General features: G+C 38.1%; 2 protein-coding genes across 13 annotated transcripts; both read left to right on the top strand.

The window, feature by feature from the left end:
* The first annotated feature begins 3,980 nt into the window (after window positions 1-3,980).
* VNN1 (vanin 1) lies at window positions 3,981-31,166 on the top strand. Of its 12 annotated transcripts, XM_019625094.1 has the most exons (10): window positions 5,162-5,223; window positions 7,527-7,757; window positions 9,014-9,144; window positions 19,678-19,870; window positions 20,554-20,845; window positions 21,378-21,736; window positions 25,961-26,131; window positions 27,136-27,270; window positions 27,464-27,518; window positions 29,340-31,166. In XM_019625094.1, exons 1-9 carry the CDS (start codon window positions 5,170-5,172, stop codon window positions 27,485-27,487), a joined length of 1,590 nt encoding a protein of 529 aa, XP_019480639.1. In that variant the 5' UTR covers window positions 5,162-5,169; the 3' UTR covers window positions 27,488-27,518; window positions 29,340-31,166. The 12 variants fall into 12 exon arrangements, 11 of the variants coding, with proteins under 11 accessions (XP_019480642.1, XP_019480643.1, XP_019480645.1 ...); XM_019625097.1 differs by lacking the exons at window positions 5,162-5,223; window positions 29,340-31,166 and adding exons at window positions 3,981-4,152; window positions 5,054-5,112 and having other exon boundaries at window positions 27,136-28,311; XM_019625093.1 differs by lacking the exon at window positions 27,464-27,518 and having other exon boundaries at window positions 5,160-5,223; window positions 27,136-27,263.
* An 11,524-nt stretch (window positions 31,167-42,690) lies between these two features.
* On the top strand, window positions 42,691-47,726 carry TAAR1 (trace amine associated receptor 1). The gene is made up of 2 exons (XM_019625106.1): window positions 42,691-42,888; window positions 46,219-47,726. The coding sequence occupies exon 2, from the start codon at window positions 46,326-46,328 to the stop codon at window positions 47,331-47,333; it is 1,008 nt and encodes a 335-aa protein (XP_019480651.1). The 5' UTR covers window positions 42,691-42,888; window positions 46,219-46,325; the 3' UTR covers window positions 47,334-47,726.
* The last annotated feature ends 5,029 nt before the right edge of the window (window positions 47,727-52,755 follow it).

Below are 52,755 nucleotides of genomic sequence, written 5' to 3'. Positions count from 1 at the left end.
CTATAAAACATGACTTGTTTATTTTTTCCTAACAAGCTACCCAACTTATCTTTTCCCTAATAAGTAAGCTATAAAGCATACCTAGCTTATCTTTTTCTATTCTCTTGATAAGATACTTTGTTAACTTTTGCTGAAGCAGAAGTTTCTTTCATTCCTCTGGGCGGGGGCCCTAGCCTAGGGTCTGGGCCTGGGTCCCTACAAGTGAACTTGAAGATCCTTTTGAATCCTGTAGCACCACTTCCAGCACTAGAAGGGTACTGAAGAGTTATGCACATTGGAAGGTGTTTATAGGCAGAAACTGGGCTGGATAAATTGGGTGGGACCAGAAGTTTATTAGCAAAACAGAAGAAAGGATTGTTTCAGGCCAGGACATCTTTTGGGAGGAAGGGGCTGGCAGGGGTTTTATCACTCAGATAACCTCACTAATGCTAATCAGGAAATTTCAGATCTACTGTTTAAAGTACTCTCCTAGGAGATCTTGAATACCGCCATTAAGTTTTAGTTCACTGTTGTGAGGGCAAATGACTCCATTTTGGGCCTATTTCTTTTTAAAATACTTATAAATGAGGACTTCAGCCAGACTCAATCCTCAAAGCTGTATCTTCCTCATCTAAATTCTTTATCCAGAGAGCAAAGCCATTCTTATAGCTTCAACTAGGATTCCTGAGGTAGCAGAGTATATTTTACTAGTGAGCACAAAAATTTGTTTTTCATGAGAACCAGTTCAGGCTGCATGACAATGGTTAGTGTCTACATTAAAAACCAAAACACAATAAAAATAGTTTCATTAAGTCCTATTGCAAAACTATAGATGTATTCTTATATCAGGAATGAGGACAGTTTCCTCTTTCCCTCTCAGTTCTTCTAGCTGGTCAAGTAGTTTAAATGACATATAGCAGAATAACAGGAGAAAACAAAGTTTCAATACATAAGCATACTTCAGAACTAAGGAAGGGGAAATAAGGCAATTAATTCATAGGGAGATGAAAAGAGTTATTGTTTAGTAAACCAATGCATGTTGAGCTGTCTTGAAACAATTTGACACAGAGAGGACTTGGATCAAATGGACCTTGCTGGGTTCATCCCTGTTTATCACACCTAGTTCATATTAAAATATAGTCATTTATGATGATAGCTCCCTTCCTGGAGCCAGTCCTTGATCAAAATAAGGGGGGAAGGTCAAAGGTTCTTCCTGAACCTTCTGGGCCTGGATTGTTTCCAGTTTGAAATAATCTGCATGCCAGAGTGGCACATCTTTGGGTGATTCGTTCTGAGCCCGACGCTAATAATGTAAACAACTTTATCAAGTAGATTAATGTCAATAAAATTTGACAGTGTACTAGCCATTAAAAATCCATATTGTGGACCCTGAGAAGATTTCATTTGACGTGAACTCCAAGAGGAATTTATCTGTTGAGATGGGCGCCCCATGGTCAACCGAGAACCCAATTTTATAAATCATAAGAGTCTCGCAGCCATTTGCTGACAGGGGCTCCTCATGTACTGTGTATATGCAGAAGAACCACAGGCTTCTGGCCACTTGTTTACTAGTCCCCACTTGTTTACACTGTCTGAGAGTCAACCACTGAGGGAAACCCTTGTTTTGTCTTTCTGCCCATGGACTGAGACCTGTCCCATGCAATCAGAGCTGCACAATTTGGATATCATTTACATAAAAGAGACCCAATTGAGAGTGTGGGCAGGAACTTTTGCTATAAAAGGCCTCCCCTTTGTCTCAGCAGAACGCAATTTAGATTACTACCTGAAACTGTCTCTTTCAGGCTGCAGCTCCTTTTGCTCAAATAAATGCTATTTGTTCTTTATTGCAGTCTAAAATTAAGTTTGGTTTACAATATCTAGGCATATCTATTTAAAAACAACAGGGAGGTATATTCCTAACTGTTACCGGAGTAACAACTCAGTCCTTTTGCTGACACAGTAAAGAATTAAAGATCAGCAAACATGAAGGTATAGAGTAAGGAAAGTTTATTAGGATACATTCTAAGGGAAGAATTCTAAGGGCCAAGGCAAGAGACACAATGGCCCTGAAGGGTTTGGGTCTTGAGCTTATATTGTTGGCTCTGGCCCAGCCCTGTGTGTGACTTGGGTCATTTAATGGACATGTATGTTATATAACCCATTCATTTCTGTGCATGTCCTTACCCATAATGCACACAGAAAACCCCACGGGGGTGGGGGGTGGGGTTGAAACCACAATGCTAATTTATTGTAACTATAGTATAATGAGGCTAAGGTTAAACCAAAGGTAAGCTTTAACATTCTGTGCAGGAATCAAAAACTAGATAATTCTAGATGGACTTTACTTCCCTCTTTTCAAGGATGTTCTAATCACAAAATTAGTCCCTGGGGGTTGGACCTGGGTGGTCCCTGGGGAGTGGACCCGGGTGGTGCAAAGTGCCAGTTAGATTATCGCCCACCCCTCCTGTCGTTCATGCCTACCTCCTGCCTAGCATAACCTTTTCACATACACACCATAATCCTGACTCTGATCCCACTTCTTAGCACCAACTATAGCTCTGACACCCAACTCTGATGTATGCGTGGGATTTTCCTACACCACCAAGCAATTCTCCAACACCAGCTGGGTGTCTACAATTCAACTCAATTCTGACACTATATATCTATAGATAGCATCAGCACCCACAGAGTAAAGGATCAGTCACACAAGACTGCCCCTCATCCCCCAGTTCAGATGCCAATAACAAGTCCAGGTTGTCACCTGTGTTTCTGACTGAATGGCTATAGATTAGACGTTCCAATCACCCCCTTCTTGTGTTCAATTAATTTTCTAGAACAGCCCACAGAACTCAGAAACATTTTACTCACTCAATCACCAATTTATTATAAAAGGATATAACTCAGGAACAGCCAGATGGAAGAGATGATTAGGGCAAAGCATGGGGAAGGAACACTGAAGTTTCACGTCTTCTCTGAGTTTACTACCCTCCCAGCACTTCTACATGTTCACCAACCTAGAAGCTCTCTGAACCCCATCATTACATAGGCATGATTGATGAAATTATTGGCCATCTTCAGCCCCTTTCCTCAACCCCGAGGTTGAAGTTGGGACAGAAAGTTCTAACCTTATAATCACATGGTTGGCCCCACTGGCAACCAGCCTCCATTCTTAGTTGCTTTCCTAAAGTTACCTCAATAACATAACAAAAGACACCCTTATTGCTGTCATCACTTAGTAAATTCTAAGGGTTTCAGAAGCCCTGTGGGAACAAAGACCAAATATACATCTTATTATAAATCACATCACACATACACACACATGGACGCAGATGGCTCCGCAGAGTTCAGTAGCTGTCCTCAAATTCTCATCTCCTCTCCTCAAACTCTCGCTGTGAGATCAGCATTTGCACTGACCTCCCTGGATCAGCTGGATTAGCTGGATCAACTGAGGAGATGACTGTTAAGGGACGTAAACTATCTAGGGTTGCACAGTAAGGTAATGGCAGTATTGGGGCAAGAATCAGCCTATATCCTTAAAAGCCACACTTATTAGGTCTTTTGTGTGCACTGTGCAAGGTGCTGGGGAGATAAAATGCAAGAGGCAGGGCCCACCTTATTCAGCCCTTGTTCTCCACTCTTTTCCCTATTTCTGGTTCTGTACGATTGTTCTGGGAAAGACTTCGAGTTGAGTTCCCTTTGGGGCCTGATGCCTGGGTTGGAATCATCACTACTTTGCCAAGTCCAGACTACTGTGGGTCTTGTACCTATTCTAGGCAGTGAGATGTCACATGTTCCCTCTCAAGAGGCAATTCTTTCCCTCGATGCAGGCTTGATTGGAAGTCTCTGGAGGTATTAATCAAGGGTTTTCTCCGCATACAAGCTTTGTTGGAGACAATTGCCCCAGTCTCTCCACTCTGCCTGAGCAGCAAGGCTGCATTTGGCCACTGTAGATTACTTGTCAACAGTGATGCAGTGGCATTAGTGATCAGGTGACCCAGTTTAGGCATTGTAGTAGACACTGTTGGTGACTCACCAGTTCCAGTTGTGGACCAAAAAAGAAGTTCTACGGAAAGTAACTTCACAGGGTTGCTGGCAGCAAGAAGATTACCCCAGATTGGCTCTGCTGAATCAACTGAGGATCCTGACCTGGGGCAGGAAGGTTCTTGGCTTCAGGTAGGAAAGAATTCAAACGTGAGCCGTTTTGGAGTTTAAAGTGAAAGTAAGTTTACTGAGCAGATAGTAAATAGGACAAGGAAGGCCACCCCAAAGACAGAGTGGCATTCTCTAATCGCTAGTGGAACAGAGACCCCCTCTGCCTGTCGGGATAGGGTTTATATGTGTTTTCTTGTTTCTATGGAAAATTTATTGGTATGGGAAAAGGAGGAAAGAAGAACAATGGTAAATTTATCTTTAACTTCCGTAAGATGCAAGAAGAATCGAGGCAGGTTTTGCTTTCACTTTTGTCAGACACAACGTGTGGCTTGTTTGTGGTAGGTTTAACTACGGGAATAGCTATAGTGGAATCTCTTTGCTCAACAGCCTTCAGATGCTTTGCTTTGTGTGCTTGATTAATGTCTGCCTGAGCTCTATGTCTTGCAGTGCCGAGGAAGCAGGCTTGGAATCCAACCTCTTACTTGCTTCTTTTGTAAAAGTAGTCCTCATGCTGCTTCCCTATATTAGGGTGATCTGATCATAGATTCCTAACTGGGCGGGTCATGGTGGATACTCCCAGTCCAGACAATAAAAATTCTTTAGTAAAAAGTTTATCTTTACCTTAAGCAAGCCCTGCTCATTGTTTTGGTGAATCTAGGGTAAACACACCTTTGAAATGCCTCTTTTCAGACTCCTCAAGTGAAACCACCCTCAATAAAGCACATATTCTTGTTAACTATTGTGTTCCAATCCCTGTTTTGTTTCTTCCCACCTGCATGTACTATTCCTTATGGTCCCTCCTTAATTTCAAATGCATAAAAGAAACTACAAAACTGTCAGTCTCCTGGGCATTTGTGATCTTGCTTCCCAGCAACTGTCATCAGTTTTGGCTCAAACAAACTCTTACAAAAATTCTCTACAGGTTTGGACATTTTTAGGTTGACACCAGTACTGGCTCCAAAAGTAAACTTCTGCTTACAGGTAAGCCTATCTCTCCCATTTGGGGGCCATGGTTTGTTCCGTGGCCTGAATTCTCTGATGTATCTAAGAAAAGTTATGGATTTTCAATGGTGCTGCTTTTCTCCTGTGAAGGTAGGAGAGATGACTTTCAAGCATTTACTACGTTAGATTGGAAACCCAAGGGGAGCTTCTTATTTATTTCAGAGCTTCCTTTTATAAATTGTTATGTAACAATTACATCTCACTGTGAAGTGTGTGTATCCCCACCACCTGTGAATGGAAAACCAAAAGGCGGTCAGCAAGTAGAGGGAGCTGGTGTTTGCGATACCTACCCAGAAGGGCTGGGTAATCACAGCTTCCTGGTTACTTTGGTCACAGAATACATTTATTATAGTACTGAAGTAAAAAAAGAAAAAAATAATCAGACCTACTCATTTGCAAAATGAATATAAAAACACCTTCCAAGATAAAATCTAAATATAAAATAGATAATCATAAACACTAATTCTGTAAATATAAAAAATATTATACTTATTTGCAACTGAAATAAAATTTGCCTACTTACTCCATACCAAAATCTATAAGCTCTTTTTCCATTTTCTACTATTTTTCTCTCTTCAATCTCCCTCCATTTCTCTTCAGTTCTCACTCTTGTTCTCCCGGTCATTGTTTACACTCCCTTATTACCCAATGGCCTACAGCCTTTCAAATAGTCCCCAATAATCCCTGCCTCATTCATGCCCTTGTGTAATCCCCCTCCTGTGCAGCGCTGGCTGGACCTACTGATTTGCTTTTAATGAATAGAATACAACAGAAGTGATGAGGTATCACTCCTCACATTAAATTACTGAGAGACTGTAGCTTCTGTCTTGGGTGGGTTCTCTCTTTCTCTGGCTCTGAGGGAAGCCAGATACCATAATGTGAGTCTGCCTGCCTTTTAGCACAGCCTAAAGGATCTCACATCTCTGGGCGACAGCCAATGAGGATCTAAGGCCTGCCATCAATCGTGTGAGTGAGCCTGGAGCATAGACATGAATTCTCCCCCAGCTGAGCTTTGTGACAAATGCAGCCTGAGTCAGCAGCTTTATGAAAGAGACACTGGGCTGTGAAAGAGACACCCAGCTAAGCTGTCCTTGGATTCCTGACCCACAGAAAATGTGACAAATATAATATATGCTTACTGTTTGGAGCCACTACATCTTAGGGTACTTTTTAGATAGCAATAGATAATGAATGACCCTTTTATATTCTTCTTTGTCCTGGTTTCCCCATTTTGAGGAGACTAAAGTGAATAAAGTAGAGTGTTTAAATATTCCTATGATGATAGTAATAACTTCAAAATTCTAAACCTATTTATTCTTCAAATTATTTACAAATACTGCTATGTGCTGAACTCCTAAAAGTTATGAATTCTAAAAATTAGTGTTTAAGTCCTAACCACCTATACCTTAGCATGTGACCTTATTTGGAAATAGGATAGTTTTGGAAGGGTTAAGTTCAGTAAATCAATAATGTAATTAGACTTAGCTAGTTTGCAGCTTAACTCATGGCAAAACCCGCTATCTAGCCACCTGTAATTAAAGCTAGCTATAGTTTGCAGTTAGATCCGCCCTGATATTCAACTATTTCCTCTTTGTTTCTCCTCCCATTGATTAACTCTGTTTTGTTCCCTTTCTCAAAGCTACTCATACCTCCTTAATTAACAATATCCTAACCAGAAAAGAGCAATTTCTTAATTCTCAGCCGCCCAGACACAGGAATACACATAAATCCCCAGGCCTTGGTAGGTGAGTTCAAGTCCAGAGTCTGGAGATAACATAGTCTTCAAACAGACCAGACCCCAGGAAGGATGTCAGCCCTGGAACCTGTCTGAATGACTCCCCCTTTTCCTTTGTTCTTCTTCTTGTGTACCTATAAAACCTTCTGCCCGTTCTAAGAGCCGGGAGATGGCCTTTGGACACTAGTCTGCCATCCTCCCAGAATGCCGGCATTCTGAATAAACCTGCTTTTCTTTCCGCCACCCTTGTCTCTCGGTTTTTAACTTTTTCAAGCAGCAGGCAGCCGGACCCTAGCATGGTAGGTATCCGTTTCAGATGAAATTAATTAAGATGAGGTCATTCTGGAGTACGCTGGCCACAAAATCGGATGACTGGTGTTTTATAAAAAGGGGCAGTCTGGACTCAGGCATGCCCCCAGAGGGGAGACAGCCATCTACACGGAGAGTGGCCTGAATGGTCCTCTCCTCACAGCCCTCAGAAGTGCTATACGGGAGGGTCGTTTGTTATATAAAATGTGTTTATATCCATGTCTACAATGTAAAACCACAATGTTTTCTTAAAGTTCCATGTTGTGATTTGTTTTTAAAGTAGTAAGTTATGGGGACCACAAGATTTGTTGTGGTTTCTCTAAACATTGGGACTTGCTCTGTTTTTCAGCAACCGTTGGACTTGAGCATGATTACTTCTCAGCTGCGGACTTATGTGGCAATTTCAGTGTTTTGTGTCTTAAAAGCCAGCTCCCTGGATACCTTTACTGCGGCTGTTTATGAGCATGCAGTAATATTGCCTAATGCCACCTTAACAGCAGTGCCCCGTCAAGAGGCGCTGGCATTAATGAACCGAAATCTGGATCTTTTGGAGGGAGCGATCATATCAGCAGCAAAACAGGTTCCACCTCTCAAATGTGCTAGCTTTTATGTAGGGAAAGAGTAGGGTCTAAGGAGACAGGGTCATTGTCAGGGTCAATTACATGCTTCAAGGTACATCATGACGTGTGTCAGCTTAGCCAAGGACTTTTGTTTTACAGCCTACCTCCTTCTCCAAACTATGAGAGAAAGGACACTGTTACCTCACCAATGGTGAGATAAAGTGAAAAAAAAAAAAACATTGGCTTGATTATCATTAAAGGGCAGCAAACCTTTGAGGATCTTGCAGTAAATGTAACAACACTGTTGCGTTTTTTCTGCTACAGATGGAGGGTGGGCATGGGTCAGGGACTGGGTGCTATTTTTAGAGTATTAGTGGCCTTGGTGTACTTTTGTTCTCTCAGTTTTTGGGTTAGTTGAGAACACCGAAACAAACTTAAGTTGCAAATTACTTAACAGTATGTATTATATATTTTATGCCTCATTCTAATTACAGATAAAAGTATATATGTTAATGCATAGTAAGCCCTTGAGTTAAATGAAGGGTTAAGGTTAAGTGTGGTTTTAACAAATATGGTTTAAATAAGATATTCATAAATCAGGTATAGGAGAAGGATATATGAAGTCATAGATGGAAGTCAAGGATGTATACAATATATATCTCTCAATATACATTCTTATACATATGAAAATTTAAAAGGTTATCAAGAATTTTGAGGTTCTTTTTCACCCTTAGTCCAGCTATTTTCCTAAAGGCCAGAGCAGGTTTCAAGGTGACTCTCCTACCCGAAGGTGCCCGGGGTTAGCTCAGGTTATACCTCTAGTCCTGACACCCTCCAGGTAAGCAGTGCCTGAGCCCCTTCCTTTTGAGAAGCAGGAATCCCATTTGCAGGGAAGGCTGGAGCCAAGGAGAAGGTGAAGCAGAGAATTTGAGTGATAAATCAATCCTGGCACACTCAGGCACAACGATTAGCCAAAGTTCAGGGAGGGAGGTGATTTGGGGAAGAGCTAACAACTGCAATGGATAGCAAACCTGTGAGTAGTCTTTAGGGAAAAAATGAAAAAGTTATAAAGAAAGGACGATGTTGGAGTTAGAAAATGAAAGTGGTTGGGCAAAGAAAATAAATTTAAAATATAGGAAATGAAGGAATAAGATTGAAAGAAAAAAAATCTGAATGGTTATTCCTCAGCCACTCAGTTCCTCGGGTCTTCTAGCATGCCCCTCTTTGATTGTTTGCTTATTTGAGAAATGTTTTAAATAAACTGCATTTTTAACAGGGTGCACATATTATTGTGACTCCAGAAGATGGTATTTATGGCTGGAACTTCAACAGGGAATCTATCTACCCGTACTTGGAGGATATCCCAGACCCTCAAGTGACCTGGATCCCTTGTAATCATCCCAACAGGTAAACAAAACACAAAAAACAAAAATAGATTGTAAAAAAAAAAAAATCATGAATATGAATGAGCTTACTTAGGAAAATTTTGTAGAAGATCATTAATATGATCTACTATCAATTCTAAGTTTCAAAATAGTTTTATTATTTTCATCACATCTATACATTTAATAGAAAAGTAAATATGAATTATAAAATCACAAATAATCAGTACTGTAAGGTGACATAGAAATCATCAAATTCGGTGTGTATTTCCATTGAGGGACTGACCCTGGAGAGATACTAGTGTAACTTGGTTAGGGTCATGGAGCAGTTGGTTAGTGGGGGACCAGATCCAAACTTGACTCCTCTGACTTCTTACTCGTGAGCACAAAATTGTTTCCCTATTGGGTCTGTCATTTGAAAACTGTATGACTAAATAGCAAAACAGAGTCACATGTCAGTTTAAGATTTAAAATGTGCCTTTCTCACCCATAAAAGAGCTAAGTAGGTTAATGTATATGAAATCCTTAAAGCTTAAGCTAATTGTCAACCTAGGAGGTGTTACGTCAGAATTGTGTAAGAGGTTTAAATCAAGTCTGGTGTTAAAGAGATATAAAGTGTGATGAAAGTAGCACTATTACTTTGAATATAAGAAAAACATCATCTTATACATCTAAGAGAATCATGTTGTTTAACTCACTTCTTTCCATATGCACCATGGCTAAAATTGTACAAATTCCTCTTTTGGAATTGCTCTCCAAACCACACAAACTTACTGTTGTGACTGCTTATAGAGAGGCACCTTGATTTTGACAAAGTTCAATATTATGTATCGTACTCATCTATGTTGTTCATGTGTTATTGTATCATAATCGTTTCTTATTTAGCCATTTCCCATGCTAGAGCTCCAGTTTCTCAAAAGGCAAGAAGTCTGTTATCCCTTCCATTATATGACCGTCACTTGGTTCTTAACGGCCTTTCCCTAGGATCAAATTTCCAAGGGTCTCTGGAAAATCCTCACCAGGATGTTCCATTTCAAGGAGTCTGGTTTTCTCTTTATGTTTTCCATCAACCGATTACCTCTCCGTTCCTTGCCTTCATTAATTTATTCAACCATATGTATATAATTTTTTTTTTTGAGAACTTACTATGTTCAGGCACTATTCTGGACAAGCGGTGAACGAAACAGATTAAAAATCTGTCCTCCTGGGTCTTATTTGTGTGTGTGTGTGTGTGTGTGTGTGTGTGTGTGTGTGTGTGTGTGTGTGTGTGTAGGGGGGGGGGGAGGAGTAATCAATTAAAAAAAAGAGAATTTTGTATTTATCATCTATCTATCATCTATCTATCTATCTATCTATCTATCTATCTATCATCTACCTAATCTACCTATCTATGATATAAGATGGAGGTAAATGTTTTAGAAAAAAATAAAGCAAGAAAGGTGGATATGGTGGCAAGTGTGGGGCTTACATTTTTTTAGATCATCAGAGGGCTTTATGGTGATATCTAAGCAAAGACTTAAAGTGAGTGAGTAGGTCCTGTGGGTATCTGAGAAAAGATCATTCCAGGACAGGGAAATTCTAAGTACTAAGATCTGTGGTCAGAGTATGTGTCTGGAATATTAAGAACAGCAAGAAGGTTAGTGTGGTTGAAATGATGTGAGGGAGGGGGAGAAAAGCAGGCGATGGAGGCAGGCAGATAGGTGGGAGGGGCCTGATTGCATAAGGATTTGTGGGCCATATGACTTTCTTAATTGAGCGAGAAGGTAGCCATTGGAGAGTTTTGAGCAGAGAAGTGACATGCTCTGACTTAAGTTTTATAGGGAGCTCTCTGGCAGATAATGTAGAGAGTAGACTCCAGCAGTCGTTGGAGTGATCTAGGCAGAGAAATGATGGTATTTGGGCCAAGATGGCAGAAGTTTGGGTACTGAGAAATGACCAGAGTCTGAATAAAGTCTGAAGGCAGTTCTGACAGGTTTTGCTGAAAGATTAGATGTAGAATGTGAGAGAAAAAAAGAGCTAAGATCCATTATTCTTCACATACAATCAGATATCATGTCTTGTTGAGTATGTTTGAAATATCCACCGAGTCCATTTTTTTCTTTTCTCAGTCACCAACCTTTTGGGGGCCCACATCACCATGTAGTCTGTGTGTTATGGAAACAGGCCCTTGCCATTTTTCTTTTTTCTTTTCTTTATTTATTTAGCATTTATATTTTACATGCTTTCAGAAGGATTTGAGGCTTCTTACTGAATCTTATATATATTTTTTAAAATGGACAGTTTAGATATAAAACAAAATATAAGCCACCTGAATAAAGTAGAGAAAGTAGCTGTTACAATGCTGATAGTGGGCTGATAATTATAATCAGACATGCCGCATAGTTCTGAGAGTTCCTGGGAGGCTAAGAGAGAAACAATTCGGCTCAGAAGCTCTCATTGACTCACAGAAGAAAGCTTACGGATTTCTTGAGAGACAACCTATGTCCAATAACCTAAACTCAAAGGCAAATTTACTTATTCACTTTTTAAAAATTGATTATTTCTTATGTGAGTGTGTAGGAGTCCTTGTATAAAGGGCATTCTTTAATACAGTGAATGTCTGTACCTATAATCTGGCTTGCAGGTGAAAGAGTCAATCATTAGTTCAATATGGTAAAAGAAAAAATTTGCTCATTAGTTAGCTTGTATGGAAAAACATGTTGATATTAGATTGCATATTACTTGTACTGTTAGTTCAGGGTTTTGTTGCATACAGGGTTTCCCCAGCAGACTAAATGATTTTGAAGTGTGCCCACCATGTCTTACCCTTCAGTATCTCCCACACTGTGCACTTGGACAGCTCTTCCCAGAGTGTCCTTTTCCTGGACGCCCACCTACCTAGCATGGTGCTTTGTGTGGTAAGGATCCAGCAAATATTTGTTGAATATTTAATGTGCACTTGCTATAAGTTGGTAAATGTCTTCTTCAATAATTAATGATTTTTGTTATACTTTGAGATCGAACACTTTGAAATAATTCTTAGGAAATACATTTTAATTTTTAATTTTTCTACTTTACCTCCTTCATCTGTTCCCAATAGGAATAGGACAGAGCACTCTGCACACATTAAGGGGTTGGCAAATGTTATGGATTAAATGATATCAGGCTCACATAAGCAAAATGTGTTTTTCAACTCCAAATCAGGACCTGTGGTCTGAAAAAGAATTTTGGAAACTTTTCTGGACATAGCAAACAGTCTGAGAAATGTAGTTTAAATGGAAATATATTAGAATATATAATGCACTTTTAAGATTAGTAGAGGCAGAAGGAAAATGTGAAATCAGGACTGTTTCAGAAATCCAGAACACCAGGCTTTTATTGGGTTGTCAGAAAAGTCATGACACATTTTTGCAATGAAAAACAGAAAAAATACATCATGACTTTTCCGACAACCCAATATAGCATGTACCTATTCTACCACATCAGGTGCTCTAGAAAGACTTGGGGTAAATATGTTTCAGGTGGTTCAACGTATTACATTTCAGCTATAACTGAAACAAATGAGGAGGGAACTACGAAATGACCATTTATATAAATGCATTAAAATATTTTTTTAGATGTGTTTTTCCATCCTTTTTGGTCTTTTACAAGGATACGTTTTATAGATGACTGCTATGGTTTTGCTCCCATTTGTAGATCTAATGGTTTAGATTTGATACTCAAAGAAAGCTTTCATTGCTATTGCCAGCAGATGGCACCATATTTTCATTCATTCAATGGTTATCCTAAGCTCAGCGAGGTTTTTCTTCAATAACCTAGTATTAACCATTTATTATTTTAAGGTTGTGCCAATACAGAATAAATATAACAAATGTTATATATTCTGAGATCTCACTTTTCAAAATTGCATTTTAATTGCTTTACTGGAATAACTACTGGTAACATGACAAAGAAATCAAGCATTAATCAATGTTCCAAGATTTCCATCTTTCCATACTGGCTGTCAGTGTCCTAACCCCACCCTTGTTGCCTCTAATCTGAACTATTGTAACAGCTTCCTAATGATTTCTCTACATTTAGTTTCTCATAATTATAGTACATTCTATAGTCTGATGTCCTATTAATCTTAAAGAAAATTCAGATCGTGTTACTCTGTCCTCAAATCATTTAATGGTACTTTTTGTCTATTAAATTTGGAATAGGTTTCTTAGCCTTTTGTGCAGAGTTCTATCTCTTATGACCCAATGTGCCTTTTGAATTCCCCTTGCCCATTTATTACCTAAGCATTGACTAGTTTCCTGAGTAAGTTTCCTTTTTTCTTACCTCCAAGGTTTTTTTCCCCAAATTCTTTTTATTGTGGTAACACACATATAACATAAAATTCACATCTTAATCATCCTTGAATGTATAGTCATATTGTTATGCAACCATAACCATCCTCTATCTCCAGAACTCTTTATCTAGCAAAACTCAACCTCTATACCCATTAAACAATAACTTCTCTGTGCTCGCTTTGGCAGCATATACTAAAATTGGAGCGATACAGAGAAGATTAGCATATTTGCAAGAGAGCCAGAAATACTCAATGGGGAAAGGATAGTCACTTCAATATATAGTGTTCAGAAAACCAGATATTCACTTGAAAATGAATGAAATTGGACCTTTATCTTACACCTCTCACAAAAATGAACTCAAAATGGATTTAAACGTAAGACCTGAAACTGTAAAACTCCTAGGAAAAAAATCATGAAAAACAAGAATCTCCTTGCTATTGCTGTTGGCAAGGAATTTTTGGATATGACACTAATAGCATAAGCAAATAAAGCAAAAAATCAATGAGTGGAACTACATCAAATTAAAAACGTCTGCATAGCAAGAGGAACAATCAACAAAATGAAAAGGCAACTTATAGAATGGGAGAAAATATTTACCAACCATATATCTGATACAGGCTAATATCCAAAATATATAAGGAACTCATACAACTCAGTAGCAAAAACTGTTTTTTGATTTAAAAATGGGCAAATAATCTAAATAGACATTTTCTCAAAGAAACATAGAAATGGCCAACAGGTACAGGAAACATGGCTCCACGTCACTAATCATCAGGGAAATACAAATCAAAACCACATTGAGAGGTCTAAGATGGCAGAGAAGATAAACGCTGTGCCTGAATCCTTCAATGAACACACTAGAATTACAACTGAAGTATAGAACAGTCAACCTGAAGAACCATCTGAAGTCTGGATGAACAGAAGTTTCATAACTACGAATATAAAGCTGACATGTCAAGACTGGTAGGAAGGGCAGAGATGCGAAACAGGCCGGCCCCCAACCTTTGTGTGGTGGTTGAGAATAAGGAGGGATATCTCAGCCATGGAGGTACCCCCCGAGGAGCGAGGGACCCCCAGCTCCACACCAGCCTCCCCAGCCCGGAGTACTGGTGGCCAGAAGAGGAACTCCACAACATCTGGCTGTGAAAAACTGGGGATTCTGACTGTCTGGGTGGGATAGAAGGCTGTGGGAAACCCAGACACCCTCTTAAAGGACCTGCTCACAGACTCACTCGCTCTCAGGCACTTACCTTAGGCTCCAGAGGAGGGACGGTGACTCAGGGGTTGTCAGAGGCATACAGGGGGCAGACTGAGGCATGTAGCTTCAAGTGAGGGCTGGAGGACAGTTCCCATTTTCCCTGTGTGGGGTTCTTCTCCCATGAAGGTGGCAGGCGGGTGCCATCTTTCCTGTGTTGAGCCCTCCCCCTACATGGCTAAATCTAAATCTGATTGGTTTGCTGAGCTCTGCTGTTCCACCATGCTGACTCACTGGGGACTTGCCCTACCCAACTCCCCAATGCCAGAGGCACTTTCTCCAAGAGCAGCCAGCCCTGCCCACATTGCACTTTTTCTTGGAAAACTATCAGAGTTCTCAGGCTCTAGTCAGGCAGCAACTGACCTCTGTGTGCTCTGAGAGTTTTGCTGAGCCACTCCATGTTCTACACTGGCACCAAACCAGAATCCACATTAATCTGGTAACCACAACTCTTCCCACTCTAGTTATTCCCTGAGACCCTTCCTCATCCAACTCATGAACCACACACAAGGCTTTATCAGGGGTTGAATCTTAAAGGAGCCGGCAAGTGGCAGCAGGTCTCGGGGTGTCCTGACTTTTTGCAGAGCTACCCCAGGCCCTTAACTAGTAGTAGCTGTTGTCGATATACAGTGTGGCCTCTCTCATATGCCTTCAACTTTAGCACAGGCAATGAACAAATGCTGATTGCTTTGTAGCTCTTATGAGGTAGTCCCTATCTGGTCACAGGCAGTGGGTGACCTGGGCCTGCACTGGAGCCCCTCCCAAGAGGCCTCAGAATCAACAAACTTGGAGGTTGGCTTCAGTCCACAGCAGAGCACTGCTCAATTAGCCCCATACACAGCACACACAATGGACAATTTCAACAGGCACAAGAGTCTGCTGGGGCAAATCCCACTCAGCAGGTTAAGCGCCCCCACACAACAGCCCATAAGCTGTAGATGTGGCCATACCCCACAGCCAATCAGCCTGAGGGCCAATCCCACCCACTGATGTGCCAATAGCAGTCAAGGCTCAACTATAACAGGAAGGCACACAAAACTCACACAAGGGTCATTCTTAGAGCAGGTGACCAGGAGACTGTGACAGGGCCCCATGGGGCACGTACTATATAAGGCCACCTGGCCAAGACTGGGAGACATAGATCCACCTCATACATAAAAACAAACACAGAAAGGCAGTCAAAATGAGGAAACAAAGAAATATGTCTCAAATGATAAAACATGAGAAAACTAGAAAAAGAAGTAAACTAAATGATAACAAGCAACCTACCAGATACAGAGTTCAAAACACTGATTTCAAGGATGCTCAAGGAACTTAGTGAGAACTTCAGCAGAGAGATTTCAAGCATATTTTTAAAAAAGGACATAGAAACCATAAAAAAGAACCATTCAGAAGTAAAGAATCCAATAACTGAAGTGAAGAATGCTCTAGATGGAATCACCACAGCAGACTAAATGAAGCTGAGGATCGAATCAGCAGTTTGGAAGACAAGGTAGGAGAAAACACCCAGTTGGAACAGCATAAAGGAAAATGAATCCACAAAAATGAGGAGAGTTTAAGAGACCTCTGAGACAACATCAAGCATAGCAACATTTGCACCATAGTGGTATCAGGAGAAGAGAGAAAGCAAGGGACTGAGAACCTATTTGAAGAAATAATGACTGAAAACTTTCCTAACCTGGTAAAGGAAATAGACAAGCTCAGGAAGTGGAGAGAGTCCCAAACAAGATGAACCCAAACAGGCCCACACCAAGATACATAATAATTAAAATGGCAAGGATTAAAGACAAAGAGAGGATCCTAAAAGCAGCAAGAGGAAGGCTTATAACATATAAGGGAGTCCCACAAGACAGTCAGCTGATTTCTTAACAGAAATTTTACAGGCCAGAAGGGATTGGCACAAAATATTCAATGTAATGAAAAGTAAGGACCTACAACCAATGGTACTCTACTCAGCAAAGCTATCATTTAAAATCAAAGGAAAGATACAGAGCTTCCCAGACAAGAAAAGGCTAAAGGAGTTCATCACCACCAAACCAGTATTACAAAGAATGTTAGAGGGACTTCTTTAAGATGGAAAAAAAAAAGATCAAAATTATGAATTATAAAATGGCAATAGCTACCTATCTATCAACAATTACTTTCAATGTAAATGGATTAAATGCTCCAATCAAAAGATGTAGGAGTGCTGAATGGATAAGAAAACAAAACCCTTACATATGCTGCCTACAAGAGACTCACTTAAGATTGAAATACACACACATACAGAAAGTAACAGGATGGAAAAAGTTATTTCATGAAAATGGAAACAAACAAAACAAAACAAAACAAAAACTGGGATAGCAATACTTATACCAGACAAAATAGACTTTGAAACAAAGGCTATAACAAGGAACAAAGAAGGACCCAGTAATCCCAGTTCTGGGTATTTATCTGAAGAAACCCAAAAATTAAAAAAGGGGGGGTGAGGAAGCTAAAGGGGATTAAGTGGTCCAAATTTCCAGGTATAAAATAGATAAGTTATGGGGATGTAATGTACAGCATAGGGAATATAGTCAATATTGTGATAGCCTGGTACAGTGTCAGACGGTTGCTGGACTTATATCATGGTGATCGCTTCTTTAGGTATGTAAATGTTAAATAACTATGGTGTACCCCTGCAACTAATATAGCATTGTATGTTTTTAATACAAATCTTAAAAAAAACAAAAACAACACATTGCCGCTGAGCTGCCAACAGGTGGCAGGGTGGCTCAGCTAAAAAAACAAACAAACAAACAAAAAGCACATTAAGATATCATGTCAGACATGGCAGAATGGCTATAATAAAAAAGATAAAGAGATAAATGCTGGAGGGGACATGGAGAAACTTGTGCACTATTGGTGGGAATGTAAATTGGTGCAGCCACTATGGAAAATACTATGGTGGCTCCTCAAAAAATTAAAACTAGAACTACTATATGATCTAGCAATTTCACTTCTGTGTATATTTCCAAAGGAGGTGAAATGAAAAGATATCTACACTCTCTTGTTCACTGCAGCATTATCTACAATGTAATAGCTAAGGAAATAAATTGTCTATCATTGAATAAATGGGTGAAGAAAAATGTGGTATATACAGGTAGTCTTTCCTTATTTGTAGTTTTGCTTTCTGTGGTTTCAGTTACCTGCTGTCCACTGTGGTCCAATAATATTAAATGGGAAATTCCAGAAATAAACAATTCATAAGTTTTAAATCGTGTGCCACTCTGAACAGTGTGATGAATTCTATCACCATCCCATTCTGTCCTGCCCAGGACACGAATCATCCCTTTGTCCAGCACATCCATGCTGTATATGCTCCCTGCATATCAGTCACTTAGTAGCCATCTTGGTTTTCATATCCAACTTGACCATTCATATTTCATGGTCAAGTGAGCACAGTATTTGTGTTCAAGGAATCCTTATTTTACTTTATAATGGCCCCAAAGCACAAGGGTAGTGATGCTGACAATTCAGATATGCCAAAGAGAAGCCATAAAGTACATCCTTTAAGGGAAAAGGTGCAAGTTCTCATCTTAATGAGGAAAGAAAAAATCATATGCTGAGGTTGCTAAGATTTATGGTAAAAATGAATCTTCTACCTATTAAACTGTGAAGGAAAAAGGAACTGTACGAGTTTTGCTTTTGCACTTCAAAGCGCAAAAGTTACATCCAGTAGGTATGGCATCAGGTCTTTCTCCAGGTTTCTGTTGGTTTATTCTTTTCCTTTGAAAGGGCCATGCTTTTCCTGTTTATTTGTATGCCTTATGATTTTTATTGACAAGTAGACATTTGAATCTTATCATGTGATGACTCTGGAAATCAAATTCTCTTCTTTCCCCAGGATTTTCTGTCTTTTGTTTGATTGTTTTGGTTGTTGTAGGCTGTTTCTGTGCTGAGGATAAGCTTGGGGTATAAACTTAAGGTCTGCTCAGGTCTTGTCTTAACCTGTGCCTTTCCCTGGACATGCGTAGTGACTTGATAAATATTTCTATATATGTGACTGGTTTTTTATGGCTAGTCCTTAAATGTCTGGTTCCTAAAGGGGAAAAGAGAGAGAGAGAGAAAAAAAGAAGGCTCTGGCCTTATAAATCTCCTAGAAATCACTTCAGCCAGAGGGGGATAGAACTGCAACAATGTGAGTTGGGGGTGGGGGTGTAACAATGGCTGCCTGCCCCTGAGTCTGCACCTCCAGGATCACAGGCAGCTATCAAGGATCAGAACACAGCTCCCCTATATTTGAAGAAGGGGGTCCTTATTGTTCACCCTGCTCCCACAAGCTGCCTGCAAGGTGCTCCAGAAGCACATGCATGGATGGCTGCCTGCCACAGGGCTGGAGTGGGGACCAGGCACGGGTAGCCACTGCTGAGCTAAGGACTGAAATTGACTGAAATTAACTGCAATTTACCTTCCATGGCATCCTTGAAGGTTTCAAACCTTTAAATAGACTCCAGAGTTTCAAAAGTTATATCAGACAGATTCTGCAAGTGCAGTGGTTATCTATGTGGAGAGTTACGTTCCTCGTGCTTCCTATTCTGCCATCTTCCCAGAATCTTCCTGCTACCAAGGTGCCCTTCTTTCATTCGAGATATTTTATAATGCCTCTTTTCAGTCAGGCATGGGTTCAGGTAACAGGAGATATGTGTCTTTGCCCCATCATATGTGTAAGGTGTGATATACATTATAAGATTAACACATGAATGTATGATTATAGATGTTGATAAATGTTACGAAGAAAAAAATACATGGCCTGGAATCTTACCCGAGTATAGTTTCCTACAACCACATTCCTACAAGCATGTACTTCCTCTGACTTCTCTTCTTGTTTTAACCCTCCCCTTCTGTGTCTGTTATTTAGAATTTAGTTTTAGTGTGTGTAACTTAATAGGTTCAGGCCACTATCATTCTGAATTTTGTTAAAAGCTACACTTGGTTTTCTTTTTTCCCCTCTTCTGATAACACATACCAGGTTTGGCCACAACCCACTGCAAGAAAGACTCAGCTGCCTGGCCAAGGACAACTCTATCTATATTGTGGCAAATATTGGGGACAAAAAGCCATGCAATGCCAGTGATCCCCAGTGTCCTTCTGATGGCCGTTACCAGTACAACACTGATGTGGTGTTTGATTCTCAGGGAAAACTGGTGGCACGCTATCATAAGGTAGGCTTAATTTGCGAATCATTCAGGTACTGAATGTTTAACAAAATAAAGTGGACAAGGAGGGGGAAAAAACCCTTATTGTTGATAATGATAAACACACTTTACAAGCAGAATAGAGACAAAGCATAGAAAGGAATAATTAGATGTAGGAAGCTCCTATAAAAAAGCTCAAGAGGTTTCCTGTGCATTTAGGAACACAAAAGTGTGTTCCGAGTGTGTGAGAATCAGTATGCCCCGCCTGCATTAAAATATAATGTCATCTTTTGAACTTCATCCTTTTAAGATATGCCCTGGCAATGGGTCAAAGCTAGAATGAAAAACTCCTTACCAGATAGACTTCGTTTTGAAGAGAAAGGACCAAAGAGTGTTCTTTGTCCACAGAAAATAGTTAAATGTTCTTGGCAAATAAAAGTTACCTGTTTCACTTCCACATCTTGTAAGACTCAAGTTCTTAACAGATAAGGATTTCCTTGTACATATCCATAAAATGGGGACACTGAACCAAAGGCTCCTGTCACCTGCAGTAACCTGATTCAGTAATGTCCTTTCCCTGTAAAGGCCGTGGTCATAGATGAAATTGGCACTGTGGAACAGACGTGAGCTTCTGCTTTTTCAGACACAGCGATGTCCAGATCAACTTCTTAAAAGAGATTTCTCCCCACTTTGTCTTCTGTTTATTGCAGCAAAACCTTTTCCTGGGTGAGGGTCAATTCAACATACCCAAGGAGCCTGAGGTGGTGACTTTCAGCACCCCGTTTGGAAGGTTTGGCATGTTCACATGCTTTGATATACTCTTCCATGATCCTGCTGTGACCCTGGTGAAAGATTTCCACGTGGACACCATACTGTTTCCCACAGCTTGGATGAATGTTTTGCCACATTTGTCAGCTATTGAATTCCACTCAGCTTGGGCTATGGGCATGGGGGTCAATTTCCTTGCATCCAATCTACATCACCCCGCAAAGAAAATGACAGGTAATGTTTAATTGTTAAGATTTATGGGCTTGATATAATCCAAAAAGAAAAAATGTCTTTTTATTCTAGCTAGTATGTATTCCTTAATACAGAGGTTTCCAACTCTTAAGTTTTGTGTATCTAGCTGGTGACATGCTGTTAAATCTGTCTTCATCTAAATTGTTTCTAGATTTATTTAGTTTTATTTAACTTGAATAAACACCCTTTTTCTTTATTTTCACAATGCACCACTTCTTATTTGAAACTCTCTTGGCTTCTTGGTATCATACTCTATTGGATTTCTTGTCACTTGTTCTTTGCATAGTTCACTGAAATTAATGAAATATATCTATATCTATCTATCTATCTATATCTATGTATATCTATCTATACCTATCTCTATCTATCTATCTATCTATCTATCTATCTATCTATCTATCTATCTAATCTATCTATCTGCCTTAGAGGGAGTAAAATGTTGAAAATAGCAACAACTATGAGTTCCCTTTTAACTTTTCTATTTCAAATGCCATTTCCAACTTGTTACTTCCAGGCAGTGGCATCTATGCACCTGACTCTCCGAGAGCATTTCATTATGATATGAAGACCAAAGAGGGAAAACTCCTCCTTGCACAACTGGCTTCCCACCCACACCATCCGGTGGTGAATTGGACTTCTTACGCCAGTGGTATAGAAGCACTCTCAACGGGAAACCAGGAATTTAAGAGCATTGTCTTTTTTGATGAATTCACCTTCTTGGAGCTCAAAGGAGTCACAGGAAATTACACAGTTTGTCAGAATGATCTCTGTTGTCATCTAAGCTACAAGATGTCTGAGAAGAGATTGGATGAAGTTTATGCCCTAGGGACATTTGATGGACTACATACTGTTGAAGGGAGATACCATTTACAGGTAATGATTATTCTGGGGTTAGGGGAGTTGCCAGATAAAATACAGGACACCCAGGTAAATTTAAATTTCAGATAAGCAATGAATTATTTTTTATTATAAGAATGCCCCACTTTGGGAAAAAAATATATATACTGAAAAATGTGTTGTTAATCTGAAATTCAAATTTATTTGGGCACCCCGGAATTTTTATTTGCTAAAGCTTGCAATCCTAGAAGTCAGTGCAATTTTAAACTGGTTGGAAAAAGGCAGAACATTTATTTTCAGTTTAAATAAGTATAAGCATTTAAAATGGTATAATAATCACATTACAGGTAATTTTAATGGATAATTAATCTCTGACATTTCCTACTTTAACAAATTTAGCCATTTTCCCTACATGTTCATTAATGCCTATCATGTTTTATAAAGAACTTGACACTGAGTATGTCCTGGAGACATATAAGAGTTGAGATGTACAGAAGAATAGTCTACTGCTGCAAAGATTCAGCTATCTCACATCCCACAACATAAAGGAGGAGCTATAATAGTCTTATGAGATCGAACTCCTAAAAAGCAGCTTCCTTATTCTTCTCATTCTGTTCTTCTCTTCCTTGAGCTGGCCCCCAATCCTGTTTCACCCAGATTATTGCAATATCCTAACAGAGTTTCCTGTTGACAGTTTCAGCTCCATCCAGTCCATTTCCTATAGTGTAGGGACACTATAATTACAAAAACCACTAATAGCCATTTTTTATTATTTCACTCTCTTGCTTAAATTTTTGCACTGTCTTCTACTTGGCAAATCAAATTCTGTAACATAAAACACTCCAAGACTTGTTATGTGCCATTCTCTAGTCTCTGTTGTGTTCTCTCACTTCTACCCATATGTGCCCTGGGCTCCCCATTTCCAATGTGCCAGCTTCTGCAGAAGCCCTGGGTATTTGCACAGGTTGTGTTCATTATCTATGATGCCTCCCCACCACTCATCATTCGTAGTGCTTTTCAGGTGTTCTTTTCACCAAGGAGGCTGCCCTGATTCTGTAACATCACTCCCACCCCCTAATTGGGTTAGGTGTCTCTTTCATGTGCTTCCAGACATCATATGCTTAACTCGATCAAAGACATGTCATGTCAAATTATGTACATACATTTTTTTTTAGACTGAAAGCCCTTCGAGTAGGAACTGAACCTACTGTGTAATGTTTTGTTTTCGATATGATAGGTAAGCCCTCTTATCAATGCTTGTTCATTTTGACAAACGTTTATCAAGTGCCTACTACATACCAGATATATATATTCTGTGCTAGTGATATGAAGATGAATAAATATAGACCTTCCTCATGAGAAATCTAGAAGGGGAGGGAGAACGACATATCAACAAAATTTCACTACAGTTTGGCGTGTGATAGAACACAGAGTGAACATTTTGCTGTAGGAATACTAAGAAGCTGTACTTAGTCTATGTTGGGGATCCAAGGAAGTTTCTGGAGACATGATGTATGAGCTTATGCGATTATCCAAATGAAAAAGAGTGGGAGGGAATTTCAGGTGGAACGTATAGTATAATAATTAGTTAAATGAATTATGTTGTAGAAGAATACTTATTGCCATATGAATATTATATATTATGTGACATGTTGACATTAATTGCATTATGTATGTGGCATATATATGGTATTACATTGCCATACTAATTTTTAAAATTCAAAACATGATATATTATTTTTTGTAATATATTTTTAAGTTTAAAAAGTTGGTTACAAAACAAAAAGCAGCAATCTCTTGGGTATTCGTCTCTCTTTTTCCTTCCTTCTTCTCTCGGTCTTGTCCTGCTGCCTGCATCCCCCAGAGCCTGGTTCCAATGGAGGAGAGCCAAGCCAAGCCCATTCTTAGTACTTGGGAAGAAGGAAGACTGTCAGCTCTGCCAAATAAACATCACCCTCTATTTCTATTGCTTGGCTAAACCACTGGTGTCAGACAAGTTTTGGAATTTAAAATTCTAAGTTCAGCAGTTTCTCATATATAGGGCGACCCGTTAGGATTATCAAGAACTGATTGAAAGCTCTGAAAATGTGGGTAATACTTGCCAATTTTAAGCTTCACAGTAGAGTGATCTAGCTGGGCCTTTTGTTAGGGGAATCCCTGAGATAAGTATCTTGAGAGATTTCCTCTTGCGTTGGTCAGGTTTTCCAGGCTACAGAATTCTTCTAATGCTCTTTCTGAATAAGGTTGCTTAATTTAGCAAATAGAAATACAGGATGCCCAGGTAAATTTGAAGTTCAGATAAATTTGAAGTTCACATAAAAAATATAAGTATGTCCCAAATAGCACATGGGATATATATATATAGATAGATAGATAGATAGATAGATAGCTAGATAGATAGATATAGTCTCGTAATATCGTGATATTTGGGACACATTTGTACTAAAAACTAGAATTGAATTTCAGAAGTTCAGATAAATTAAAAATACTAGTTTTTAGTAAAACAATTAGTATTACTTAATTTATCTGAACTTCAATTTAAACTGGGACTCCTGTCTCATGTTTTACCTGGCAAGCCTGTTCCTGAAGGATGACTGCCTTGCTGACAGCATTTCGAGAGCCAAGTGGGAGAAATGACCTTGCAGGGTGAGGCGGGGGTGGAAGGAGATGGGCTCAGCATTCAGTGCAGTGGTTCTCAACCTGTGGGTCGCGACCCCTTTGGGGGTCGAATGACCCTTTCACAGGGGTCGCCGGGTACTCATATGTGGGCGTATCTGCATGTGGGCCTGGAGACGGATAGAGGAGTGGTGTCTCGGTTCCTAAGATCATTGGAAAATATGTGTTTTCCGATGGTCTTAGGCAACCCCTGTGAAAGGCTGAGAACCTCTGATTCAGCGTGATTCATTCCTGTAATCCCTTTCAACTCTGTCTTTTAAAATCTCCATCTAAACATCATCTGGTTTACCCCCTCTAGAAATAAATACCCCATCTTTTACTGGAATAGGTGGGAGACTCAGATCGTTGGCATCCTTAACAACATCCCACTAATTTACTTTAGCAACCACAACTTGACCAGCTCCCAGGGGTGGAATCTTTTGAGCACTCCGCAGTGTAGATAGGGTTGGTTCTTGCCTTCCCCACTGCCACTTTAGGACTTGGCTTTTTTGGTTCTGCTAACTCAGTTACCACTTTTGCAGCATTTCAGCTTCTAAAATTGCATCGTGGTCTCCTATCCTTGTGGGTTTATAGCCTTAAAAAAAAAATCAATGTTACTTCTAGTAGGATTTCAAGGGAACAAAAAGAAGCACATATTTATGTGTATTCTACCTTTACCTGAAAGTTACATGTATCTCATCTTAACACACTTGCCCTAAGCACTTGCTGTCCAACTTCAAAGGCAGAAGCAAGGAGACCAGTTAAAGGTTTATTGCTTTAATCAGGCAACAAGGTGGCTTGGAATAGGCTTGGAAGATGCAACACAGATGGAGTAAAATGAATATGGATTTTTTTTTGGGGGGGAGATTTTCCCTCTGTCTGGTGAGACAATTCATATCCTTAGATTTTACATTAAAAAATTATTTAGTATAGTGCAGGATAGTATCACTATGTAGTATAGTGTAGGATAGTATAACTATGTAGTATAGTGTAGAACAGTATAACTGTAGTAATAGTATAATATAGTATAATATAGTATAGTATAACTGTAGTATAGTGTAGGATAAGTATGTAGTATAATGTAGGATAATATGACTATGTGATATAGTGAGAACTGTTTAAGTCCTTGCTCAGATATAAAATACGTGACTTTTCCAGATCGCAGGGGTTTTCTTTACATCAACTCTAGGGTTTACTACAACTTTAAAGTTCTTTCATTGTGTAAAGTTGGCAATAAAATAGAGATTAGGTTAGTGTCTAAATGAAACCTTTTAAAAAAATGGAACACTTTTGATTAATAAAAGCATTGCTAACTTGAGAATAATGAGGATATAGTTGTTCTCAGCTATAGACCCAAGAATGGATTATTTCTTCATGTGACTAGATCTGTTTGACAATGAATTGCAGAAAACACTAGCGTCTGAAGCCCTTCATTTTTATGACTAGTTGCAATAGATAGTCAGCAATGAACTGGATTCATCAATTGTGGAAATAACATTATTTTACCAAACAAAGAGGCATGGACATTTTGGCCGAGGTCAGGAGAGTGTTTCAATGGGCTTAGGTCCTTTCCTAGGAATTCATGGTTTGCATTTACTTTCCTAGATTTGTACTCTGTTGAAGTGTAAAACAATGGACTTGCACTCTTGTGGTGACTCCGTGGAAACTGCCTCTACCAGGTTTGAAATGTTCTCCCTCAGTGGCACCTTTGGAACTCAGTATGTCTTTCCTGAGGTGTTGCTCAGTGAAATTCAGCTGGCACCTGGAGAATTTCAGGTAAGAATCTTTGCTTAATGTTGCCAACTCCTTCATGTAAAAGGAAACACTATTTGAGTACAAAACCTGCCCAAGTGCTTACAAATACGTATTATAAAAATCTCCATTGGGAAAGGGTAAAATTGTCCTTAGGGGTCACGAAGGACACCGAGCAGGTTGCATTTCTTGTCTGGAAAGCTGTAGTATAATAATTAGAATGTCTTTGAGAATAAAGAAAAATACTGTGTGGGGACTCTAAGGACAAGGCTGGGCTGTTTAAAGTCTATTGAGTAGGAAGAAAGGAAGAGTTTCAGGACAGGTCCCACCAGAGAAAGAAGCCCTTCACATCACTGGGCAATGATGGTCTAGGGAAATAGAAAGGGATTCCTCTCCTGGTATGGGTGACCACAGGAGAAAAGGAAAGAAGAAAGCTGAGGAGAGAGAATCTGAGAGGCTGATGTTGGGAAGAAAGCAAAACCTTTTTAGAGGCCAGAAATAATTTCTTACTGAACAAGCACCCAGTCATATTCATATTTTTCTACTGACTTTTCCTGCAGGTTCTGCCCTCACTTCCCTTTCCTTGTGGCAACAGCTACTGTGGGGAGTTAGGGACAATGGGCAGGGTGGGATGCTGTGGTGAGTGACTGACAGGGATGATACACGCTCAGCTCAAACTCCCCTTAGTCAACCCGTTCTGATCATTTGGAGGACTCTTTATCTTGCCTGAGAGGACCGGATTTCTCTCTGGTATACTCCCAAATCCACTATTTTATGTTTATTAACTTATGGGATGCTTCCTCAGATAAGTAAATTACAAGATATTGATTACAAACATTTCAATAGAAAATGAATCACTGCCAATTTTATAGCTCTGATTTTTCTTGTACTTTGTACCATTTCACATGATAGAACAGAATCTGGCCATTATTTTTGTTTCCTCATCCAGTAGTACCGACTTTTAAAAGTGTGTTGTAGGTTACATAACTGAAAGGCATATCCAATCACCTTCTCTATGTTTTAATTAGGTGTCAAGCGATGGACGCTTGTTTAGCTTGAAGCCGTTATCTGGACCTGTCTTGACAGTAACTCTTTTCGGGAGGTTGTATGAGAAGGACCAGGCATCAAACATTTCATCAGACCTCGTGGCACAAGCGTTAAGTGTAATGGTCATAGTTATAACAACTATTGTGTACCTATTAAGTTGGTAGAATCTTTACATTTTCTCTCTCTTCTTTTGAATAATTTAAAAAATGATGGATGAGAAAAGAAAAATGGATCTGAGCTCTTACTATTAGTGGTTGTGGCCTCTTATACACGTGCATTACTAATATGCATTTTTATTTATGTTGACAGACCCATACATACCAGACAATATAAAACCAGATAAATAGAGACAACATTTTGAAAGGTAAAATCTATAAAATAAGGAGAACGCTTGTACTCATCTTTTAGATTTTTTTTTTTCTTTTTGGTGACAATTAAGTAAGTCAACACATTTCAAGTTCCTGGCCCATGGAAATCACTGTATATGTGTTAGCTATTGCAATGATATAGGACTGCTACTGTAAAACCAATTGTGATGTATTTATTGCTAAAATTATATCACCTCTGATTGTTTCAATTAAGTACATTTTCCAATGGTTCAGCCTCCCTGAATATTTCAGTTAGAAAAATCAATGAATATCAGCTAACTGGCTTTGGCTTAATATCTAGCACTGATATATCCCCAGGCAGCTGAGTTTACATCTAGAAATCTATTAGAGGGTTTTCATGTTTTTTTTGTGTTTTTCTGCCTATTTAGTGTTTTATCTAAATTGTCAGCCTATAAGCATATGAATAGGGTGGCTGTAAAGCAGACATTTACCAAATCTGGCCTGCTATCTGTTTTTGTATGGCCTGTGAGCTATGCAAGATTTTTATGTCTCAAAATAAAATCTTTTATGTCTGAAAAATAAAATCAAAAGAAGAATATTTTGTGACACATGATAATTATGTGAAATTAAAATTTCAGTCTCCATACCTACACTTTTATTGAACACAGTCATGTTTGTTTAGGTCTTATATATTATTGATGGCTGTTTTCATGCAATAATGGTAGAATTGAGTAGTTGTGACGTAGACCATAGGGCCAAAAAAGCTGGTCCTTTCCAGAAAAAGTTTGCTGGCTCCTGCTCTAAAGTATTAAATACCAATGGATTCTAGTATTGAAAACCTTTAATGAGAGTCACTGGGAAATTGCCCTTGTGTGTCTTTCTTGTTAGTTCTTCCACACAAACAGAAATAAAATATTTTTATTTGCCTTGCATTATATTACCATCCCAAAAAATTACCTTAATTAACATATGAACAAGTATGCTAAATAAACTAAAACCCCAAACATGTGAATATAATTTTTATAAGCAAGATGGTATCTATTCGCTGTAAGATACCACATTATAAAGTCTTTTATTGCATTTGGTATGTTCTAAAGTTCCTGATAGAAATCATATTATTTTTATTTTTAAATTTTTCCTGGAGATCAACCAACAACTGCTTATTTGAATATACTACCTGATATTTTCCCCTGTGACAAACTTTCTAAATAGCTTGTCTTAGAATATTTTCTCTTAAAATTAAATAGTGCAGCAGTGAATTGACTTTTTTGAAAGTGGTATTTACTACATCTATACCTAGCTCTGATTATTTTTTCACTCTAGATTTCTTTAATGCATGTATGCATATTTTGTAATAGTTTTGACGTACTTTTTAACTGTAATTTTAATTTCTTCTTCTTAAAACATTAATGATGCTCATTTAATACAAACAATACAATTCCAAGAAAGACCAATGCTTAAACACAATATTTTTATCTATCTTTTTAAATCTTGATGAATTTGAAAGGTCCAGAGAATTTTTGACACTTCCTTATTTAAAGACTGTAATTTATTTTGTCGACTTCATGACAATGTAAACCACACACCCACACCCACACCCACACACACACATATTCACTGGTAGCCAGCTTCCAAGATGGCCTCCAATGATCCCCACCTCCTGGCTCCATGGAAAGATTCTCCATGATTAACTTTTCTGCTGCTATTAGCCATGTCACCTGCAATAAGTCTGAATCCATTGCCACTTTAATTAAAACTCATATCTCTTATTCAGTTCTGCTTAAAAATTCCAGTGACTTTATTTGTTTGCACTGTTACTTATTTACCTAAATAATATATTTCATTTTTTCTTATAGGCTGAATAGTGTCCTGCACTCTTTCAAATTCATTATATTGGAATCCTAAGTCCATACCTCAGGATATGACTGCATTTGGAGAAAGTCTTTAAATTAAAGAGATAAAAGTAGGTCATTATGGTGAGCCCAAATCCAGTACAGCTCTTGTTCTTATAAGAAGAGGACATTAAGACACAGACATGCCCAGAGGGGAGACCACGTGAAAACACAGAGGAAGGTGGCCGGCCATCTACAAGCCGAAGAGAGAGGACCTCAGGAAAAATAACCCTGACAACACTTTGATCTCAGACTTGTCCTAAATCATGAGAAAATAGATTTCTGTCATTTGAGCCAGCCTGTAGTACTTTAATGTGGCATCCCTAGCAAATAAATAACAAATCCAATCCCCTCACCTCTATTTCCCACCATAATTTGAAGCTTGGACAAAATGGTTACCTAGTAAGAATATCCAGCTAGCTTAGCTCCCCCAGGCTCAACTAGACACTCTTAGAGAATTATTGGTAATGGGTTGACAGTGAAACCATTCAAGATCCTATGGAGTTAGGGAACCAGAAAGTCACATTGATGAAATTATGTATTTAATCTGACATTAAATGTTCTTTTTAAGTAAGGGCAGAAACTCTTGACATTATACACCTTGTGAAACAAAGAATATCTTTTAAGTAAAAAAATCTCTCAGCTGATAGACTATCCATATAGCCCAGATATTGACCTCACACTGTACAAACATGACCTTCTGCAAAGGAGAGCAGGGTATTTGCAGCAGGGGTCCATGCCAGCAATATGACATTTTGAAATAAACACTTTTGTGGCAGATGCTTTCCCTAAAAAAGACTATATCATCCAATAAATATTTGAGTAAAGTTCATCTTGTGCTTTTGGGTGACATTAACTGACCTTTTAAAAAAAAACCTATTAGAAAATAAGAAAGCTCCTTATGTATTTAGGAACAGGAAGCATCATGGAAAGCCTCAATGCCATCAGACAATTTTAATTTAAAGCAGAAAACATGCTAATGTATCAGTAATAGGCTGAAAATATTAAATGCTTCAAAAAAATTCTAAATACTTCTTTTCTGTTTAATATTGACAAATTGTGACATAACAAATTACTCCCAAATTTGACAGCTTAAGACAATAAACATTATCTTCTACAGTTTCTGGAAGTTAGGACCTGGGAGTGGTTTAGCTGGGTTTTCTGGCTTAGGATCTCTCTTAAAGCTGTATTAACCTATTACCAGGACTGCAGTCACCTCAAGGCTCTACTGGGGCTGGAGACTGCTTCTAAGCTCACTCACATGGTTGTTGACAGGTTCCGTTCCTTGGGAGATGTTGGCTGGAGGCCTCTGTTGCTCACCACAGGGGCCTTTCCATAGGCTGCCTGAAAGCTTTTGCAAAAAGGCAGCCACTGGCTTCTAGAGTGAGTGATGAAATGATAGACAGATGGATAGATAGATAGATAGATAGATAGATAGATAGCCAGCCTAAGAAGGAAGCTATAGTTTTCTATAAGGTAATCTTGGGAATTACATCACTTCTGCCATATGCTTTTAGTCATTAAGACCAACAGTGTCACAATGTGGGAGAGAATCACATAGCAGTGAGAACACCAGCAGGTGAGGATCACTGCACGTCATTTTGGATGTTGACTATCACAGTAAATATATATTTATATTTATATATGTATATATTTGCCATATATTTTAAAACACAGGATTGTTTTCCTTTCCTTTTTGCTTTATGTAATATGTCTTTCAAAATAGATTCCCAATATTTATATCTGAAAAACATTGTGCCAAAGAGCTTTCTACAATGACTTTGTATAATAAAGCTTAAATCATTTAATAATCTCCACTTTTGGTCTATACTAAAATTTAAATTGAGTGGATTAACTAGTGTGTGACAACACCATCTCCTCCTGATACACACCTGGGCCTTTTATATTCACTTTTCAGAAGTTCGCATTATGAGGGAATGAACATACATTAAAAAGTAACAGAATAAACAGCATAAGTTCCAGAATCATTAATTCATAAAGTGACACTACTAAGAAAAGGGTCTTAAAAACATCAACATATTTACTTAACTTTTTTAAATCAGCAAGGTTTCTTGCTAATAATATATAAAAATATATGTGAAACAAGTGGAACAAATTGACTTAAATAATAGAATTTTTCTGAATATCAAGAAGAATATAGCAAAAGTCAACCAGAAAGTCATAGCAATGTCAAAAGCTGTTCTGAAACTTATTTTTTGGTTCTTATACTGAAAATCAACGCCTCATTCCTCACATTGCCAGTGATTCTCCTGTGGATGTTCTGGGCATATTTCAAAAGCATCACTTTCATTTTTGCTTTTGTTTTTGAAAAGACAGTAAAATACTTCATATCCACTGGTAATATTTAACATGCTCTCATGGATAATAGGACTGTTGTATTAAGTACAGACCCTGCAAAAACAAATCTATGTCCGAATAATAGTTTTCCTACTTATCTGGGATTGGTATAATTAAAGTGAAATGTAGTAGATAAAATAGTAAGTAAACATGGACTTAGTAAATGTAAATAGCACTTTAAATAATAAGATAATTATCACTTAGAAAAACTTAAAATATGAGGAAAGCAACCTATAAGTTATTAGTGCTGCAGTGTAGTGCTTTTATTTTGTGTACCATTTTTTTTATTAGTTTCAGGTCTACAAAACAATGCAATAGTTATACTTTTCATCCCTCATGACAACCCCCTCCCTCAATCCGCCACCCCACTCCCTCCCGATATCATACATATCTATTACAATTCCATTGACTCCACTCCCTACCTTGTACTCCACATCCCATGACTATATATATATATTAAATTACAGTTGACATACAATATTATTCGACGGCAGCTTCAGGTGTGCAGTAGTCAGGCCTCTACACTGTCCATGAAGTGGTCTTCCTAACAAGACATGTGTCCATCTGACACCCTAAAAAATATTTACAACATTATTGATTATATTCCCCTGTCTTTCGTATTCCTGTGGCAATATTGTAGTTACCTATTTATGCTGTCTAATCCCTTCCCCTCCTCTTTCCTCCCACACCCCTCCCTTCTAGCAACCATCAGTTCTTCCTCTATGTCTCTGGGACTATTTCTGTTTATGTTGCTTATTTATTCAGTTCTTTAGATTCCACATATAAGTGAGATCATGTGGTATTTGTCTTTCTACAACTGACTTATTGTATACCATTTTTTTATGGCGGCAGCTAAAAGATTAAACATAAACAAGAGCTTGTACTCTTAAAAACTGAGATCTATTATTCTACAAAAGTTTTTTTTTTTAGTGACTCCAAGGAAAGCAGCATGGAAAACTAAATTAGAACTAAGATGAAACAACTCTGAAAGGACAGGAGTAAAGAATAGAGAGGAGGAAAAACATGCAAGTTCTCCATAATCCAATAAAACACGGCACTTAAAAGAAAAAAAACCCTAAAAGATAAAGGTTCTTCAAATGGCAATGCAAATGAACACATGCTCACTCACACATATATGCATGCATGAGCGTGCACGCATGCACACACATGGGCACACCCTGGGGACCATATACACAGGCCAAAGCATGTATAGGGGCACACACTTGGACACAGATGTAAATTAAAATGTGAGTCAGCTGTGTTTGTACTTCCAGAAAAGTATGTATGATGACAGAAAGGTCTGTTTGGGCAGTGTGCTACCAGACAGGAAACAAACTATGCATCTCTTCGAAAGTCAACTTTCAAAAATGCCATTCTACGGGCAAATGTGCCTGCACTTGCAGGGCTGAGTTCTCCTATTCAGCAATCTCTGTCAGCCTCCAGGCATCTTGGGAGCACTTGGCGGCTATATTGCTCTTTCTATTCATAGGTCAGTACTTGTTTCATTTCAATTGCCAGGGATGAGGGCTTTGTGAGCTTTCCTTGTCATGGACTGTGGTTTCAGTTCAGAATTAGAGAACTTGGGTTTACTAGAATCAAACATTTTTTGAGCATGGATGTTGGAGACTGGAAATCTCCACAATCCGGCTTCTACTCCATAGGTACCTGACTCGTGTCAGGCTGAGTGGGACTCCATGCCTCGTGGTTTGCTGGCAGCAGCTGATCTGGACTGATGGGATTCTGCATGCAGTTCTGAGACAGGATCCTGGGTGAACTGAGACCAGATGCCAGGCCGAGGGAAAAAGGGCCCGCTGAGCTCAGGAAAGTGGAGGCAATTCTCATGATGACACAGTTTACATATCGTAACTGACATAGGAAAGGGTTTTGTTCCATAAATTGGGACCCAAGAACACTGACTGGGGAACATATGGGCCGTGACTCTCTTTATCCAGCTTTTTGTCTTTTTATTTATTCCTTACTAAATGCACCTTTGTGATGATGAAGAGCTTCTTTGGGTCCTGTAGCAAATGCTTAGGAAGCCAGTGGAGGTAGAGGAGAGAGACGAATGTAGGCTTCAGGTAGGGACAGTTTCTCCATCTCAAGTCATTTTTTTTTTCATAAAAATTCTTAATCTCCCAAACTGTTGCTATGGTCTTTCCCTCCTTCCTTGGCTAAAAGTGTTCACTTTCAAATTGGCAGAGAGACAGAGGGGAAAAGAGTTCCTTCGATCTCTCTGTATATCTGTATAAAATTGAAAGGATTAAAAACAGAAACAAAATAGAACTTCCAGTTTCCAAGTATAGTCTGTCCTCTGAGAGGGTCAAAGTGTTTGTGGTCTTGCTCATTGCAGTAGGGATGCTCTCACTTGCTTTGAAGCCCTGGTTTCACAAAATATTCAAATTGCAAAAAAGAAAGAAAAAAAACCCCCAAAAAAACCAGTTGCAAAATGTAAAAAATTCCCTGGCTGGATACCATGTCCCTTTCACCCTTGTTTCCTGGAACCAGGGAATGCCCCACCCCTCACACCCTCAAAAGATGGTTTCTAGTTTCTGGCCCTTGACAGTGGCTCAGAACCCTGCTCAGTGCATTCAGCCATCCATGTGTAGTGGCACCAACAACCACTGTGTTATTCTTTTTTTTAAAAGATATTTCAACTCTATTTTATTATTGCTGAGTTATATTAATGATAATAATAATAAAGCATTTTCAAGTACAGTATAAACTATTGAAAGATAAAATGGCATATTAAACATTTTAAGAGTCTATTTGAACAAAAATTGATTTGAATAGGGCAGCGTCAAGCCAGAAGTGGTTAGGAGAATGCCACCTACAGAAGTTAGAGGCAAGACTTTTATAGAGAAGATGCTAAAGCAAAGCAGGAAATGATTTGATTGGTGATAGCTTAAGTGGTTGCCTTATTTGGAAATCCTCGTTGGCTCTATGTGATTGGTGGTCTTTAAGTTTTCGTTTCCTAACCATGAGGCATTTACAGGCTTAGGTTTCAGTTTGCTTCCATAAGATGCTAAGGTATTAGACGACCTCACTCTAATGGCCTCCTTGTTTAATTAACTTAATGCTACTAAAAGCCAGGCACTTTCTCAGGAAAAATTACCCTATTAATCAAGCATTATTACCTTAATTCTAAAAGGATAACATTGAGGCTTCGAGAGGTTAAGTAATACTTCAAATTCAACAAATAATAAGTGACTAAGGTGGGATAAAACATCAAGCTTCTTTTCCCTCAAATGTGTATACTCTTGGCTTTTCTATTTTTATTTATTCATTTATTTATTTTTTTAGCTGAGCCATCCTGCCACCTGTTGGCAGCTCAGCGGCAGCTCAGCTTGGGCCGGACTTGAACCACTGTTGCTCAGAGCTCTTACCCAACTTTGAGCGAGCTCTTAACCAACTGAGCCACTCAGCCGGCCCTAAATGTGTATACTCTTTTACTGTATTATACTTTCTCTTTAGAATGTGTGTTAGGATAGGATAGGGTATGTTGCAGTAACAAATAATACTAACAATCTCTTGGCTTAATAAAACAAAAGCTTACTTCTTGTTCATTCAGAGTCTATTCCAGGGCAGCTAGCGTCTTCATCAGACACAGCACAGAACCTCAGGCTTTTTGTTATCTTGTGTCATCTCCTTATCAATCTGTGCTCCCAGAATTTCTGGAGCATGAGGAAAGAATATGGACAAATTATACACTGCTTCTTAAATGCTTTCATCCAGCAATACATGTCATTTCCATTCATATTTTATTGGCCAAAGAAAGTGACATTGTCATGCTGAATATAAATGAGTAAGAAGTATAATTTCCCTGTATATCCAGAAAAGGGAAGAGATTCATAAATATTGGTTAGAACTATAATGCCCATCACTAAACGTAAGTTCTTCAAAGATGTATTTTACATTCTTCATCAACTTTAACATTTAGAAATCAGTCAATAAAAGATTAATGTCTGCCATGAGTTACCAGAGCTGTTATTGATAATTCTGTTATTCTCTAACCTATAGTTAAATTATACTCCTTGCCTCCTGCCTCATTATTTTTTGTCACCCCATGTACCTACCTGCCAATTGCAAGCCAATGCCACCAATTCCTTAAAAACTTTCCCTGCCCTTTCCATTGATCTGAAGGCAACTTTACCTGTATCTTCTTGCCCAGAGTATGTAAACGCATCATTGATGTTTTGTGTATGGTGTTTTTTTTAGTTTAGAAAACATTTTAAGATACTTTTTTTTTTTTAGTTTCACAAAGTAGACACATTTTTTTCTCCATTTTACTTTAAAGAGCAAAGTGTCATGTTCAAGTCTCCTAACTTATGTGTATCAAATTCTCAAACTGGAGTCTTTAACTTCACTTCCTATGCTTTCTCTAGCATCCCAGGTTACTAGTATTTTCTTACATGACCGTGTTAGAGTGTTGCTTCCTGAAGGACTCAGTGTTAATCCTGTTTGATTAAAGTTCTGGAAACTAGTTTTTTGCTCAATGATTATTAAAGTCAGATTTTAATTGTATTTTACCTTTACAAGAGTGCTATCCCTCTATGAGGCCCAATCCCTTGTAGTCAATCTTGTAACTTTAATAGCCACAGGCTTTGATAGAAGCTGGGTGAGGGCTAAGGTGAAAGTACATGATTAATATTAAATCATATATACACCCCAGAACGAAGACTGAAGTTAGCTGATCATATCTGTTGATATGGCGTGGAGAATAAAAGTTTTTGTTGAGACACTGAAAGAAGACTGTCACTATTAAGAGTTGGGAAATTTCAGACTTTGGAGGTAAACTTAGAAGGCTTGATGAAAATGTGTTAACAGAAGAATGGGCTCTTTTAATCTTTCTATTTTAAAATCAGTTCCGTATGGTGGTCCAACCACTGAAATACAGCAAGAGCTTTTATCAGTGTTAATAGTTATTTAGCCATCAAAACCTTCTAGAAACTTTGAACTTCTGCCAAAGCCAATAGGGCCCACCTGTCAGTATTGTGGTAGATTATCTGATAAGTAGTTAATGTTTGGGCAATGTGCTTTGTGGACATGTTAATTGGATCAACTTAGAATTGTTATGAAAATGTGAGTATCACAAAATACTGTTTTAACAGATTATGATGTTGATTTAACTGAAATTGATTGTGAACCAGATGATTTTTTTTCTTCCTCTCTATGATAAAATTTCATCTTGCACTATCAAAGGCAATTAACTGAGGGTTTATTTGCTATTGCAATATGAGTAAAAATTAATCGAAAAGCCTGCCATTGTATATATTCAGTTCTAGCTGTAGAGATGGATTATAAAAGCATTGTAGCAAGAAAATTAGATATGATTGCCTGGAAAATTTCCCTAAGTACATATGTAATTTAATTTTAACTGAAATAAATGTGTAAAAGTTATCTTCAGAGACTGCTGATAAAAATAAACTATAATAATTTTAGAGATTAAGATAATTACAAACACTATTTTAAAAAATGTTTTAAAATTACTGTTAATATGTTATTAACTCATCTGCTTAGCTTATAATTAAGAAAATTCCCTGCCCACCTATCTATAAATAGGATGGTTCAAGTACCGTTCTCATTAATGCAGTTATTTCAGTTTTCCCTAGCCAGCTGTTTTGAGGGTTTACAGGAGAGGGAGAAACCAACTACAGAGAAGGGAAACCCTTCATTTGAACCCCCCCCCAAATTCTTGGTACATTTTAGGAGCTTGGAACCCTGGAGTCAGACAATGTGGCATCAAATTCTACTGCTGCCCCTTAGTAGCACCTTAACTTATTTAATTCTCAGTTCCTTTCTTTGTAAAGCAATGATAAACATAGTAGCAGTTATTTAGAGTTGTGATGTGAATAAACTAGAGCGTTCATGTAATGCCTGTACCAGTGACTCTTACAGGTTCAGTAAAAGTTTCTCCTCCTGGTTCTCTCTCCTCTTCCTCCTCCACCTCCTTCTTCCACATTTACTCGTCTTCTTTCTTTGACTCCTTCACCTCTCCTCTTCGCCCTCCTCTTACTCCTTATTGTTTCTCTTTATTATTATTGATAGTTACCCAGCTTCGGCTGTGCCCATACAAGGGTATATTCAAGTTCTGTCTCTAAGCGTTCCGAAGCTGTAAGACTGGAGGTTCTGAGCAGCACACTGTGGGAGACCCACTGTTACAAATTGTTGCCCTAGGTTATCCCTTCCCCTTTCCCATGGGGGAAGGGAAATGGTGAGAGGGATGAAGTTATTTCCTACTGGGTCACTCTGTTCCAGGGCCCTTGGAAGTAGGGAGGAGGGAGGAGGAAGCAAGGGTCCAGCAAAAACCCACATTCCACAAAACTGCAGAACGCTGCCCTCTGTGGGTGCATGTGAATATAATATCTGGGCCAGAAATTCAAGTTCAATAATAAATTAACATTCAAGGTATAGTGTCTTATGGTGGCTTCAGAAAGAGAAAATATCCTTCCTGAAATGTATAAGCTGAATGCCTCACTTCATTTCATTCTTCTATTTGTGCTAGCCAAACAATAGATATACAGACAATCCTCTAAAGCTCTTCTCCCCTGTAATATTCAGGAAAATACTCAGAGTTGTGGCATCAAGATGGTATTATTTATCAATCTATTCTCTGAAAGGAGTTTTAGGAGATTTAGGAGACCTGCTAACATTTGGTCTGTTCAGGGCTCTGAACTGAACACGGTTTTTGAAGTACCACTTTGCTTTTTAGCCTCCATACTATACTTAGCTTCCATGACTATTATTTACTGAGTTTCTGAGTTCCAGGGCAGTGCTAGGCCTTAGCATACTCCAGATATACTAAGGTATTTAGATGTAAGTTCTCCAGGTATTCTAAGATATTTAGTTATAAGTGCTCCAGATACAATATCCAGTTCTGACTTAGGGGTTTTCATGAAGTGTTCTAAATAGTCCATCACCTAAGTAGCTATGGGACACCAGGCCCATGGATGGTTTCATGTCTTTTGCAAGGCTAATAATATAAGGTATCGCTGTCATGTTCTGCACTTATTCTCTGCTACTCAAATGGTTGTTTGTGCACTTATTCTCTGCTACTCAAATCTACTGTGTTGTAGATTAAGCTTTAAGAAAATATATAATTTACTAGTCTTTGTAGTCAATAAATGAATAGATTATAGAAAAAATTGCCCTTTTTTGGGGGTGGGGGGTGGGAGGTGGGGGATCTTCTACCAGAAGTGACCAGGCTCTGGGAAATTGAGCCACTTGACTAAACTTGCCAACGACAGTTTATAAACCAGAGTGAGTCTAGTTGTTTACTTAATGAGAGAAATAAACTGGCAGCACAGAGAGGTGGAACTTTGGAGTTAGGCTTGCTTTTGATTCCTAACTTTGCTACTTGCTATTGTGAGACCAATTTTCTCAGCTCCCTTGAGCATTGGTCTATGTTTCCACAGTCTGAACGCTGGCATGAAGAGTAAATGTGCCAGCACAGTATAGGGCCTGGCATACAGGAAGCACTCCAGGAGTGATTGATGGCTTATTACTAAGCCAGCTGAATACTCATTTCAGAACAGCAGTAGCTTCATGATATAAAGATTGCTTAGGAAACCCATATAATACATATAGGTTTGCTTGCTAAAAGCTATTTAAAAATTAGAGTACTAATCTTTGCAAGAGTACTTTTCAGGAGGCCATGATTGTTTGTTGTATCAGCTCTTTCCACAATAGCAGTGATGCTGCACAACTGACCCTATGCATGTCCCATGTCAGTAAAGGCTCAGTCCCACACAATGCCAGGGCCATGCCATGATTTCAGGGGCTTGAAGCCACATCCTTTATACCAAGACCTGTTCCCTACCTACCTTAAATTCCACAAATTGAGACTTTTTTTTATGTATTGAACACCTGATTGGCTGTCATTTTAATGGCAAATATCTCTGCACGTGGACATATTTGTTTTACTGTTGAAACTTTAGAGGCCATTGACAACTATTCACCCTGGATTCCTGAAAAAAAATGGAGAGAAGAAGGAGGGCATCTGAGAAAAAGGAAATGCGGAAAGACAGAAGACATTTCTGATCCCACGACCTTCAATCTCCCTGAGCCTGTGTCCATCAAGTAGCTCTGTTTTGATGTTCACTCCCTGTTTACCTCTGGTATGTCCTAGTGGATGACAAATTCTTCCATATTTATCCTAATCAAGCTACAGATGCTTCTGCTAGGGGATATAATTAAAAACAAAATCTCCCAACCTAGAAATCTACTCCACTGAGGTACAAGAAGTAGAAAATGATTTTATTATTGAAAAGGCATTGAATTAGAATGTGATACACATCACAAGCAATTTGCTAAGAGACTGCAGAAACAAAAAGAAGTCTCACCCTTTTATATAGCCAAGCAGATACAACCCATTCCATACATGTCTACTTGACTAGGCCACCGGGTATTCAGATATTTGGTCAAACATTATTCTAGGTGTTTCTGTGAGTATATATTTAGTTGAGACTAACATTAAAATCGATAGACTAGAACAGATTGCCCTCCTAATGTGGGTGGGCTTCATCCAATCTGTTGAGCAACTGAATAGAACAAGAAAGCTGGCGCTCCCTGAGTAAGATAGAGTTTCTTCTGCCTGATTGCTTTTGAACTGGGGCATTAACTTTTTTCTGCCTTTGGACTCAAACTGAAACTTTGGCTCCTTTTGTGTCTTGAGCCTGTTGTCCTTTGGACTGAAAGGACACCACTGGCTTTTCTGAGTCTCCAAATTGCCAGCTCATCCGGCTGACACAGATTTGTCAGCCTCTGTAATCATGTGAGTCAATTCCCTATAATAAATCTTTTTCTATGTATATGTACGACTTGTTGGTTCTGTTTTTTTTCTAGAGAAGATACATGTTCTCATACATACATGCTCTCAAGATAAGCAATAACTAGTCCTCAAGTAAAAGGGTGACAGCACCATCTGTCACACATAGTTCATCCTAAATTCACTTGGTAGTTGAGGTGACCATCTGTGTTAGCTAATTGACTTGAACCAAATGAAAAATAAACTCATTTTTATGTCAAAATGTAGTTTTGCACCTTGAGAATGATGTACCTGTCCACTGAGATTAGGCTCCTACTATTCCATAGAAACTGGGGGATGGGGAACATCATCTTCCTTAATGATAATATTTCAAAGAAATGGTTCCCAACCTTTAATATCTAGGGATTTCTGAAGCATGAGTTATATTCACCCAGGAAAAGGTCAACTTCACTTAGTAAAAGGTATTTTTATTTTATGCTTTTTAAAAATTTTGTTCCTGCTACTGCAGCTTTTACTAATGGCTGTTTAAGTCACATCTGTCCCATTGCATGGTGGTGTCAGTGTTTTTCTGGTGGCAGTGTTACTCCAAGGCAGGAAAATGGAGTAGCAGCTCTCAAAGGCTTCTTTCAGAAACACAATTAATCCAGTTAGTTATTGCCATGAAAATGCTGTGTAACAAATCATCCCAAAACTGGTTAGCTTAGAATCGTAGCAACTCATGTTCATGAATCTATAGGGTCAGTAAGGGTGTGGCTATGCCATATGCTGTGGTCCATTCTATGTGTCTCACATCCTCCTTGGACAAGTGGGCTTCACTAGGTCATGTTCTCCTCATGCGATGGCAGAGAGAACATTCATAATAAACATGCGAGTCCTCCTAATGACGAGGCTTAGCACTAGCACGCTTTTTTCCTGTGTACATTCTTTTGGCCAAAACAAGTCAAATGGCAAAGTTCATGTTCAAGAGATGGGGAAATACCTTCTACTCCCAGTGAAGCAAAGACCAAGGTGTAGATGATAGGAGAGTAAAGAATTGGAACCAATAATCAATCTTTTGTAGTGTGTGATCATGTAACTTCTAAAGCAGTGTTTTTCTAACTATGATTAGTAACACTATTAAGGTGCAAATCCCACTAATTTAAAAATTAAAACAGTTTTATATGCCGCATATCGGTGAAATCATATGGTTCTCTACCTTTTCTGTCTGACTTGTTGTGCTTAGCATAATAATCTCAAGATTCATCAATATTGTCACAAATGGCATTATTTCATCTTGTCTTATGGCAGAATAGTATTCCATTGTGTATATATACCATATCTTCTTTATCCAATCATCTATCAAAAACAACAAAGGAACAAAACAAAAAAATGAAGAAACAAAAACTCATAGACACAGACAACAGTGGTTGCCAGAGGGTAAGGGGAGAGGGAGGTAGTAGATGAGGGTAAAAGGGGTCAAATATATGGTGATGGAAGGAGAACTGACTCTGGGTGGTGAACACACAATGTGATATATAGATGATGTATTACAGAATTGTATACCTGAAACCTATGTAACTTTATTAACAATTGTTACCCCAATGAATTTTAATTAAAAAAATTAAAATAGAATAATATAGAAAATATCAGAGTGAATTGAATGTGGTAAGTGCATATTTTAATGAACACATTTGCTTCTGTTATGGATGTATAACTACATGTGAATTGAGTCACAATTTAAAATGCATGTCTTCCTATTATGGTTTAAGGAAAGTTTGAAAGCCACTCCTTTAAATTGTTTTCTAACTATAGGATGTTACTGAGTTCAAGTACATTCTAATTTTTAGAAATATTCCTTTGGCAGTACAAGTCATCTGCTTCAAAATTCAACTGTGTTTTTTTTTTAGTGTTAATTATTTTTTCGTACAGATGTCTAATACAGGAGTATTTTTCTTTCAAATCAATCAACAAGGCAGTTTTAACAGACGTGTGCTTTCATTTATATGCTGTTAACACCCATGACTGGTTACTGGTGGCCCACAGTTGAGATTATTTGTAAAGAAATGGTACTATTTACCTTCTCTATTTAGCTTGCTCACTGCTAGCTTCCTGATACTGGTTTAGAATAAAAGCACCTCCCAGTTATATTTGTCGATAATATACTGTTACCTTGTTTCAGAAAGATTTATTATCAGCTTATCTTTTTCAGATTTTAATGTTTGCGTCATCCTGTCTGTGTTAACTGTGGCCTATGGCAGAGCAGCAGTGGTTCTAGCCAGGAGCAGCTGTGAGGTCTCCTCTCAAAGGCGGTGTCCGAGCTCATCTACTGGCTCTGTTCATCCTTCCTGAGAAGGTAGATCTGAATGCCCAGAACAGCCACACCAACTTGTAGAGACTAGCCAGCAGGTCGAGGTAAGCTTTTACAGGGAGATTGCTCAAGAGAATAAGACTTACTAATGGTTTGGGGCTTATTCCTAGTTAATTTTAGGATATTTAATGCAAAGATTAACGAAGTTCCCGTAATTTAGTTACTTAATACCTGCTTTCGTGAAAGAAGCTAAAACATAGTTATATATTTTTAAATAGTTTGCTTGACATGTGCTGTTTAAAATGTTTCACTTTTATGATAAATTCGCCTATGGAAAGCTAGGAAATTTGAAAAGTTGAAGCATGATTTTTTTATCTCCTTTTCTTGTACCCAAAGAAGGAAATTTTACCTTGTGTTCTTGGCTGGTATGAGCATAATAAAAGAAGAACTTCATAGAGATTTTTACAGGTTTTGAAATTAAAATGTATCTTATTGTTACTATACATTAAACTACAGAGCTAAAATCTTATTTGCACAAATGTTATTTGGTGGGAAAAATCCTGGTGCATTTCAGAATGACTTCACACTTGTGTGTGTGTGTGTGTGTGTGTGTGTGTGTGTGTATCTGTGTGTCTATACATGCCATATATTAGATCATTTAACTCAAGAATTTTTCAGTTATGATTACCTAAATCTTCATATTATCTTATGCATGTCTACATAACAGAAACACTTTCAAGTATAATCTATTGACCATAATATTGCTGGAGATTGTTTTTCTCTCTTACCAAAGGATGTGTGTTGGTGTGTGAGCGGACACATGGATTTTGCCACATTTTCTGTTTCTTCAGGCTGGAAACAGTTTCCAGTAGTGGGTGATATTCCACCCCAAGAATCATGACCTACACACTTGTTTCTGTTTTCCCTGCCCCCCTCTCTTTCTTTTAAAATAAGTAGTTTTCGAAAATACTCTTAGTTATTTAAAAAAGAATACTGGATAAATTACAGAGCTGCAAACCCATTTTTGGAATATAATTATAATCAAGTCCATTCCTAATTTTGTTTCCAAATTTGTAGGGTAGGACAAAAACAGGTTCAGGATGTTAGCAAAAGTGCAATTTTAATGTGAAGGTAAAATGGATAAATAACTCATGTAAAGAATTATGCAATCAAAAGAAGCACAAATAATATAAATGTGTTAGTAATTATTCACCAATCATTTTTTTTAAAGTTCCATTTGAAACAATTCATAGACAATACATTTAATTTTACTAAATATTTTTTTCTGGTTATGAAAGTGAAATGTTCTCATAGTAGAAGACTTGGAATATGTAGAAATTATAGAGAATAAAGTAAAACTAACCATTATTTCACCACCCAGGGACCCTATCTTGTATGAGAGTGTTGCCAGCTGCTATGTGTCTCCATCAGTTTCTAGGGAAATATAGAAACTGCTGAGTTCTCTTGCTTTGCATGGACTTCTTACTTTCTTATCTAATTAAAGACAACTGGTAGTACTTGCATTCACAGCTAATATGGTCCAGAATTTATCCTTATAATAATACATGTGATTTTTCTCTCTTTCTACAAATTTCAAACCCCTAAAATAATGTACCTTTACAGGAACAAAAATGAGGCTGACCTCAAACTTCTCAGGAATACTGAATCCCTTACCTTAATGGAGCAGTCTATATAGAGAGATATAAGGAGAAAAATTTGAAACCAGAGAATTTTACATGCATGGTTAAAAATATCAAGCTTTCTTGGCTGTGGAACCAAATGCAAAGTTAACAAATTTCTAGTCCCATCTATAGGGAGAGGGCAGTTAGGGTTTCTGAGCAAACATGTTCTATACTTGAGGACTATTCAGTGGATTCATATAGTGTTTATGACCTTTTCCTAGCAAACTTGAAATTCTTTATCTCCTTTGAGCATCATAGACTTGTGACCTTTCATAAACTCACCTGGTTGCATTGATTGACAATGTTTTCTTTATGATGCTAAAATGGTCACAGATTGACCAAGAACCATCTGAAACTTTAAAAGTTGACCAAAATTTTGAGTGCAATAGTTTCTGTAGGACCATACAGGTTTTATGTTATCTAAGGACAATCAGAAATCATAAAACTTTGTATTTTGATTAAAACAAAGTTTAGTTGCAATTTTAGGTCTATACTATTTTTAAATCCCTTCCCTCAAATCAATCAGGGTGTCATATACTTTAAAGTTTTTCTTATAAAAGCAAGTACAGAATAGCCATAGACAGTTTATGAACAAAAAAAATTGAATTCTAAATTATAATGTCCTATATCACTATCTCTAATTTTGCATTAAATCACCACTAGGGGAAAAAAAAAAAGAGTGCAAGCACACCAACCAGGGATCGAGATTCTGACTTCTATCTGGACCCAAAACAATTGTTTTTTTCTGAATTTCTTTGAATGTATCAAGTGTCTCCTGACTTGAATTCCTCAGGAGTTTCATTGCTTCCTATTTTCTGCGTCAGGGCTGCGTTTGCCTGTCTATTTATTTGGCTGGTACATTTGGGTAAGGACACACCAGTGCCTGTACTTGGTGGGAGGTTCTGCCCTATTGCAACCCCAGGCCATTCTACTGCCATTACTTTGAAGGGCTGCCAGTTTCCTTGGGGTAAGGGACGGGGGATCTTGTTTTCTCCCTACATTTGTGTTGGAGCACAGGTGATTTTCTCCTCTAGGGTCTGGGCATGCTGAGAAATTTCTCGTGTCAGCTTGTGTAATTCCTGCCTCTCCAAGGCTCTATGTACCTGGACATGGGGGTGGCAGTTTGGTGTTTAAAAGGCTATGACTTTTGGGTTGGCTGAGTGGCTCAGTTGGTTAAGAGCTCACTCAAGAGTGTGAGTTCTGAGCAACAGGGTCGCCGGTTCAATTCCCAGTCCAAGCTGAGCTGCCAGCAGGTGGCAGGATGGCTCAACTAAAAAAATAAAAATAAAAACAGTCTCTGACTTTTCCCTCACTACACCATGATTGCCCCTTTTAAGGGACACTGTGGGCCTTCTTTCCTTTTACTTCATAATTTCCACGCCTGATTGCATACAGAACATAGTTCTCCTCTGCTGAACATTTTCTATTGACTATAAACACTCTGTGTACCTTCCAGAGAATTCATTCATATTCTTTCCTTTTTATGAAAGAGTGGTGAGGAGAGGACTAATTCTCTCTTTCTTGGTTTAGAAGCTATGTACACGAGTCAAAAATCTAAAAGTAAACCAAAAAAGAAGGGGAAAAAAATAACTGTTTCTGTCCTTTTCTAATATCTTGTATGTCTCTAGTCCAACAAGGGTGCCTGCCCTACAAGATAATTATATCTTACTTTCATAAACTTTATTTATAGTTTACCAATGAAAATTTTATATCTCAATTACTTTTTTTTTTCCCTCCATGTTTCTGGGATAGGTCTATGGAAATAAAAGAAGGAACTCTAACCTGATTATGGGTTTCGGAGAAAGATTCCTCAACACATAAAGGAAAAAAACCAAACTGGTGGATAGCCCTCAGGAACGATGTCCTTTTGCCACAATGTAATTAATATTTCCTGTGTGAAAAGCAGCTGGTCAAATGACGTCCGTGCTTCACTATACAGTTTAATGGTGCTCATAATTCTGACCACACTGGTTGGCAATCTGATAGTTATTATTTCCATATCACACTTCAAGCAACTTCACACCCCAGCTAACTGGCTCATTCATTCCATGGCCACTGTGGACTTCCTGCTGGGGTGCCTGGTCATGCCTTACAGCATGGTAAGATCTGTTGAGCACTGCTGGTATTTTGGAGACATCTTCTGTAAAGTCCACACCAGCACTGATATTATGCTGAGCTCAGCATCCATTTTCCACTTATCCTTCATTTCCATTGACCGCTACTATGCTGTGTGTGACCCATTGAGATACAAAGCCAAGATCAGCATCTTGGTTATTTCTGTGATGATCTTCATTAGCTGGAGCATCCCTGCTCTTTTTGCATTTGGAATGATCTTTCTGGAGCTAAACATCAAAGGAGCTGAACAGATGTATTACAAACACATTCACTGCATAGGGGGTTGCTCTGTCTTCTTTAGCAAGACATCTGGGGTACTGGCCTTTATGACTTCTTTCTATATACCTGGATCTATTATGGTGTATATTTATTATAGAATATATTTCATAGCAAAACGGCAGGCAAGATCAATTAATGATGCAAGTCTGAAGCTTCAAATTGGATTAGAAGAGAAAAATGGAATTTCACAAAGCAAAGAAAGGAAAGCTGCAAAGACTTTGGGAATTGTGATGGGAGTTTTCCTAATATGCTGGTGTCCTTTCTTTGTCTGCACTGTCATGGATCCTTTCCTGGACTATACTATTCCACAAACCTTGAATGATGCATTGATTTGGTTTGGCTACTTGAACTCTACTTTTAATCCAATGGTTTATGCATTTTTTTATCCCTGGTTCAGAAGAGCATTGAAGATGATTCTATTTGGTAAAATTTTCCGAAAAGATTCATCTAGGAGTAAATTATTTTTAGAATAAAATCCATAGAATGATTATACTTCACTGTTTTGCAAAAATAGGTGGTGATCATATTTATGACCACAACATAATCAACCACATGACCAACTGCAGGGTCTTTTATCAATTTTTTGAGTCAAAGATTGTATGTATAATGCTTATATTTTGCTCCCTGTTTAGGATATGGTACATACGATCTTTTCCATTCTTACTATACATAGGTAGCTTTGCAAGTCCAGAATTTAAGGTTCTACATTTAAAAAAATACTTTCCTGCTTTTATATGAACTGCCAGGAAATTGACACTGTTCTTTTACTCAGTTGCTCAGTGATAGAAAATATGGGGCTGCATTTGGAAATGCAAGTTAGAATGATTTTGTCATTTATTTACTTGAATATATTTGTCTTTTGTAAAATCAACTAAAAGTACACATTAAATGTTATTTATTAAATAATTGTTTATGCATAATTTGCTATTTATCATGAATCCTTATTAATATTTATTCCAATTCTTAAATAGCTTGATTTTCAACTTTTTAAAATAGGTTTTTCTGATTCTTATACTTGTAGGAAATTTGTAACATAAAGAAAAAAATAAAAATAAAATACCATATAAAAACATGATGTAAAAATATCACTCATAACTCACTTCCTGAAAGAGCCATATTGTTTAGAATTCTTAAAAACATTATTTTTGGGGTGACTGTATTATGTTACATTGTATAGATATACAAGGGTACTTTTTAACCATTTCCCTAGTGGTGACCACTTAAGTTTTTACTTTTCTAAAAAATTGAAGTTTTTTTCTGTTACTTGCTACTTTAGCTCATGAAAGTGTCTATTTCAAGGTATGCCTGGTGTAGTAACACCCAAAATATAAGCTATAGGAAGTAAAACAAATTCACTTGTTGGGTTCTCTATTGCCCCGAAAGTATCTAAATCTCAGAGATAGCAAGAGGTATGATCAGAATAGACACACCATGCCTATTAAAATGGCATATACAAAAAGAAAAAGAAAATAAAAAGGAACAAACGGTGGCTTCAGTTAAGATCCCATTTAGTTGTTTCTCATACAGGCTGCATGAAGTCTGTTTCCTGCTGCGTAGCCCCAGGGGTTTGGATTCATTTATTTAATAGTAGTGACTTATGCTCATGAATAAATTGGAGCAAGGCTGCTAATTTTAAATGAAACTAAGATGCACATTCCTGCATGTAAATTTCTGTTCACTCACCTGATGATCTCACAACTCCTTTCATCTCTTATAGTCTGTTTTAGGGCTACATGTTTTGTTTCACTGATCTGACTAGGTTTTTGTTCTCTTCCATTTAAAAAAACATTCTGAGTTATCTTTTCATTTAATATAGAATAAGACACATTGCCCCTAATCATCCCCAGTTTCAAAAACATTCTATACTTTTTTCACTTGTGAGATCATTTTGTCAAATTTAAAAAGGGAACCAAAGCATTTAGACAGTTTTCTGTACCTGATAGCAAGTTTCTGTGCTGTTCTTTATTTGCTCCCATACATTCTTCTTAAGATTATTCCTGGATGTTTTGTACTTGTTCATGTGTGTGTTTTGCCTATTGTGAATAAATCTTTTTAAAGCTATTATATTTTCTATGTAAAAATTAGTGCTGGCATACAGGAAAATTTTATTTTAGCTTTTCAGTTAACTTTTTGGGTTTTCACTATACATAAGTTTATCTCTTTTCCAATAGTTATGGTTTTTATTTATATTCCTTGCTTCATTAGTCAGAATTTCTAGACCAATACTGATGACAAGTTAGTATAAGCAATAATGGTGATAAGAGTCATCAATCATCCTCTTTTACATTTATTTTAACTTACTATTTAGGTTTTAATATTGATTCCTTACTTTTCTTGGGACAAACTCATGACTCAGATAATTCTAACTTTTTTACTTATTACTAAAGCCCCTATAGCAGCAGTTCTCAACCTTCCTAATGCCGCGACCCCTTAATACAGTTCCTCATGTTGTGGTGACCCTCAACCATAAAATTATTTTTGTTGCTACTTTATAACTGTAATTTTGCTACTGTTATGAATCGTAATGTAAATATCTTTTTGTTTTCCGATGGTCTTAGGCGACCCCTGTGAAAGGGTCATTTGACCCCCAAAGGGGTCGCGACCCACAGGTTGAGAACTGCTGCCCTATAGCCTCTCTTTCTTGGTAGCTTCTGTTCTTAATACTCATAATAAGAGATAACCCATAACCCAGCCTCAGCAAACAAGAAGGCTTACTTTGTTTTGCTACATTCCCCATGTTGCTCTAGTTCCCATTCCCTCATGCTGGAGGTTTTTGTTTTTTGGTTGTCCAGGGTCCATTTCCTACCTGGAATCTAATTATCTTTTGAGAAATTTCCCATTCCAACTGGCTATAGTCCTGGAAATGTAATGAGAAGGCGAGCCTCCCGCACTTGCCCTTAACTAGACAAATGGGTGGGTAACCCAAGCTAAAAATTTCAGAAAGTCTGTCTCTAGAATTTGAATCTTTAGCCGAGGGAAAAAGGTCAGCAGGAAACAATAAAAACACATGGGTTTCCATTCCATCCATGTGATAAAATCATGACCAGACAGCTCTTGGTATTATCAGGGTTCTTGCTTCTCAGATTCCAGAGCGGCCTAACTGTCCATTTCCAAGCTAAGTTCTCCAGACTCTAATGGATTCCATGGGTCCAGATACTCTCCTCAGAAATTCTCTTTGAGGATAATTTCTGGTTGCATCCATGGAAAGAACCTTAGCTTGATATACTATATTATGGTAAATACCAAGAAAGTGATTGCAATGATATGGTACTTCTTCCCCAAGTTCAGACAACATCCAATCAAAACAGACTCATTTTCCACTCTCCTCTCAAAGCGGAGTATTCATATAAATATCTACCCTGGAAGAGATGAAAAAAAAAACCATACTAGCAAGGAAGCTTGTTGGTACTGATTTATTTTTAATAAAAAATAATGCCGTCTTCAAAGATTAGTGAACTGGAAAGTTCCATACTGATTTTAAACTTGGTTCTTGAAGTCAATAATCCAATCTTTGGAAAGTCATAAATATTTGCCAAGAAAGTAGGGCAACCTCTAGTTCATTGTGAATTCTGGTGAGTCACAGTTTCCGTCTAGTTGTACATTGTCAACAAAAGCTTGAACTTTAACTTAAATGTGTAAAGATACATGAAGAATGATTTATGTGTTCAAATTTAGCAGACTATAAAGTGTGCCAACAAAACAATTATTCAGAAAGATACTTTAAATGCTGCACTCAAATAATCCTATATGGATTATTTGAGTATGTAGGAATCAGATTGAATTTTTTTAAAGATAAGGTACATGTATTTTCCAAATAGTATTCAAAGAAAGTAAATTTGTCTTTAGTAAGTACTGGCCTTTTTTCCCACATCCTAAAACTCTTCCTCCTAAAACCCTTTTTTCAAGTCTCTAAGCTCCCAATGAATGTGTGCTGCTTCAATATTCTAACTCAGCTAGAATGTTCCACTGGCGCTGGTTCTACCATGAAGTCATATCAACCTCAGTATCTAATTTGTTAGTCTTTGATTTTTCCCAGGAGAGATAAATCATTGATTCATGCAAATGGAAGTTTATCGACATGTTTATCAATTAAAGTTACTTGGAAGCTTAAAGTTAAGTCATTCACAATAGTTTATCAATGGCAAACTTTCTTCTCCATAAATACCAGGGGTGCCAAAAAAATGTACACACATTATAAGAGATGTTATCTTAAACTGTGTACACACTTTTTTTTGGCACCCTCTGTATATAAGTCAGATAAGCAATAACTCAGATGATAGATGATGAGACAGGTAAAGAGATAACAGAAGTGAGTTTGTGAGCTAGCAGGAATGAGCTTAAAAATTAACCACTTGTCTCTGAATCCCCTGGCTGGCACTGTACCTGCAAAGTGATAAGCACCCTACATCCATTATAAGTGGGAAGAGAACAGTTCCCAATTGCAACAGCAACCCCCTGGAAGCTAACAATAACCCATCATAGATGAGAACAAGACAGTTCCCAAAAGAAGACAACTGTAACAGCAAACACCTGCAAGCTGACAAGCACTCTACATCCTGTATAGAAAAAATATAAATCCCCAGCTAAATGAAACCTGTGGCAGCTGTCTCTATCAGACTCTATCCTGGCAAACTCCTTTTGCCAGTATTTCTCTTCCAAGCAGAAAACTGCTGCAGTGGCAGACGTCTTCTTTAGACACTGCCATGGGCATCCCTGCTGCCAACTTTCAATAAACCTTTTCTTGCTTTTCTACTTTTCAGAGTCTCGTGAATTCTTTCATATTCTGCGAATGACCAGGGGTATAAAAAAAATAAATACAATAGATTCTAAAATTTGCTATTGGTCAACGTTTTCACAATGTGATATGTTAAAATAGCATTTCTCAACCCTGGCTGCTGCTGGGGAGCTATGATATAAATGGAAATAATGTGGATACTCAGGCCCTATGTCAAGAAGATGATCTGAGGTGAAGAGGGCAAGCTTGGGAGCCAGGTGTCATGGGTTTAAATTCTGGCTCCAATATTTATCAACTATTATTTGGACAAAGTTACTTAAAAACTTCAAGCCTTAGATTACTCACTTAAAAAATGAGAACAGTAATATTACCTCCCTCACTGGACTGTTGATTGTTAGATGAGATGTACTGTCTGCCATGGGCCCTTACACGTAAAAACACTCAGCAAACATGCATCATTAGCATTATTTCATGTCATTTTATTGGCATTTGCATGGTGGTGCTCACTCAGAGTATGCTAAGGTAGGATACACAGAGAACCTGAAATAGACAGATGTTACATGTTGGCTTAAAAAAAATTGGTAGTGCTGAATAATACCATCCTCTTTCCCAACACATTTTACAATTACAATTATGCAAAAGAATTAGTCCAAGGTTTACACAGAAGGAAGTTAACCTGGTGACACATTTTTGCATTGTTAATCTGTGATGTGTCAGTATTTGGCCTATAGTATGTTTGAAAACGGTGGGAATTTTCATTTCTTCAAAAATAATTTATATAAAATGTGTATATATACATAAAATAATTATATATTTACATGTATATAATATTGATATCTAGCTGAGAAATTACTATTATCTACCTATCTAATGAATTTAGACAAACACTTGTGTAGGCCCTGAAGCAAATAAGTGGAGAGCAGAGTCCTGAAGCACTGAGGGACGTCATCAGGCTTTGGAACAAGACAAGCCTGGTTTCAAGTCCCAGCTCTCTCTGTAGGTCCTGTGTTTTTTCTCCTTTGTGCCTTTATTCCTGGTGCGCCCCAGTGCCTGGAATGACCCCCTGCCCCCAATCTACTTCCCTTACTGACTGACATTTACTCATTTAAAAAGACACATCTTGAGGGTTATCTCTCCAGCAAGCTACCTATAATCCTCTC

The sequence above is a fragment of the Hipposideros armiger genome, unplaced genomic scaffold (assembly GCF_001890085.2).
Source record: "Hipposideros armiger isolate ML-2016 unplaced genomic scaffold, ASM189008v1 scaffold_614, whole genome shotgun sequence".
NCBI classification, from domain to species: Eukaryota; Metazoa; Chordata; class Mammalia; order Chiroptera; family Hipposideridae; genus Hipposideros; species Hipposideros armiger.
This window is presented reverse-complemented; position numbering and strand designations above follow the sequence as displayed.

What these genes read in the sequence shown, in the direction of transcription:
- VNN1 (XM_019625092.1), top strand. Translation starts at nt 5,170, where the DNA reads ATGTATCTAAGAAAAGTTATGGATTTTCAATGGTGCTGCTTTTCTCCT. An exon ending in GCTGCTTTTCTCCTGTGAAG is followed by an intron (nt 5,224 to 7,526) that starts GTAGGAGAGATG and finishes TCTGTTTTTCAG; the next exon opens with CAACCGTTGGACTTGAGCAT. An exon ending in TGGTGGCACGCTATCATAAG is followed by an intron (nt 19,871 to 20,553) that starts GTAGGCTTAATT and finishes TGTTTATTGCAG; the next exon opens with CAAAACCTTTTCCTGGGTGA.
- TAAR1 (XM_019625106.1), top strand. Translation starts at nt 46,326, where the DNA reads ATGTCCTTTTGCCACAATGTAATTAATATTTCCTGTGTGAAAAGCAGC.